The sequence below is a fragment of the Carassius auratus genome, unplaced genomic scaffold (genome assembly GCF_003368295.1).
Source record: "Carassius auratus strain Wakin unplaced genomic scaffold, ASM336829v1 scaf_tig00033821, whole genome shotgun sequence".
NCBI lineage: Eukaryota > Metazoa > Chordata > Actinopteri > Cypriniformes > Cyprinidae > Carassius > Carassius auratus.
In genome coordinates this window covers 2323-74411 of record NW_020526105.1, presented here as the reverse complement: position 1 = coordinate 74411, position 72089 = coordinate 2323, and the positions used below count along the sequence as shown (strand labels likewise).

At 39.7% G+C, this 72089-nt stretch overlaps 1 protein-coding gene across 1 annotated transcript; it reads right to left on the bottom strand.

Moving 5' to 3' along the window:
* Window positions 1-40732: 40732 nt before the first annotated feature.
* Window positions 40733-68735, bottom strand: LOC113081320 (immunoglobulin superfamily member 1-like; the record flags this gene model as incomplete). Its single annotated transcript, XM_026253403.1, has 11 exons — window positions 40733-40749; window positions 40866-40955; window positions 42033-42290; window positions 48587-48856; window positions 49696-49953; window positions 53903-54172; window positions 55015-55272; window positions 57523-57792; window positions 57987-58244; window positions 68004-68273; window positions 68455-68735. Coding segments are annotated over 11 exons (2500 nt in total), but the record flags the coding sequence as incomplete, so codon positions are not given.
* Between the last annotated feature and the right edge of the window lie 3354 nt (window positions 68736-72089).

The window sequence follows — 72089 nt, the reverse complement described above, 5'->3', positions numbered from 1 at the left end:
TTAACAATTTTAATTCGAAGAAGAGATTGTCAAATTTATTGTTCGTGATTGAAATGCAACGCTGGACATCACATGTAAACCCAGGAGATCAAGTTAAATACTTGCATTGACTTCCCCCCCCCAGCCAGTGAAACCAGACTGAAATTCCTAAGGGGGAAGGGCTTTAAACCTTTGTCTTCACAGAAAAGTCCTTTGCCAGAGAATGGCAAAGAAACCCTTTTTATACATTATATATGGACCAGAATGAACTCAAAAAAGACTTATGAATGAATCATTCCATTGCTTAACTCCATATTCATTTACGTGTAACCCACACATTTGACTATCATGTATAATCACTTATTGTGTATGTCTTTTGATAACTATAGGATACCTAGTCATGTCTAGTATTCAAATAATCGCATTTTCTTGCTTGATATTGTCCTGACAATCATTTATTTGTAAAATATATCATAATCATGTTATAGGAATCATGTCCAAAATTAGACCCTGTGAGGCAAGAACCACATGCTTGGTAAGATAAACAATGATTTATGATACCCCAGACCCCAGGACCATATCTGATTGGTCAAGGCAACATTTGAGGGTTGGCCAACAAGGAAGTTTAAAAACTTTGGACACGATTAAATCTTGCTTTTTAGTTCTAGTCTAGCTGCTGCTATTAGCCATGTCGGCTTTTAGTTCTAGCATTGCTTGTGCTATCAGTCATGCCTTGCTTTTAGTCTGCTTTTAGTTCTAGTCTAGCTGCTGCTATTAGCCATGTCGGCTTTTAGTTCTAGCATTGCTCGTGCTATCAGTCATGCCTGCTCTTAGCTTTTAGCTTGTAGCTTTGCTACCTAGCTTTAGCTTGTAGCATCTAGCCATGCGGTAGTCATCATTGTTCTTTGAGCGCGGTTCCAGCGTGCCTGCCTGCTGCTACTATGAGAAGGAACACAACCTAGTCTCGTCAAACTTTATTTCTTTTCTTTTCCGTTTGAGAGTTTCGTGTTCTGAGTTAAGTTTTGTAACGTCCATTCAACTTCAACCAGCGAACACGACTCTGCACTTTCAGCCAACGCCCAACAACCACGGGCTTCCCAAGACGTCACTTCAGAGACTGAACTTCCAGCCAATCAGCGACCTCGGGATAGCCCTTTCACCGAGGCTCCTTCTTCACAGGAGATGCAAGTAACTTTACCTCCAGACTGTGACCTTTACTGGTGTATCTAATATAATTTTAACCTCATTGAGGAACTCAATGCGAGCGCTAATTACGTGATTGATGGTTGTTCATGTTTATGCAATTTAACGTATTGCTGTTAACTTGGGATTCCATATTTCCATTCTCTTAAACTCATCTTTCCCTAACTTTCGACCTTCCTGCAACTTGTGTGAATGTGTGTGTGCGTGCGTTTATGTGTTAGATTAGTTTATATGTCTTAGATTTATCTAATAAAGCCTTATTCATATTGAAAAGAGAAGTATCTTGTGTTTTGTGCTTACAAGTTAATGTCTTAAACTGTCGATCTTGTTACTGTGCTAATTGATAGTGTTTTCACTATAGTTTGGATATTAGTATCCAGCGCAGATTTGATGTTAAACGGCTCGTTCACTGAACCGAAGGCGCGTCTCCGTGACCAGCCGTGAAACAGTGATTCTGTTCAAATTCCCTTTAAAATCTTAAATGATTCCCTTTGAGCTAAATTGACCTGTTTCCCTTTACATGAGTAAAGAACAAAGCCCAACGGGCTTGTCAGGGGTTGAGACTCTTGGCCATCCATAGATACTCCAAGTTCTTATGGTCTGTCAGTACCAGAAATGGATGTCTTGCTCCCTCCAACAAATGCCTTCACTCCTCGAGTGCTAGCTTAATGGCCAGAAGTTTGCAGTTGCCGATGTCAAAGTTGACCTCCGCCGGGTTGAGCTTACGGGAGAAGAAGGCACATGGGTGGAGTCTGCTGGGGTTACCCTGCTGCTGGGAAAGCACAGCTCCACCTCTTGTGGTGGAGGCATCGAATTCCATGATGAAGGGCCTGTCGGGGTTGGGATGGACCAGGAGCGGAGTGGTAGTGAAGGTTTCTTTCAGGTTGGTGAAGGCTTCTGTGGCTGCAGGGGTCCAGGACAGAGACTTGGGCTTATTCCGGAGGAGGCTTGGGGGACTGGTAATGGAGCTGTAGTCTTGGGTGAAGTGGCGGTAGAAGTTGGAGAAGCCAAGGAATCGTTGGAGTTCTTTGATGGTAGAGGGTGTTGGCCAGTTTCTGATGAAATCCACCTTCCCCCCCTCCATCCGATTGCCACTGCTGTCGATGTTGTAGCCAAAGAACTGCACCTACGGGCTGATGGAAGGAGCAATTTTTACGCTTTCAGGTAGAGTTGGTATTCTCTCAGACATTTCAGGACCTCGGCAACATGGTGACGATGTTCGGTCAAGTAGATTAAGATGTCATAGATGTATACCAGGATGAATTTTTGGAAGAACTCCCGGAGCACCTCATGGAAGAAATCCTGGAATACGGAGGGGGTGCTGACCAGGCCATACGGTATCACAAGATATTCATGGTGTCCAGTGGGTCTGATGAAAGCTGTCTTCCACTCGTCCCCCTCACGTATCCAAATGAGATCGTACATGCTGCGGAGGTCCAACTGGGTGAAGACAGTGGCACCACAGAGATGTTCCAGAGCTGCTGGGATGAGTGGAAGTGGATACCTGAATTTAATGGTGATGTTGTTGAGGGATCGATAGTCGATGCACGGCCACAAGCCTCTATCCTATTTCTCCATGAAGAAGAAGCTAGAAGCAGCAGGGGATGTGGATGGATGGATGTTGCCTTGGGCTTGAGCCTCCTCAATGTATTTCTCCATGGCCTTCCCTTCCGGGATGGAAAGGGGATAGATCCTTCCTTTTGGCAGTGGCGCACCTGGAAGCAGATCAATGGCGCAGTCCCATGGCAGGTGTGGAGGCAGCTTGGAGGCTCTCACAGGGCAGAAGACGTCACTGAATGGGGCGTAACACGAGGGTATATCCATGGACCGTTTCTCCATCGGGCTTTTAATGGATGTGGCACAGACAGAAAGTTGTTCAGGAAGCAAAGAGGATGGGACAGGAAACCCGGACAGGCAGTCCTGGAAACAGTTGCTGCCCCACTTCAGGACTTTGCCAGATCTTTAGAAGATGACTGGTTTGTGCTGCTCTAACCACGGGCACCCTAGGATCATGTCAGCGGTGGATTCCTCCAGAACCAACAGATGAATCTTCTCCATGTGTAGTATGCCTATTTGCAATAGAAGTGGGCCGACACTACGGTCAACCTGTCTCTTGCTTAGCGGTCATCCAGTAATCGAGTAGATTTGATAGGCGGAGGGCGTCACTGTGATTGTGAGGTTAAGCAGGCGGCAGAGGGAGCCAGAGATGAAGTTGCTGGCTGACCCAGAATCGAGGAGTGCATTGACTGGAATGGAAACATTAGCTCCGTGATCATGGAGTTTTTAATGCATTACAATTATGTTTTTATTACCTTTCTGGACATGAACAGTATACCGTATATACATTTTCAATTGAGGATCAGAAAGATCTCGGACTAAATCTAAAATATCTTCTGAAGATGAATGGAGGTCTTATGGGTTTGGAACGACATGAGGGTGAGTCATTAATGACATAATTTTCATTTTGGCTAAACAAACCCTTTAATAACTTTCTCATTTCAAAGTCCAATTGACAAAACAAAGATATTAACACAACACTTTACATTTATTTCAACTTTTATCATAACATATCTATTTTTAATCATAATGGCATCACTATCAGCTAAATTAATTCAGATTTTCAGTTCAGAGTCTGTTTTCTTCTGTTAACAGATTTACCTTCACTAACTGTGACTCCAGACAATACAGTATACACCGGAGAGACAGTCAATCTGAAGTGTGTGATTGAGACTTACAGAGACTGGAGATATGAGTGGTATAAAGGCTGTGGATGCAGTGTAATGTTACAGACATCTGATCGATACACTGTAAACAGAGACACTCTCACTATCAAAGGAGCTACTAGATCTGATCAGGGTCAGTACTGGTGTAGAGGATGGAGAGATGGAAGACCAGACCCATCACAGTTTAACTCTGTTTCTCTATCTGTGGAGGGTAAGTTGAATATCATTGTCCTCCTGAACTCTCTCTAGGTAACACTACAATAAAGGTACATGAATAATAATGTACTAACACTTAAATTAATACTTACTTCAACATGAACTCATGATTAGTGAAGACATGAGCAAATTATTAATCAATCAAGAGCATCTTAACTATGACTGAAATCATGTGGATTCATGAAGAACACAGTCTTAACTACATGTTAGTTCATGTTTGATAGTTAATGCATCAACGTTTAGGGGTTAACTAAAAGGAATAGGAAATATTTTGACTAAAATGTGAACTATTTAATATTGTCATAATTTAAATGATTGACATCTGCAGATTCATCATAAACATTACTGGACAACACAGGGTTAGTTTGTCATTATTTTCACTGATACTCCTTATCAAATGTAGAAAATACTAAACACACTAATAACTGTATGTCTGTTTTTTGTTATTCTCTTTCTTTGTTGGACTATACATGGGTATTTGAGATTAAGTTTATAATAAATCATGAGCTGGATTTAGTAAGTAGTTAACAATGAACTTATGATAAAATGTGAGTCATATTTGATGCGATCGACCCGGGTTCTAACTTTTTTCTCCCTTTTCAAATTTCAAGTCACATTTGAAAAGTGTATAAATATATTAAAATGCTGAGGTGCAGATGATTGCCACTATAAAATATATTTGCAATAAGTAATTAGCAGTAATCCTGCTTTTTTAACATGCTGAGTGTAAATAGCATCTCTCTCTCTCAAAAAAATAAAAAAATAAAAATAATTATACTGTTTTTTTTTGAAAATGTCAATGATTGAAACAACAATGCCATGATGCTAGACCCCCTCACGAAAGAAGAAAGCTTTATTGTTTACGACCTTCAGATGAAGATCTGGAATTCATGGCTGCTTTCATTGACCAAGGCCCATCCATGAGGCCATGTGACTGACATGTCGAATAACCAATCAAAATTCATTTTATACAGTGTCATGTTTCAGACAATGGAAATGTCACCACAATAACAGACCAGTGTGTTAAACTATCACACGTATTTGAAAGATTTAGAAAGATGTAATTTAATTGTCCTCATAAACTCACTTCACTACATGAACACACACCATGTCCAACATTTCAGCTCAACAATTTAAAAATGTATTAAAATTTTGAAGAAAGGTCTCTGTGGTTGTGGTTGATAATAGTTGTGGCTGATAATAGTTGTGGCAGGCAGCCATATCACCCTGAAGCCCAAGACCGGTTTCCCACTGAAATCAAGCAGGGCTGAGCCTGGTCAGTACAAAAAAAAACAAAAAACATGTAATGTAAAAAATATTGATAAAGTGATTGATATTACAGGAAGAAAAGAATCTGGGTTGGGTGGGGGGGTCATATGACCATATTTGTTAAAGTGTAAGTGAAGTGTAATAATTGAACTTACATTTTACATTTACATTTAATCATTTAGCAGACGCTTTTATACAAAGCGACTTACAAATGAGAACAATAGAAGCAGTTAGGTCAACAAGAGAACAACAACAGTATACAAGTGCCATGACAAGTCTCAGTTAGTCTAGTACAGAATACCTAGCAAGTTTTTTTTTTTTTTTTTTTTTTTATGAAAAGACAATAAAGGAAAAGTGCTAGTATTAGTTGGTTAAGTGCTGTCGAAAAAGATGAGCCTTTAGATGTTTCTTGAAAATGAGTAAAGACTCAGCTGTACGAATTGAGATTTGGAGGTCACTCCAACAGCTGGACACAGTCCAGGAAAAGGTCCGTGAGAGTGATTTTGAACTTCTTTGGGATGACACCACAAGGCGTCTTTCACTTGCAGAGTGCAAACTTCTGGAGGGCACATAAGATTTAACCAGTGAGTTTAGGTATGTTGGTGCCGTGGCAGTGGTCATCTTGTAGGCAAACATCAGTACCTTGAATTTGATGCGAGCGGCAACTGGTAGCCAGTGTAACCTGATGAGGAGAGGAGTAACATGAGCTTTTTTTGGCTCATTGAAGACAACCCTTGCTGCTGCATTCTGGATCAATTGCAGAGGCTTGACAGTACATGCAGGAAGGCCCGGCAGTAGAGCATTACAATAGTCCAGTCTGGAGAGAACAAGAGCTTGGACAAGAAGTTGGGTGGCTTGCTCTGATAGGAAGGGTCTAATCTTCCTAATGTTGTATAAGGCAAACCTGCAGGACCGGGTCGTTGTAGCAATGTGGTCTGTGAAGCTTAACTGATGATCCATCACAACTCCTAGGTTTCTGGCTGTCCTGGAAGAAGTAATGGTTGACGAACCCAGCTGTATAGAGAAGTTGTGATGAAGCAATGGGTTAGCTGGAATCACCAGGAGTTCTGTCTTCATAAGGTTAAGCTGAAGGTGATGGTCATTCATCCAGCTAGAAATGTCACTCAGACAGGCTGAAATGCAAGCAGCTACCGTCGGGTCATCTGGTTGGAATGTAAAGTAGAGTTGGGTGTCATTAGCGTAGCAGTGATAAGAAAAGCCATGCTTCTGAATGACAGATCCTAATGATGTCATGTAGATGGAGAAGAGAAGTGGTCCAAGTACTGAGCCTTGAGGAACCCCAGTAGCAAGGTGTTGTGACTTAGAAACATCACCCCTCCAAGACACACTGAAGGATCTGTCAGAGAGGTTAACCCACAGGAGGTCCAGAGATGCCCATCTTTCAGAGGGTGAATAGGAGAATCTGGTGATTAACGGTGTCAAAAGCAGCAGACAGGTCCAGTAAGATGAGTACTGAGGATTTTGAAGCTGCTCTTGCTATTCGCAGTGCTTCAGTAACAGAGAGCAGAGCAGTCTCAACTCTTGGTTGCTGTCCAGGAGGTTGTTCTGTTCAAGGAACATAGAAAGCTGGTTGAACACAGCTCGCTCAAGTGTCTTTGCAATGAAGTTTGTAGTTTGTCTTCTATGAAGTCTGTAGTTTTCAAGAAGTGCGGGATTTAGAGATGTTTTTTGAGCATTGGGTTTACCCGAGCCTGCTTGAATGCTGAGGGAAATGATCCAGAGTGAAGAGAGGAGATGATAATGTGAGTAAGCGAAGGTATGATTGAAGAAGAGATCACTTGAAGGAGGTGAGAGGGGATCGGATCATGTGGACAAGTAGTAGGATGATTGGACAGGAGAAGTTTGGAAACGTCCATCTCTGAGAGTGGGGAGAAGGAGAAGAAAGAGTTTGCATCGGTTATTGTGAAGTTGTCCTCAGTTCGCGGTGTGGAGAATTGGTCACTCATGGTTCTTGTCTTATTTGTGAAGAAAACTGCAAAGTCGTCCGCTGTAAGAGTCGATGGAGGAGGTGGTGGCGGTGGATTAAGAAGAGAAGAGAAAGTCTTGAAGAGTGTCTGAGCATCACAATAGCTGTTTTAGCCGTGAAGACATTTGCATAGAAGGAAGAGAGGAGAGACTCATACACATTGAGGTCAGTAGAGTTTCTTGATTTCTTCCATTTCCTCTCTGCAGCCCTGAGTTTAGAGCGATGTTTACGGAGAACCTCAGACAGCCAGGGGGCAGATGGGGCGGTGCGTTCTGGTCTAGACAACAGTGGGCAAAAGTTGTCCAAGCAAAATGTTAAAGTGGAGCAAAGAGTGTCCATAGCGCTGTTCGTGTCTAGAGCTGAAAACTGAGAGAGTGAAGGAAGTGAGGATGAAACCACAGAAGATAGGCGAGATGGAGAGAGTGAGCGTAGGTTCCGTCGAAAGGTGACCTGCGTTGGAGTGTGTGCCACTTCAGGAGTAAGTGCTAGGTTAGCAGTAATGAGGAAGTGGTCTGAGGTGTGCAGTGGAGCAACTGAAGAGTTGTCCACAGAGCAACAGCACATGTAGACGAGGTCCAGTTGGTTGCCTGATTTGTGAATCGCTGTAGTAGACACAAACATTTAAATAGATTTAGTTTAGCACCATATATGATGCATAAACTGTAATGACAGAAGGTCACACATTGGTCACACTTCCATGTTTGTTAATGTATTATTAATCAATTAAAGTGAATACAAAATTTTGATAAAATGCAATATTTGAAACATTTAAAATGTAGTCAGAGTGAAAGAATGTTTCTAACATAATATTGTTTTATGAGAATAGTTTTGTCAAAATAATATCAAATATGATGCAATATGTGTTAAAACTATAAACTATAATTTTGTAATTTTGTATTTACATAATTATTTTCCCTGAAACAAATTAATTGATGCCCTTTTATTCATCCATTACTTTAAATTAGCCTATATAGCACTCTGAACAACTGAACAGACTGTGAAATAAGTTTACGATCCAGAAATTAAAATCCAGAAATTGCATTAATTTTACAGTGAAACACCTTAATTTACCAATTGAAATGAATTAATTTGACTCAAGTATTAATGAAAGTCATTTGCACTTTTAAGAAAATCGTTGTGTGAACAGATAATAAATGTTTTAAAGTCTGCATGTGTTTAGGTTGAAGATGGACTAAAACATGCTGATGGTGAACTAAAATGGAAAATGTTCACAGTATTAATGCAATGTTAATATTAATGTAAATATTAGTTTAAACTAAAATGGTTTAAAGCAATTTACAGTGTTAGATTTTATGGACAATACTTAATTAATTTATTAATTAATATTGGAGTAACCAATAAAGTGAACTCAAGACTGCATTACTGTACATTCACAGATAAACCGAAGCCGACTCTGACTGTAAAACCCCAGAGTTCAGTGTTCACTGGAGACACAGTTACTCTGAGCTGTGATGTGGGACAGTTAACTGGATGGACAATTCAATGGAGAAAAGACTCAGACCCTGAATCCACGGGTGATGCAACTAAAACAATCAAGTCTGTGAGAGTCTCTGATGAAGGAAATTACTGGTGCATAGCAAGACGAGGAAACTACTACAGCGAGTTCAGTAATACAGCTAAGATTACAGTAACAGGTCAGCACTCTCTTACTTTCTATACTTTTTTAATAATAAATTAAATGTCAAATAAATAATAATTTTGGTATCATAAATCATCTGAAATGTTTTCAGACGTGTGAAGTGTGTTTTTTGCTCATTTCACAGTGAGACCCAAACCTGTAGTTGGTGTTGATCCTGATAGACGTGTGTTCAGAGGAGAGACGGTCACTCTCACATGTGACATACAGCAGACAGGAGTCTGGCAGTACAGCTGGTATAAAGACAACAAACAAGATTATATCATAGGACGAGGCCAGAACTATAAAATCCCATCCATGGATCCGTCTCATAGTGGTGTGTACAGCTGTAGAGGAACTCAGACACAAGCACCAACACACACACAGATGAGTGACGGAGTTACACTGACAGTATCAGGTGAGGCTGTTCATTTCTCATTACATCATCTCAAAACAAACAGATTGAGTCGATAACCAGGTAAATCTGATCTTAGTTTGACTCTCCTTTCATGCTCACAGTCAGTTTATGTTCTTATGATCTAGTTAAGAGTTTGAAACGTTTGAACAGCAGTGTATGTTTGTACAGTAGCTAAGATCTTTTCTAACACTCCTCTGTATGAGCCACATCTGTCTGCTTTAAGGAGCGTAATGTAGCTCAATAATGTGTTTGTGTCTGTTTGTCAGGTTCAGGTCAGATTTCTGTCTTCAAAATCCTCAGTTTTCTTCTGGCAGCTTGTCTGTATCTGCTGTCGACAGTCGTGCTGCTGTTCAAATGTTACAGAGCGAGAGGTAACACTTCTGTCTGATCCGTCTTTCTCCATCTCAGTCACTTTTACCAATAATTCACATTCACTGACAGACAGACCTTTACTCTTCGTCTTTATATGTTATAAATCAGTATTTACAACAGACGGTGCTCATTCATAAGCAGTAGCTGTAGTAGAAGCAAAACAGAAAATGTGACACTGAATTGTGAAAGTGAATGCTGTGTGTGTGTGCCACAGTTACATCTACTGAAGACCAAAGCCAGTACGCTGTAACAGAAGAACAAACTTCAACCTGATTTCATCTTCAAACCGCGTGCAGAGTCTCAGGATCCTGGAGTCTCAGACTGAAGGAAACTCACAAGACTAACAGACACACATTCACACACTCACACATGCAGATAATTAGTGTTTCTGATTCTCCTGGGGCCTCATGTTTGAAACTTTACATAGAGTTCATCCTAAATGTTATCATTTATCATATGATTTCATATGATCAATTATTTTTATATTATATTATAATAAAATTGTTTTATTTTTATATTATATTTAATATTTTTAATATTATGTTTTCATATGATTTCATCCTAGATATCATCCTAAATTAGGGAACAAACAAAATTGTTCAATAAAAATCAACCTATTTTACTGCAGTTGATCAGTTCTTCTACAGACCCACGGATTAGAAATGTTCAAACTAATGGCATTTCAGTCCAGAGATGTTTTATTCAGTTTTAACCTGATTGTCAATAAAAGCTGAGAAAGAGACATCAATAATATCTGATATATGAATATTTTATTGAATTTGAGGAACTGGTTCATTATGACACTTTAAAGGGATAGTTCACTTTCAAATTAAACTTTGGTATGTTTTGGCTTACCAAGATATAGGTGTCTTTGTTTCCACAGTAGTTTCCATTTTGATATTTTTAGGTCAAACCGTTCTTGTCTGTGACTCATATACTGGAGGTCTATGGTCACTACCTCAAAGAGCATGCACAGAGAAGTCCAAATTAAACAATTCCCCATCGTAAGTACACATCGATGACCTAAGACACAAAACGAGCGGTTTGTGTGAGAAAACGAACAGTATTTATATAGTTTTTACCTCTTTTACACAACCACATCCAAGTGATCTAAAGACGCGCGTGCTTCCTGGTGTGTGATGTGTGCGCGTGTTATGGCTTAGTCTGTGCAAGCGTGGAAAACGCTGGAAGTGATCTCTCGCACATGTACGTCACTCATTGTCATTGTATACAGATTTCGTGTGAAGATCTAAACATATTTAGATGTACAGGAAATCACAATGGAAGACGATTTCGATATATCAACAGACAACGTTGAATTGTTTTCACAACCATATTTATTTGAACCAGAATACACAGATCAAGAACTCAGAGCGATGGAGGGAGCATCCACTGCAGCAGCACGTCTTCAAGCCTCAGAGAGACAGAGATCTCTTCAAAGTTGGTGGTGTTTCAATAGCAAGTGTTGTGAGATTCCAAAACAGGAGTGGAAAGCATATTTGTGGATTCTTTTGATTTGTTTACTTGGTTTGATAATAAATAGCTTTATTGTTCAATAATTTGTTGTCTGCCTCTTTTATGTTGCGGTCTACGAGCCAGCCGTAACACAAAAATAGGGGCTAATCTGGGATTTTTTTTAACGTTTTCTGAGGGAGTATTTTTATTGTCTCTTCTGGATTTCTGTTAGAGTCGGTTTTCACGCCGATTAGTTAGTGTTTTCAGCTGGGCTGTGTGTGAGCGGTCCTTCCATCTGAACACTGGTTGTTGTTTTGTTGATTTTGTTTTGTATTTTATTTGGAGTTTTCTGAAGGAAGTCCTGGGTGGGGGTACGCTTCTCGCGCAGTTGAACTCATTTGGAGTACGGTTGTTACGAGGTTCAGCGTTTCAAGTCGCCTCAAGCCCAGCAGTCCTTTGAAGACTAGCTAGGATATAGTTTCAACAGGCAGGTATATCGGAGATGTAAAGCTGATTGAAATCCTGGTGAGTACTTTATATTTCTCCCTGATTTGTTTAATTTTATTACAAAGAGCAGGTTTTCGTGTGTGGTTGCCAATTTATATACGAATTAGATGATTGTGTAGACTGGTTAAAATGTCAAATTTAATTAGTTTACATGATGATCTTCTGTTGGGGACAATAGAGCTGATAGATGAAGCAAATACATTTGAAACAGCTGTTGTAACCTAATGAGTATGACCGATTGTTTACTGAAGTAAATTAGCACTGCATTGAATGGTTATACAGAGCTTATATTCCTATTAAAATTGTGCATTTGTCGCCCTCGTTATAACACTGAAATTGTTGCAGTGATGTTGTAGTAAGTTCGTGGGAGGAAAGGAAGAGGACAAAGGGGTCAGCTGGACTGCTGACGTATCCATCTCTGAGCGTTTCTCAATGTCAAGGATACTTCCTTGGTAGGACTGATCCTTCCAAGTCACTTCCTTCAGAGGCTAGGTGAGACTCCTCTTTAGCATACGGAGAACACGTAAATGGAACAGGCTAGCAAGTGCACATAATTGCGTCATTACGTCAGTGAAAAGGTCCATTTGAATAACGCTGTGAATGTAACTAGTTATTTATAAAAGAAATGCCGTTGACGCAACCAATTGTTAAATGACAGGTCCGGTTCAGTTAACCATTTGTATTTGTATAATTTACAATATCAATACGATAGTAATTTCTTCTGGCATTTAAACGTCAAACTTTACTTGTATTTACTACAGTTATAACAAATGTTTGGTAACGTAAATAAAAACCGCTCCAACTACGTTAACGTTCAACATTTTTGAACTAACGTTAGATAGCAAAACTGCGCGCATAGGATTGTGGGTGATTTTAGAGTGCAAAGATCACGAAGGATACACATATGCATCATTTTCTGTGTATGGGATATTCTTCGAACAAAGGACTCAGTCCTTGGTTGAAATTCCGAGGATCCTCGACATTGGAACAGTCCTTCGACGGATGTCGATGACGTAGCATCCTCGAAATACTGGCTTCCGAGGATCCTTCCTTAACATTGAGAAACACCTTCTCTCCTTCGACTGCTTCTGTCTCTCCTGTCATTTTATACTTTCTCCACGCCAATTACTGAAACAAGAAACAGGTGTTGATAATTTTTGCCCAAACCACTCACTTTCCGCTCGTCTCCTGATTCTCTCTCCCGCTGCAGACTTCGCTAAACCACGCCCCCCCTGCCACAGACGTTAAAGTCTGTGTGATTTTAATAATAAAAGCAGGATTTATGTTTTGGGCTTATTAATTCACTTGATCTTTATGATGTTTCTAGTGTTATAGTGGATTGAGCTAGGTATTAAATGTCAATGAGTATTATTGAATAATCATTTGTGCTTGGGCTGTTTTCTGACATTGGTTTTGGAAGTGTTTTATCAGAATTATTTGGATTTATTGTGGTCAATTTATTAATCTTCATTTTGTATTAAACTAGTTCAAGATGACTTCCATTCAGGGATTGAATATAGAACTTTCTGAGAAGTTTCTTGATACAGTAGGTGCATCAAAGAACAACTTTTAGAAATTGCAGAGAGTCAGGCATTCATTTTGACTAGCAATGATAAGAAGCGCAAGGAGGATTTGTTAAAGGCTGTTAAAAGCCAGTTGATAGCCAAAGGAATTCTGGTAGCAGGAGATGAAGCTAGTTTTGGTGGGTTAGTGCATCCTGTTGCTGCTGTCTCCGTGTGAGATCAAACGGGTCCCTGGATTTGCGTCAAGTTCTCCATGTGCAATGGCTGTGTAACAACTCTTGGATGTTATCATGCGACTTCATATGATCACCTGGATTATTTGTGATGTGATTTTATCAGGAAACAGTGTAAAGCAGAGAACCGAACTTCTGGACTTCACCATGCTGAGGTACTCTCTCTCTCTGATCTTTTGTCCCTGAGACACCATGGCCATCCAGATATCAGCCTCATACAAACTTTGTGTTCCATGCAGCTCCTCCGCCGCCCTATTTATAATCATAGAGGCTCTCTTCAGAGTTGCTCTACTGCCGGTGCTGGAGTCACTGCACTTTGGTCGAACCGCAGGCGCTCGCTGTGTCGTACTTCTGGTTGCCGTGGAATCGGCCATGGTAACCTACGCTATCCTGAGGTTCTCTCTCAAAAACCCGCTGCCAATGTGTGCTGTAGCACTATGCGACTTGCTCACTTCAACACGAGGTCAATAAACAATAAAATGGCACTTATCACTGACACTATCCTTGATAGGAAAATTTATATTCTCTGTCTCAGTGAAACTTGGCATAAAGACAATGACTATATTAATTTGACCATGTGTGCCCCATCTGGATATAAATATATTGACGTGCCTCGAGCTTCAGGTAAGGGTGGTTGCTTGGCTGCAATATTTGTATCAAATATATAAATCGATGTTATTGAATGTCTGGTTTTTAAAGTCAATGGTGCTTCACCTGTTCTTGTGCTGCTCATTTATTGTCCACCAAAACCTAATCCTTTATTTTTTTCTGAGTTTACTGAGTTGCTGACCCTTCTTAGTCCACTCTGTCCATCTATGGTCTTGACTAGTGATGTCAATTTTCATATTGATAATCCAAACTGTGTCAAAACTGCTACCTTTTTGGACATTTTGGATGGTTTTGACTTTAAACAGCATGTTACTTTTCCGACCCATAGGCTGGGCCATATATTGGATATGGTATGTTCTGCTGGTGTTGGTATCCAATCTCTGGATAGTATCGATATGAGTATAAGTGACCATAGACTTATTACTTTTGACATAAATGTTATGTCTTCACGATCCATTTCTGAGTGCACTATAAAATTCCGTAACATCAAGCAGATGGACTTCACTCTTTTTTCGACTTTTGTCTCTGGGCTTCCCACAACTAACTCCGTGGAGCACTATAATTCCATGCTTTCCTCACTTTTGGATGAGTTCGCACCTGTGCAAGAACAGCTTGTTACTTTTAGGAAACCCTGTCCATGGCTTACCCCGGATTTACGTTTAATGAAAGCTGCCGGAAGAGAACGGCAGTACAAAAAAATCTGGCCTGGCGGTGCACAGGCTTCTTTACACTGAACAACAGTCTGCTTACCATTCTGCTTTGAATACTGCACGTAAGAGCTACTATTCAAGCATCATTTGTAACGCTGCAACAAATTCTAAATTGCTATTTAAAGGGGGGGGGGTGAAATGCTATTTCATGCATACTGAGTTTTTTACACTGTTAAAGAGTTGGATTCCCATGCTAAACATGGACAAAGTTTCAAAAATTAAGTTGTACGTTTGAAGGAGTATTTCTGTTCCAAAAATACTCCTTCCGGTTTGTCACAAGTTTTGGAAAGTTTTTTTCGAGTATGGCTCTGTGTGACGTTAGATGGAGCGGAATTTCCATATATGGGTCCTGAGGGCACGTTTGCCGGAAGAGCGCACGCTCCAGTATAGCAGAGCAATGAGGGGCTGAGCACAGACTCACTGATCAAATCGGTAGAGACTATCTTTCTCTTATGAATGTAATAAAACTAAAGACTTTTTGGAGTTATGAAGGATGCAGGACTACTCTATAGGTACTCAAGATTAACAGGATATTGAGTGAAAACGAGCATTTCACCCCCCCTTTAAGACTGTTGACAATCTTCTCAAACCAACTAAGGCCGTTGTTCATTCCTCTGTTGACCAGTGTAATAAGTTTCTTCATTATTTCACTGGTAAGGATGAGGATATATATATAGCACTTTAAATACCATCACTCCTCTTGAGCTAGTTAATATCCAGCCTTCACACTTCCCAACTACTACCTTTTCAAACTTTGGAATGGTCGGAGATGATTTTATTATAAGTACAGTGAAGTCCATGAACTCTACAACCAGTATTTTAGATCTGGTTCCCTGCTCGGTCATCATGAACTGCCTTGCATCAATCTGCCCTTTTATGACTTCAATTGTGAACTTGTCATGGACTTCTGGAATTGTTCCTCCAGAACTAAAAATAGCTGCCATTACACCAGTCCCTAAGAAGACTGATTGTGATGTATCTGATTTATCCATTTACAGGCCGATTTCTAACCTCCCATTCTTGTCTAAAGTTCTTGAGCGTGTTATGGCACCTAGCTCTGAACAGTCTCTTTGAACCTTTTCAATCTGGGTTAAGAAGAGGGCATAGTACTGAAACCGCTTTAATTAGGGTCGTAAATGATCTTCTTATCACGGATGATTCAGGTGCATGCAGTATTTTGGTCTTGTTAGACCTCAGTGCTGCTTTTGACACTATATGTCACTCTCTTCTGCTTGACAGGCTGGAAAATTGGTTGGGTCTTTCTGGAGCTGTCCTCAATTGGTTTAACGAATCATGCCCAGTTTGTTGGCTTGGGTAACTATAAATCAGATACCGTGCCTGTTCGACAGGGAGTTCCTCGGGGTTCAGTATTGGGTCCAATATTATATAATATTTACATGCTTCCACTTGGGCAGATCATTAGGAAACATGGTCTTGGGTATCACTGCTATGCGGATGATAAGCAGATTTACATCACCACTAGTCCTGATGTCCACTGCTCATTAATAGCTTTGCGTGGTTGTTTAGCAGAGATCAGTATCTGGATGCATAACAACTTCCTGAAGCTGAATGGCTCCAAAACTGAACTGATGCAGTTTGGTACAGTGGCAGCTACTCGTAATCCCGAGCAGATCAGTTTGATTGTTTATTCCTGTACGGTAATCCCCACTTCACAGGTGTGAAATCTTGGTGTCATTTTTGATCCACAATTATCATTTGAAGCACACATAAAACATATCTCTAAAACGGCATTTTTCCACCTGAGAAACATAGCTCGACTTAGACCTTTTCTCTCTTTTGCAGACACAGAAAGGCTTATACATGCCTTCATAACAACTAGGTTAGATTATTGTAATGCCTTGTTTTCTGGCCTTCCAGCTAAATCATTGAGCAAGCTTCAGTATATACAAAATTCTGCCACTCATGTGCTCACTTGTACTTCTCCTCGTGAACACATTACACCGGTTCTTTCACAATTACACTGGCTTCCCGTCAGTGCAAGAATTTTTTTTTTTTATTCTTATTTTAACATACAAGGCACTTAATGGGACGGCACCTGAGTATCTTTGTGATCTCATCAGTCCTTATATTCCATCACGCTCTCTTCGCTCTACTAACTTTTTCACTTCACCAGCCATCATGTAAGCTAAAGACAATGGGGGAAAGAGCCTTTTCATATAAAGCCCCTAAGCTATGGAATATACTTCCTCTGCACGTCAGAAATGCACCAACATTGGGTGATTTTAAAAAGTTGATTAAGTCACATTCATTCAAGACGGTCTTTCTCTAATGAATTGTTGAATTGCTTTTGGTGTTTTGTTTTATTTTATTTATTACTTTATTACTGTAGCACTTTGGGTTTAAGAAAAGCGCATTACAAATAAAATGTATTATTATTATTGTGGCAGTTCGCTCTCTTGAGCGCCATAAAAATCTCATTTATGGCACAAAATAGACTATGCCACCCCGGAAAAATGGGCTTTTGGGGAGCCGTTTGTACGTCAAGTGCAAAGCACACAGATACGCAGTGACTGGGTCAGATAACAGGCAACAAGAAGACGTTTCAACTCGTTTATTAAGTACACATCAGACAAATACCAAAAGGTACAATACCAACACACATTAGAATAAATATGTCAACCAGAACACTTATCTATTTCAGAATTGGGGATTCAGTTCGCCCGCCCAGTAAACACTGCAACTACTGCTCACCACACAGCACCCAATCACCCTCTGTGAAAACAGCAAGTGAGAAGCACACCACCACCACACCAGAGGACGTAGGCGTTGAACTGGCACCCCCACTCTGAATAAAAGAGAAGAGGACAACTTGAGACACAAGCAACCATGCACACACACACACTTCCTTGGTTGAACCCTTATCACATGTGGACAGATGGGACACCAGCCCAAAGATAAGCACTGAATTTACTAGATTTAGAAAATGTCACTACGGCCGAAATGCACTATTGTTCCGGCCGTGTTAAGACAGATGAAAGATAAGAGAACGTGTTAGTCAGATGATCATAACAAATGCGCTGTTCCGGTAATAGTCACTGAGAAATGGTCGAGGAGTTTCTGGCAAGGGGAAACACAATCCAATCGGTCGTAACTTAGCCCAGCTACTCCCACCAAGCCTGCTGTAACACCACCCCTGTATTACTAAAGGAATATATAACACACAATAATTGTAATTTACACATTTATGATCTCATGAACTTAACATTGACCGGAGTATGACTCACCGGTAAATAGTGATTCACACTGCTCAATGTACTCAATAGGGTGCGAATTACGGGCTTGCCATCACGGATACTTTATCAATGAGTTTATAGTCCTCCTCAGTCGCACTGTGAATTGAATGAGTCTTAGTTTATCTTCTCTAACGCACGTAACAAATTAAGCAGCTACCAGCATTTCTTACCTCCCGAAAGTAAACACTGCGTGCCAGGATGACGTCACTTCCAGAACGAGTATGACGCGCTCGCTTAAGCGTCATTCCCGTCCCCTTTTTATATCTGCCACGCATACCCGGTCCACCCCTAATTATTATCATGGAGCGCATCACCACATTATTATCCACTTGAGAGAGATTTAATGTCTATAGAGAAACAAACACAGTTTGAAATATCGTTTGAAGGTACAAAAACATTAGAAGATAGGGAATGTGAAAAACGTCTTCAGTTAAAAAAATTACAACGTGAGCGTACACAATTTGAGCTGAAAAAGTTAGTGTATGCACGTGAGAGTGAACATGAATATAGGCAGCAAGAGATGAGGAAGCTTGAACTTGATCTGGAAGTAAAAAATGCTGAAGCTTCAAAATCTGTTCAGGTTGTGCATTCTTCTTTTGATGTTGGTCGAAACATTAAGATGGTTCCCCCATATTGTGAACGTGATGTGGACAAGTATTTTGCCCATTTTGAAAGGGTTGCTTCTTCTCTAAAGAGGCCAGAACAGGTCTGGACTCTACTTCTGCAGTGTGTTTTGACAGGGAAGGCTCAGGAGGTGTTTTCTTCGCTTTCTGAAGAGTGTAGCTTTAAACAAGTCAAAATTGCCATTTTTAGGGAGTTAATTCTTCTTGTAGAAAATTAAAAAACTGTTTATCAGGTTCTGTGTCTACTTATTTGAATGAGCAGAAGGCTCTTACATTAGCTGATGCAGCTGTGTTGGCTGATGAATTTGCTCTGACTCACAGAGTTTCTTTTCCTGATAGAGGTTTAGGTGATCTGAGTAGAAGGTTATCTCGGAATAGGTGGACATCTCTAGTGAGTACATCAAATACGGTCTCAGGTGTACCTCCTGTGGCGAGTGCTAAGCCAGTTGGATTGGTTGGACTTGAACAGCTGGAGGAACAGGCTCTCACATCAGTTAGATGTTGGAGATAATTATACGGAGTATGCTCCATTTATTAGTAATGGTAGTGTGTCTTTGCCAGGACAAGAAGTAAAAGTTTCTTTGAAGATTCTGAGAGACACTGGAGCCTCTCAATAATTTCTGCTAGAGGGAGTTCTTCCACTCTCCGGTCAGACTGCGACCGGGAAGGATGTGTTAATTAGGGGGATAGAAATGACCTTCTTAAAAGTTCTCTTACACAAGGTACATCTTACCTCTGATCTTGTGACTGGTGACGTAATTGTTGGAGTACGGCCTTCCCTTCCTGTGTCAGGGGTTTCTTTTATCCTGGGCTACGATCTTGCTCAGGAAAATGACTGGGGAACACCAGAATCTGTACCATCTACTGTTGTAGTTTCCACACCCGTGTCTGCAGATGTTCCTGATGAATGCGAGAAGAGATTTCCCCATGTGTTTCCTTCCTGTGCTGTCACCTGAGCCAGAGGAAAACAACTTAAAGCTGACCGACTGTGTGAAGGTGAACTTTATCTACATCCTGACAGTGAGGTAACTTTGGAGAAACCGTTACTCATTAATTCTGAGGATGCAGTAGATGGGGGTAGTTTTCAAATCAGATTGATGGAGGGACAGTTAAAGAACCACTTGGTATGACCTTGGCAGATAACACCATTTTTGAATCATCAGACTTATTTTCTGAGGATTCTTTCTCTCAGGAGAAAGTATCAGATGATATTTTATTCTCTATTTTTCATGTCTCTAGAGAGAACCTGATCAAAGAACAGTTAGCTGATGTAACTCTCAAACCTTTGTTCTCAATGGTTTGTATTGAGGGAGATATTGAGACTCTGTTACCTTCTGTCCTCTTAAATTTAGACAGTCTGTGGTCGGGTTAGCTCATGATGGAGTGGCTGGACATATGGGGGTGAGGAAAACGTATAATCGATTGCAACGCAAGTTCTTTTGGCCTGGTTTAAAAAGAGACATAGCAAAGTTTATTAGAACTTGTCATTAGGGCTGGGTATTGATTTAGATGTTCCAGGTCTGTTCGATTTCGATTCAGAAGCTCTCAAATCGATTCGATTTCGATTTTCTATTAGAGCTGTAATCGGGCCTTTAAAGTTAAGCCCGACAGGACCAGAGCCCAACAGGTTTCGTCCTGAGCATGACAAGTACATTTTGATAAAGGCTTTGCCGGATTTGCTTCGCCATAGCAGCTGACATAATAAAATAATAATGCCAACATTAGCTTATAGCCTACTCTGTCTACATTATGCATTTAAGACTCAGTTAATATTTAGTTATTATTTGAAAATCAGTTACTCAGCAAGATTAGGTAAGGCCTACGTTTTTTTGTGGAGGAAAATGATTGATTCCATTGTAGATGGCTTCAGCACATTCCTGCGCTCACTGATGGTGCATCCAACAATATAACCCACTGGCTCATTATTCGAGGATTCTAATTATAAACAAGGTCAAAACTTTTCCAATCTTCAGACTTTGCTTTAGTTGCTGGTGCTAATCGTCAGAGGCAAGCCTCCTTTTCCGTTTGTACTCGGCATACATTTTTGCATCTTTCTCGCGGTAATCGAAACACATTACATGACTGCTCATTTACAGTATAAGCCCGTGTAAAATTATATAAATGAAGTCCGATCGGGTCCTGTCGGGTTCGGGCAAAGATCTTAAGCTCTATTTTTTATACTCGATTCTCGATTCAAGTCAATGAATATAGATTTAATACAAATATTCTACAAATACGCGGACTTCTTCCATTTATACTTCCGAATACGCACGCTGATGGTCCGCTCTGCAACGAACATGTGAACAAACAATTGTCCAGAATTATTGAACATTACTGTCTTTATATTCTTTATTGACGGATTGCACAGGTTCAATTGAAAATGGGCTTCTTCACACTGCCTGCACATGTGCAATTGTGCTTTTGAAGAATATGACCACGCGCACCTGTACACACAGTCGTCTGCCCAGAGCCTCGGCACACACTCTTTGATGACGATTTTTATTTCATGCCTACCTAGCGGCCCATAGCGGACTCGTGCACGCAGAAAGTATAAGAGGCTTTAAGATGCAGTCTGTAAGACGCAAACGGGAGCATGACTTGATGCGCGACATTGCAGAAAATGTGCGTTTACAAATGTAGCCTGCCTATGTTGATCCAAATATGGAAAGCACTTTCTAATTTAATAATATGAGGTTCTCTCCAGAGATGTTTTGCCACATTTCTTCAATTAGGGATGATTGCTGCGCAGTATATGGTTTTTCCATTTGCTTGAACATTAAGTGAGTTGCAAAAGTTTTGTGTGTGTGTGTTCAGTCAAGTCAAGTCACCTTTATTTATTGAGCGCTTTAAACAAAATACATTGCATCAAAGCAACTGAACAACATTCATTAGGAAAACAGCGTGCCAATAATGCAAAATGATAGTTAAAGGCAGTTCATCATTGAATTCAGTAATGTTATGTCTGTTCAGTTAAATAGTGTCTGTGCATTTATTTGCAATCAAGTCAACGATATCGCTGTAGATGAAGTGACCCAAAATAAGCAAGCCAGAGGCGACAGCGGCAAGGAACCGAAACTCCATCGGTGACAGAATGGAGAAAAAAACCTTGGGAGAAACCAGGCTCAGTTGGGGGGCCAGTTCTCCTCTGACCAGATGAAACCAGTAGTTCAATTCCAGGCTGAGGCAAAGTCAGATTGTGCAGAAGAATAATCTATTTCCTGTTGTCTTGTCCTGGTGGTCGTCTGAGACAAGGTCTTTACAGGGGATCTGTATCTGGGGCTCTAGTTGTCCTGGTCTCCTCTGTCTTTCAGGGCAATAGAGGTCCTTTCTAGGTGCAGATCCACCATCTGGTCTGGATTTGTACTGGATCCGGGTGACTGCAGTGACCCTCTGATCTGGATACAGACTCGATCTGGTGGCTACGGTGACCTCGGAATAAGAGAGAAACAGACAAATATTAGCATAGATGCCATTCTTCTAATGATGTTACAAGTACATAGGGTGTTATGGGAATTGTTCCCGGTTCCGGTTTACCTAATTAATGCAGCCTAAAAATCCTTTAACGGATTTGGATATTAAAAGCATATTAGTATGTTATGTGTAAGCCAGGTTAAAGATGTGTGTCTTTAATCTAGATTTAAACTGCAAGAGTGTGTCTGCCTCCTGAACAATGTTAGGTAGGTTATTTCAGAGTTTAGGCGCCAAACAGGAAAAGGTTCTGCCGCCCGCAGTTGATTTTGATATTCTAGGTATTATCAAATTGCCTGAGTTTTGAGAAGGTAGGTAAATATAAAATCTCCTTTTATATTTATTATAATGTAAAAGGAGCTCATTCAAATACTAAGGTGCTAAACCATTCAGGGCTTTATAAGTAATAAGCAATATTTAAAAATCTATACGATGTTTGATAGGGAGCCAGTGCAGTGTTGACAGGACCGGGCTAATATGGTCATACTTCCTGGTTCTAGTAAGAACTCTTGCTGCTGCATTTTGGACTAGCTGTAGTTTGTTTACCAAGCGTGCAGAACAACCACATTACAAAAGCATTACAATAATTTAACCTTGAGGTCATAAATGCATGGATTAACATTTGTGCATTTGACACTGAGAGCATAGGCGGTAATTTAGATATATTTTTGAGATGGAAAAATGCAGTTTTACAAATGCTAGAAACGTGACTTTCTAAGGAAAGATTGCGATCAAATAGCACACCTAGGTTCCTAACTGATGACAAATAATTGACAGAGTAACCATCAAGTCTTAGACAGTGTTTTAGGTTATTACAAGCAGACTTTTTAGGTCCTATAATTTACACCTCTGTTTTTTCAGAATTTAGCAGTAAGAAATTACTTGTCATCCAGTTTTTTATATCGATTATGCATTCCATTATTTTTTCAAATTGGTGTGTTTCACCGGGCTGCAAAGAAATATAGAGCTGAGTATCATCAGCATAACAGTGAAAGCTAACACCATGTTTCCTGATGATATCTCCCAAGGGTAACATATAAAGCGTGAAGAGTAGCGGCCCTAGTACTGAGCCTTGAGGTACTCCATACTGCACTTGTGAGCGATATGATACATCTTAATTCACTGCTAAAAACTGATGGCAGTCAAATAAGTACGATTTAAACTATGCTAATCCACTTCCATTAATGCCAACAAAGTGTTCAAATCTATGCAAAAGAATGTTGTGGTAAATTGTGTCAAACGCAGCACTAAGATCCAATAAAACTGATAGAGAGATACACCCACTATCAGATGATAAGAGCAGATCATTTGTAACTCTAAGGAGAGCAGTCTCAGGACTATGATAAGGTCTAAATCCTGACTGGAAATCCTCACATATACTTGTGTATAAGGAATATAATTGTGTGGATACCACCTTTTCTAGTATCTTGGACAGAAAAGGGAGATTCGAGATTGGTCTATAATTAACTAGTTCTTTGGGGTCAAGTTGTGGTTTTGGATGAGAGGCTTAATAACAGCCAGTTTGAAGGTTTTGGGGACAAATCCTAATGACAATGAGTAATTAATAATAGTCAGAACAATTTTATACAATTTTTCCTCTCCTATAGTAGAGAATGAGTGGAACTGTTCCTCAGGGGGTCTATAGTGCACTGTCTGATGCGATACTGTAGCTGACGGCTGAATGGTTGTAATTTTATCTCTAATAGTATCGATTTTAGAAGTAAAGTAGTTCATAAAGTCATTAATGCTGTGGTGTTGGGAAATGTCAACACTTGTTGAGGCTTTATTTTTCGTTTATTTAGCCACTGCATTGAATAAATACCTGGGGTTATGTTTGTTTTCTTCTAAAAGAGAAGAAAATTAATTGGATCTAGCTTTTGATGCTTTTCTGTAGGATAGGTTACTTTCCTGCCAAGCAATAAGAAATACCTCTAGTTTTGTTTTCCTCCAGCTATGCTCCATTTTTGGCTACTCTCTTTAGGGTGCGATATGGTGGGATGCATTTGAATTCATGACGGGCCGCGGGTTGAGAACCACTGCTTAAAACTGAATGAATGAATGAATGACAGGTTCGTTGGTAACACCGCACAAGGCACATAAGAGGGTGACATCTAGTGGAGAAGATTTGTAATTAGATTAATGCTAATCTTATGTTCAATGTCTGCGGAAATAAATATGGGAAAAAAACAATTCATGGCCATTGAGAATCGATTTTGAATCGATCACATTTTAAAAAATGATTAATCGAAAAAATCTATTTTTTTTACCCAGCCCTACTTTTCATGTGTGCCAACTAACTAGTTAGCCAAATCAGAAAATCCCTGTGGCTCTTCTCCCACCTATTCTAGCTATATCAAAACCATTTGAGTATTTGCAAATTGATTTTGTAGGTCCTTTACCTAGATCAAAATCTGGTCATTTATATCTACTCACAGTTATGTGTCTATCTACCCGTTATCCAGCTGTATATCCTGTTACGTCCATCAATAAAAAAAACATTCTCAAAGCTTTAACTGCCTTTATCAACATTTGGCATTCCTAGAGTCATCCAGTCTAACCAGGGCTCTAATTTTATGAGCCTTCAGTTTGGTTAGGCTTTGCGACAACTGAAAATCAGTCATAATATTTCCAGTGCATACCATCCTCAGAGTCAAGGGGCCCTCAAGAGATTTCATCAGACACTGAAGTCCTTGTTACAGTCATACTGTGTGGAGCTTGGGTCTGATTGGGAGGAGGGGCTGCCTTGGTTGCTTACGGGAGTTAGAGAGGTTTACTCGAGAGCATTGGATTTAGTCCAAATGACTTGGTATTTGGTCATGAAGTTTGTGGTCCTACTGCAGTTTTAGTTTAAGTGGATCCCTTCTGAACCCTTCCAAAATGTGTTGGATTTTGTGAGTGGTTTTCGATATCGGCTATATGTGGCTCGAGCAATTGCTCAGAGAAAACTGGGGAAGTCACAGTGTAAGATGCAAAGATTGTTTAACAAACGGGCAGTGGAATCGGAAATTTGAGATTGGAGACTAAGTGTTAGCTTTGTTGCCACTTGTAAGTAACCCTTTTCAAGGCCATTTTGCAGGTCCTTATCCAGTCCTTAAATGCCTTTCTGGAAAGAATTATCTTTTGAAAACCCCCAGAACGATGCACAGGTTTGCCATATAAAGGTTTTAAAACCTTATTTTTCTTCTGTGGGCTTAGTAACAGCCATGCCAGATGATTCTTCACATTCGAGTGGGGAGGGGATTTTCCTTTCAGAGAGTTTTTCCTTAAATTGTATGGGGGATGAATTTGTTTATTTTTGTTTATTATTTCTCCATTAGCTACTTCTTTAAGCAGTAGCTATTCTTCCTAGGGTCTTAACAATTTTTACCAGAATATTAACATCAAAGCAGTACAACATTGAGGACAAATACAGAAGTGCACACAACATCTTCACACACAAACAACACAGCATAACACATATACACTAAACATAACAATTACAACATAAGCTCTTCCAAATACAAAATATTACCACTCTCATAGTATAGTATAGTAAATATATAATACTTTAAATTGCCATAGCTCATTATGCAGTCATTGTTTATTACATAATTACAATTACTCCAAAGTAAATAAATACAATCTCAGTCTTTTGGAAAAACTAACATTGTTACTCTCTGAAACCAAAAACACTGGGAGCGAGTTCCATTCCATAATTGCTCTAAAACACAATGTTCTTTGCAGTTGATTTGTTCGACAGACAGGTAACAAGAAACGCCCTTCACTTGATTGATGAGTGGAATGAGTATGAACATCACTGAAGAAAGTAAATCTATTATAAATAATTTCAGGTGCTTTTGTAATAATTATATTTTTTAAGAATTTAATAAGAGAATAATTAATTCTGCTTCTTACTTATAGCCATTCTAACTGATTGTGCATGTCCCTACTACTTGTTCTAAAAGAACAGTTTAGTACAAGCCTAGAAGCTTTATTTTGTTCAATCTGTAGTCTGTTTAAATTATTCTCTGTAGTTGCTGCCCAAATGATAACAATAGTAATAATAGAACAATAGTCCAGATGACACAACACTATGCGAATCGGTATGCATTTCCTGCAATGACGAAGTACAGCCATACTCCTGCCCATTTTATTCAATATTAGTTTTAATATTATATTAGTGTTCCAAGTCAATCTGTTGTCCACAATCACGCCAAGCAATTTGGTCTCGGCCACTTGTTCGATGATCAAACCACCAACTGATAAGTTAAAAGCAGGGGAAACTTTTAAAAGATGATTAGATCCCAACATCATACATTTAATCTTCGCAACATTAATAACTAACTTATTTTATATGTTCCAGTTTTCTATACATTTTAATTAATTGTTTAATACATAATTAAGTCTAGCAGAGTCATAATCAGACACAAAAATAGTCAAGTCATCTGCATTTAGGGCAATAGTGGCACACCGCAAAACTAAAGACAAATCATTAATGAAAATAGAAAATAACATTGGTCCGAGGCAACTCCCTTGAGGCACCCAGAGTGCAGAAACTTTGTCTCTGAATAACTACCATTAAACAGTACATTAAACTCCCTATTAGTAAGATAACTATAAATCCATTGGATTGCACACTTTTCAAATCCATAACAGCTCAATTTTTTCAATAGTAGATCATAATCAATTAAATCAAATGCTGCACTCAGATCTAACATTACAGTACCAACTAATTTTCTATCATCAATTTCATGCAACCAATCCTCTGTCATCTGAACTAAGGCTGTTGTTGTAGAGTGTCCTTTCTTATAGGCATGTTGATAAAGTGAATTTAACCCGTTTTTTGAGAAATACAAATTTATTTGATCATAGACAATTTTCTCTGTAATTTAACTCAAAATTGGCAGGATACTTATAGGTCTGCTATTTTTCCCAGAGAAATGTACACTTTTGTTTTTAGGAAGAGGCACAATTTTAGTTTTTTTTCCAGTTAGCAGGAAAAACTAATTTTTCTAAACTGAAATTAATAATATAACATATAGGAATGGTAATCACATCAGCAACCATCTTTAATAGCTTGACATCCAGTTCATCGACACCAGCAGGTTTATCTTTCATTGACTTGAAAATGTTTTCTACAATAGTTAGACTTACTCTTTCGAATTTAAATGTACATGATTTATTAAGCATGATTGTATCTTTAATCGTCTTAAAAGATAAATCAGGGTATTTCTGTGAAATCATATCTTTTTGTAAATCCTGGACTTTCTTTGTAAAGTAATCTCCTAAATAATTAGAAAGATGGATGAATGCGTTTACGCCTTCTTGAGGGGTTATTGAAAGATGATTGAATAATTCTGAAATGTATCCAAACTGACATTCTTCATTTGGCGGAGTCTTTTCTTCACTTGTTTTCTGATGTGCCTAGTTGCAGTACTGACACGATATTGATGTGGGGTCTGCTTTACCAATTAAACAGCATGTGTATAGGGTAAACCATATGAAACGGGACTTGTTGAAAAAAGAGGTGACTTAGTTGTTAGACAACAATTTAGCTGATGACTTTCTCCAATATCGTGTTATGCTGTGTGGTGTTCGAAATGCTCCAGCTACTTTCCAACACCTTATAAACAAGGTGTTGTCTGGATTGTCTGACTGTGAGGCTTATTTGGACGACGTGGTTTTGTACAGTTCATCTTGGTCAGATCACCTAACCCAAATAAGGGAGTTATTCTGTGGCCTCTTTAACTTTAAATTTGTCAAAATGTGAATTTGGGAAAGCTACAGTCACCTATTTGGGTAAAATAGTAGGAAATGGACATGTCCACCACATTGAAGCTAAGATGAGTTAATTTGTGCTTTTCCAGTGCCTTGAAATAGCAAGGAATTGCGTAGGTTTCTGGGAATGACTGGGTATTATAGTGGGTTTTGCCCTAACTTTGCATCCCTTTGTAGCACCCTTGACTGATCTTGTAAGTACTAAGGTATCTTTTAACTGGACCACTGTTTCCCAACAGGCATTTGATGGAGCCAAAGCACTGTTGGCTAGTGCTCTGTGCTCGTAGCACCAGATTTCTCTAAACCTTTTTGTTTAGCTGTCGATGCTAGCAACACTGGAGCCGGAGCTGTTCTCCTACAGAAACGTCCAGATGGAGTAGAACATCCATTTTGTAATTATTAACAAGAGCAGCATCAGTAACGACGTCTCTATGTGGTATGTATTGAAACTGTATATATTTGCTTAGCGGTTTTGGAAAATGACTAAGTTCCACTTTATGTCGTCTTTTTTTTTTTAAGCTGTACATGTGGAAAGTGCAGTTTGATGACAACATTGCATGTTGTTTACTTGATGTGATTACGCGCCGATAGCTAAGTTAACAACACAGAGATATTTGAAGCAGTTTTACTCACCGCCTGCGGTTCCAACACACAATCGTGACCCTTTTTCGTTGGGACTGCATTATCCTTAAGAAATAAACGATATGCAAATCCGGCGTCAAACTGGGCCTTGTTTGTAAAACAAGAATCTTCGAAATGCAGGGAACAAACAAAAACACTTGCACAACTCCGTTGATGCTCTGCAAAAATAAACTCCATCCACTGGTCCCTTAATGCTGTTTTTTTGGTAATCTGTGCTGGATTGTCTTGCCCTGGCAACCAAAAACACACTTCTTTTGTGACATTTCGGTCTCTCGCTCTGATCAGTGAATGTCTCTGCTCTGCTATACGGGAACGCGCTCTTCCGGGAGAAGTGCCCTTAGGACCCATATAATTCCGCTCCATCTAACGTCACACAGACCCATACTCGAAAAAGTTTTGTTTTGTTTTGGAAAAAAAATACTCCTTCAAACGTACAACTTAATTTTTGAAACTTTGTCCATGTTTAGCATGGAAATCCAACTCTTTAACAGTATAAAAAACTCTATGTATGCATGAAATAGCATTTCACCCCCCCCCTTTAACTAACTCACTAGAGTTTAAAGACTTGGAATGAGAGGTGGCTCGCTTTGCCCTCACTTCTCCCAACTTTTTTATTTGTACATTTTTATTTGATCAAAAACTATAAAGTGCAGGAACGGAAAGAACTTGCGGCCTGATTTTGTGCAGCGCACATGATTCGAACCACAAGCGCGTGCACGGAGAGTAGCGGTCGGCAGTCGCACTGGGGGTTCCCGGTTTGTGTCCGTTCTTGGACCATTCCGTGTATTTAGACTGTAGAAAAGGTTGTTCCGAGACGAAACTGACTTATTTCATTTTTGTCGACCAATATACAGAAAACTACATCAGTATATCATCATAAACACAGCCGTTTTTGTCTTACGTGAACATAAACAGATGAGAAAGAAAACACACATGTAGGCTACAGTATTTTTGCTTAAAGAGACAACAGCCTAATTAACACAATGTCTGTCATTGATGTTAATCAAAGAACAAAAGAAAATCTTTATTAATTGATTGATTAATTGATTGATTAATTAATTAATTGATTGCTTAATTGATTATTTTATTTATTAAAAAAACTATGCAGTGTTAAAACTTTTAATTAGTTTCTGTACCTGAAATTTTGTTTATCTGTATTTATTTTTAACTCCTCTTATGACTCCTCTTTGTTTAGCTGTATTTTGTTTAACTCCTTTTATGATCAGCAGGACCCCTGTGGAGAAGGTGAGCAGCTTCAAGTACCTTGGTGTAAACATCTCAGAGGACCTGACTTGGACTTGTTACGTAACACAGAGACAGGATGTAAACGCAAGGCGTTTTATTAATAAAGCTCAAAAGTCAGGAAGTCACAGAATTACAAGGCAACACAGGGGCGGACACAAGGCAGGTGGCACGGTGACACAGGGACCTTGGTGGGCAACGATGATGGTGCTTGCTTCAGTGATGATCCCTCGAATCCCGGTGAGTGCGCAATCCTCGTGAAGGTGAACAAATAATCCAGAGACACGTGAAGATCCAAGACGATGAAGACACGGGAAGACTCAGGCAGGAACTATGACACAGGAAACAGGTACGGGAGCACACCAGGGAGAAACAACGATCTGACAACATGAAACACCAGTTACTGAACTTATATATGGCACAAACAATTGAAACCAGCTGGCGCTGCTAATCATCGCTGATCAGTGACCACGCCCAAAGACACACACATAACAAACACGATAGACGAGAGAGAGAGAGTGAATTCATGAACCGTGACAGGACTACTCACATTCAAACACAGGTTAATAAAGCCAGGGAAAGACTGTACCCTCTGTGACAGCTGAGAAAATTCAGGGTCTCACCAGCAATCCTGAAAACTTTCTATTCAGGGGCTATAGAAAGTGTATTGACTCAGTGTATCTCATTGTGGTATGGGAACAGCTCCAGTCAAGACTACAAAGCCCTGCAGAGGGTTTTGTGCTTAGCTAAGCTCATCTCCGGGTCTTCTCTCCCCTCTGTGCAGGACATCTACCTCAAACACTGCAAAAGCAGAGCTGTCAAAATCATCAAAGACTCCACTCACCCCAGTAACCATCTTTTCACTTTGCTGCCATCTGGTAAGTGTTTCTGCAGCCTGATGGCAAAAACCGAGAGACTCAGGAGGAGTTTCTTCCCCCAGGCCATCAGGGTCTTAAACTCAAAACCAGCCTCTTAAAATCTTCATGTCTCCACTTAAAGTTCACTTTATCAGTAAGGTCTAGTACAATATACATCTTTTTATATTTTATTCTTATATTTTTATTGTTTAATTGCACTGTCCATGGAGCGTTCCTGACTCACATTTCACTGCTAGTTATATATGCTATATATAATTGTATATCTGACAAATAAATAAAAAAATCTTGAATCTCTTAAATGATATTGCTAATTGATTTGTTTGTTCCTATATTATTACTGACTGTTTACTAATCACTGAATTCAATGATGAACTGCCTTTAACTGTTACATGCTTGACATCTAAATGTTTGAATAAATTTTTTTATGTTGGATTTTTTTTTTTATCTTACTGGAATCTAAACTAGGAATCGATAAGAATCAGAATTGATAAGCAGAATCAGAATCGGAATCTATAAAATTCAAACGATACCCCATCTATACGTCTTGAAATTAGCTGTTTTTTTTTTTTTTTTTCAACATTTAAGGAGCCAAGCTATTGTATAAAGACTATAAATGGACATTACAATAAAGGTGTTTTATACCTACTGTACACAAATTTCCTGCATCGTGCTGTGCTTACCTGCTGTACTTGCTGCTGCACAGTACTTAAAGAAAATTGTTGAAGGCTATTCTAAGTTGTTCTGAGTGATACAATGAAAAAGCTTCCACCTGCAGGCTATATCATGACTAAACAAAATATTGTTATTTAAGGTTCTGCTATAATAATAATAATATTCATTACATTTATAAAGCGCTTTTCTGCTGTTCTAAGCACTATAAATGAGTCTATTAGAAACATTCATTTAAATGAATTAATTATAAAAAATAAAAATAATAATAATAGTAATGACAATGAAGACTTCCTCCTGAGTTTTTAAACGGAAGTCCTGAATGACTTATTAAAGGCCATTTATTAATCAGAATCAGAATGAGCTTTATTGCCAGGTATGTTTACACATACTAGGAATTTGTTTTCATGATAGAAGCTCCGCAGTACAACAGAATGACAGCGACAGAACATAAACACATAATAAAAGAATAAAAAATACAAAAAATACAAATAAGTAGATAAGGAATGACAATATACAAATTGACAATTGTAGGCAGGTATATTACAAAATGCAGTTATGTACAGGTATATTATGTGCAAAATTTAAGTGTATATTAAGTATGTGTGTTAGATAAATAAGTGTATGTGTATATAAATATAAAGTGTAGTGTGTTCCACAGTTATTATCAATTGTTCGTTAGATGGATTGCCTGAGGGAAGAAACTGTTCCTGTGTCTGGTTGTTCTGGTGCTCAGTGCTCTGTAGCGTCCACCAGATGGCAACAGTTCAGAGAGGGAGTGTGCTGGATGTCAAGAGTGATTTTGCCAGCTCTTTTGCTCACTCTGGATAAGTACAGTTCTTTAATAGAAGGGAGGGTTGTACCTCCCATTTTGATCATGGCTGCTGAAACATCAGTTTATTTTTTTATTATTTTTTTAACAAATATTGGTACAGATACAAAATAATACTAATAAAAGAAGAATAACAATCATGTTAGTTGGCTTCAGTAAGCAAACAGATATTTCCTTCAGTTATTTCTACATTTAATTATAGTCAAGCCAAGTCACCTTTATTTACAGTATATAGCGCTTTAAACAAAATACATTGTGTCAAATCATGATAATAATGCAAAATGATAGTTAAACGCAGTTCATCATTGAATTCAGTGATGTCATCTCTGTTCAGTTTAAATAGTGTCTGTGCATTCATTTGCAATCAAGTCAACGATATCACTGTAGATGAAGTGACCCCAACTTAGCAAGCCAGAGGCAACGGCGGCAAGGAATGGAGAAAAAACCTTGGGAGAAACCAGGCTCAGTTGGGGGGGGCAGTTCTCCTCTGACCAGATGAAACCAGTAGTTCAATTCCAGGCTGCAGCAAAGTCAGATTGGGCAGAAGAATCATCTGTTTCCTGTGGTCTTGTCCTGGTGGTCGTCTGAGACAATGTCTTTACAGGGGATCTGTATCTGGGGCTCTAGTATGGTGTACATTTTAGGATATCCTCAGACCTCAGTCATTAAATGAAAAGGCGTCATGCGACATATTGCAACTAGTGAGCTTATCAGAGGTGTCAAGTAACGAAGTACAAATACTTTGTTACCTTACTTAAGTAGAAAATTGGGGTATCTATACCTTACTTGAGTAATTATTTTTTGCTTCTACTCCTTACATTTTCACCCAATTATCTGTACTTACTCCTTACATTTTAAAAATAGGTTCGTTACTGCTATTTAATTTTGGCTTATTTTTCATTCCGAGCATCATTCAAAAAATAAAATAAAAAATCCTATTCAGATAAATCGCACCATCCGGATGGAGTGAATTTGATTGTGGTTGGATGAGAAGTATAAACATATACCATTCCAACACCATATTGGTTTGTAAGGGATCAATCGCACCTGCACATGACACAAACCCAGCGTTGCCAACTTAGTAACTTTGTCACTAGATTTAGCTACTTTTCAGACCCCCTTAATGACTTTTTTCCCAAAAAGCGACTAGTGACAAATCTAGCGACTTTCTTTGACAGACCTCATTTAGTCTCTTCATTCTCCAGTAGTGCCGCACAAGCGCAAGCTCTCTCTTTCCCCAGTGCGCGCACACGTCCCTCTCTGTTCTGTTCTGTTCAACGAGCGCAGTGAGGAGCAGCACTTTCAGTAAAAAAAAAAAACAATTATATATATATATATATATATATATATATATATATATATATATATATAATATTCTGTTGCTTCTTTCTCTATTTTACATGCAAGTATAGCCGATATATAATAGCACAACCATCGTCTCAATCATATGTGTATTTGATTTCATTAAACAATGTTGTGAATAGGATTTTATTGCAGATTAATATCTTTGAGAGCTGGTTATGTAGTCTTAATGGACCTCGTTTCAGTCATTATCATATTCATAACTTTAAATATAATAATAAAAACAGTTTAAGTGGGAATTTGGCTGCATTAAAATCCAGTACTTGAGTACAGGGACGCAAGACAATACGACCAAGCTGCAACCACCCACTCTCTCTCGTAAAGCCAACAAGGAAGTGACTAAAACTGCAATTCATTCTGCATAATTAAGGGTTTGGTCACTTGAGTGACAGGTAGGGTGACCACCCGTCCCATGTAGCACGTGCGCGCACAGCGTTTGAAGCCCAATTCATGTGTCCCACAAATTGAGACTTTGTCACGCATTATCAATGCTTGCTCAAAAAAACTTTGTCGCTCTTTATCCTCGAGCCCCAGGCAGCCAAACGAACATTACTTGACAGTTCAGCACGCTACTGTTGACACACCCACCCCTCAGTTGAACTGCTGTCTAGATTGTTGTCAACTTTTTCATTGTTATGACAGGGCACGCATGTGCATACCAGACACACTGGGAAGGAACTTTTAGATGCACGCTTTCCAATTCGAAAAATGGAGAAAGAGACTCTGAGGCACTGCCATCATAAATTATAAAAGTTTTTAAGTGCCTGCCTTTACTAACATTCAAGTTCACCATCCTTCCTCCCCCTTCTCGTTCCGTGAACCTCTGGAGTTCTGAGTTTAGACTTTTTTTTTAACTGTTCCTGTGGTATTGAGCAACTACAATTCATTTTAATCCCATAATTGTTACAAACACGTCAGGTTCCACCTCCACGCAATCACTACGCACGCACTCACCGGAATACTGATCACATCCACCTGATCCTCATCACCACCCAATCACCTCAGCACTATAAAAAACACACACGCACTCAGTCATTATCCGGTCACGTTCGCGACAAGGTCTTACCTGTATGCTAACTCTAAGGACTAACTCATCTTCTGCTCACCTCTCTTCAGCGATTCTCAGAAGATCCAGATGCCCAGTGTGTGTGGTTCACCTTCACCCCTGGACGTCTTCACCCAGCCTGCACGGTTCCATCCTCTCACTCATCCATCACTACCTGCTCCTCTGCTTGTGTCTGTTTAATAAACTACTCTATCTGTTACTCCTCAGCCTCCCGAATGACCCGTAACAATACTTTTATATTATCAATTATTTAAAGTGAATAAATTGTATAAAAATTAATAAAATTAAATAGCTAAAGTAAATCGGAAGTGGAAGTGCATCTGTCAATTCTGTCATGAGAATACATCAGCAATTACACGTTTAGGGGAATAGGGCATTATTAATATACCATGTAAGGTGGTATGTGCTAGAAATGGGTAAACCACTATCAGTGATTCAGCCCATGGGGTGGGGGCACCGCCGTGCAAGGCAGTGTCCCACATTAGCCCCTTTCACGCTGCTGGTCGGACCCGGAAAAAAATTTCCAGAACATTGCCGGGTCGCCTTCTGTGTGAAAGCAAACATGTCCCGGGATTGATTCTGGCATTGAACCCGGGTTGGGGACCTAGTAACATTGCCGCTTAATTGCATTGCATTGTTCAATCCGCTGTGTGAATAAAAGCCAGATCTAATGCCGTGTCGTAGTGATGACGCACGTTATCGCGCAACTCTTTTACAGACTGTTTTGAAGGACAACAATATAATATGTGAAAACTGTAAAGAAGCAGAGATCAGTTAGTTCCTCACTTTCCATGCTGACGCTGAGATCGTTCGCTTGCTTCAGTGATGGTATATGTGCCTAACGTTTTCGACTCGTACATTACACGTCACGTCTTGATGTCACGTGTCATTATGGGACCTTTACGGGTTGTGTGTGAAAGCACACACATAATCCGGGTAATCACTGGCAGCGTGAAAGTGCAAAATCTAGCGACCCGGGAACAATTGCCGGAACACTTTACCCATGTAGTGGGTAAGTGTCCCACATTAGCCCCTTTCACGCTGCTGGTCGGACCCGGAAAAAATTTCCAGAACATTGCCGGGTCGCCTTCTGTGTGAAAGCAAACATGTCCCGGGATTGATTCTGGCATTGAACCCGGGTTGGGGACCTAGTAACATTGCCGCTTAATTGCATTGCATTGTTCAATCCGCTGTGTGAATAAAAGCCAGATCTAATGCCGTGTCGTAGTGATGACGCACTTTATCGCGCGACTCTTTTACCGACTGTTTTGAAGGACAACAATATAATATGTGAAAACTGTAAAGAAGCAGAGATCAGTTAGTTCCTCACTTTCCATGCTGACGCTGAGATCGTTCGCTTGCTTCAGTGATGGTATATGTGCCTAACGTTTTCGACTCGTACATTACACGTCACGTCTTGATGTCACTTGTCATTATGGGACCTTTACGGGTTGTGTGTGAAAGCACACACATAATCCAGGTCCAAAATCTAGCGACCCGGGAACAATTGCCGGAACACTTTACCCATGTATTTGCCGGAATCGCAGTGTGAAAGGGGCTATAGTCCCTCAGAAACATACCCCTTGTCCCCCCTTGGGCTTATCTAGTGAGAGGTGGACCTTTTTGCCCATTTTCAGTTGTCCGGGAGAGTAACGTGTGACGCGCTACCGAGATTGCGACGAGCCACTCTGCACACTTTGAGCTTCAAAATCACTCTTCAGGAGTCTAAAGGGGGTCGCACACCGGTTATAAACTGAAACTGAAATTAAAATACAGTACACTTGTTTCATTCAAATAAAACATTACAAAGTGTTTGGTTACGTTTTCAGCAGCACAGTTGCCTAGACAACAGATACAACAAAACAATAACAGACTTATTATAATAACACAGATTCTTTTCATTAATTAACGTTCAAAACTCAGCTTTTATCAATTAAAATCATATATTTAAAATAATAATAATAGATGAAGTTAAAACTCTCCCATCTTGCTGCGAAATTGAGCTCACGCAGAATGTGCGCATCCGGTGTGCGATACTTTGAGTTGTCCTACATGTGGCGCGACGCGGCGCTTCTCGTCCGGTGTTCGACCGCCTTAAGGGTGACGTCAGACACTACTTCCATGTTTTTATACAGTCTATGAATATGACGCACTTACGCCATGAATATGCTTATTAGCGTATGTCGTCATCTAGCGACATTTAGCCCCTTTTTTTAGGCGAGGTTTAGCTACTTTCCATTGAAAGACGTTGGCAACACTGCACAAATCACATCACACTCCAGCAAGGACATAGCCAGTGTTGGGTTTGTTTATCAAAAATATATTTCTTAAGTTATTTTTTCTCTCTACTGGCTCATTTACCAAATGGGTACTTTCTCTTTGTCCTCCATAAATTAAGCAACTGTAGGTAGTTCGGTAGCGAGACATTTGAATAAATTATCAATTGCGATTTACAATGCGATTGACAATGTTGTGATAATTAGGCTATACCAACTTTGTAACTCGTTACCCCCCACACTGGACATAGCAGACGTATGTAGCGAATACAGGAAGGTATAAATCAAGAAGGTATTAGGATTATTAGTTATTTTTCATCACTTGGATTAATCATTAATTTTGACAGCACTAATGTTTATTGTAAATAGACAACCATACAAGGGTAATTGTTACTAAGCCTGCCCTGGGTACACCAAAGTTCTTGTCCATTGCCCTTGCAGATTCCTGCAGCTAAGCTTGGAAGCACATTTACATTCCATTAAAGGTTATTGATGACATGCCTCTGAAGTTTGACTTTTTGCACCATTACAATACTTATAGGCAACTAGTCATCAAATCTCTAGTTCTTTAATGTATTTACATTGTACTAAAGTGCATTCATTTTCATTGGGCATATATGCGGCTGAAACAGGTAGCCTAGTGCATCCCCAAATTTTTCAACATGAACATTTTAATATAACATTATAGCCTATGGCCTTTAGAAAAATGATTTTTTTAGGAGGTGGGGTAGTGCACAAAAGGCCCCTGTGGCGCGACCTAAGCTTTTTTTCTTAATGGCATTTTTCTTCTTCTTACATTACTTTTACTTTTATACTTTAAGTAGTTTTGAAACCAGTACTTTTACTTGAGTAAAAAGCTTGAGTTGATACTTCAACTTCTACAAAATATTTTAAAACCCTAATATCTATTCTTCTACTTGAGTAATGAACATGAATACTTTTGACACCAGTGCAAGCTTTTATTTTGGCAAAGTAGTAAAATTACACGTACGAAAAATAAACATGGTTTACTATAAAAAAAAAAAAAAACATGGTTGATATAGTTAAATCATGGTATCCACAGGTTAACCATGGGTTTGCTACACTAACCATAGTTTAACCATGGTGTTTGTAGTAAAACTGTGGTTATACAAATTGTACGTTAATCATTACACTAAAAACATGTTACTACACTTTTACTATAATAAAACCACAATGCATTATATATAAAAAAAACATTATGTTGTTTCATCTCATAAATAATCATAACAATTATATTACATAATAAAACATACTTATTTGTGGATATAACTTTTATGAGTATGATTATGTATAACGCAATAAACACCATGCTAAATCCTCATAATTTATAATGGTTTATAAGTCTTATGTCTTGACATTCATTTAAGATCTATACAGTATCTTACTATCTTACTGATATTATAATAAATATAGTTAAAATCAAAAGTGCCATATTACACATTCATCTGATCAGATATCTAATATCATGGCTGTTTAAGGAAAAATATTATTTTTATTGTTTTTCATTATTATTGTTGTTGTTATTTATAGTGGTATTTGCCTGCTTTGAGTAAAGTAACAAGTCAACAATGCCAAGATATGAGACTTATATTATATCTAAGGGAAACATTCTATTGTAAGTTGGATGCATTATATTCATTGTGTATTATAAATCATAATCTTAAATGCTATAACCACATATAAGTAAAAATTATAACACATTAAAACTGTTGTTATGATTACTCATGAGATGATATGATATATTATAAAGTTTTTTTTCTAATACATTATGCATTCATTATAATGACATAAGAATACTCTTATAATTTGTTTTAAATACGGGCTTCATAGAAAGTGTTACCGTTTCTTTTCTGTTACCGTGTTTCTGTTAAGTTTCTTTTCTACAATTGGTAAGAACACTATTAACTCAAAGAAAGTATATGTAAACATTAAAACATCATAGACTAATAATGAACAAGAGTGCAGATTAAGTAACAAATATATAAATGAAAACCACCCAAGATCAGTAAACAAACACATCGGGATTCATAAAAATATACAAGGTGTTAATATGTGTGCACTGTACAGACACAAGACCATCTGTACACACTCCTTTACTGGAGTGAGTGAAATAATGAAGATAACAAAATGATTTTAAAGTCTGTTTTACATTGGACACACATTTAGATTAAATATGACACTCTCAGTGTTGAAGATATGCACTGACATTTCATGAAATTATAACTTTTTATATGAACTTAAACAGAAATATTTGCAATGGATGTGCCTCTTTCGAGCAGTTTTCCTGTGGTTTGTGATTTAATGTTTTAATCAGAGTGAGGATTGCTTGGCGTGTGACAATTCTGCTTTAAATTGTGTCCTAAATAACAAAGCTCATGTTCTGAGAGAATAGTTTAGTGTGAATAATGATGACTGATGTGAACTTGATTGGTCTGATGGCTCTGGAACAGAGGCGTAACGACAGACACAAGGATGCAGTCGTTGATCAAACAGTCCATTGTCTGGTTTGAACAGGTTTGATGACAGTACTCTAGAAGCTCTGTTCACAGCTGTGTCACACACAGACAGCAGACTAATGAGAACCACTTTCATGATCTTCACTGTACTGTGACAAACACCAAATTTAAAAGATAGAATTAGAAGGAAACTGTAAGATATGCACATTTTATTTTTAATATGTTTTGTTATTGATATATTTGTACTTTATAGGCAAAATTGCATAAATTTGAATAGCAATGTGATGTCTCAAAATGCATTTATTGTATGTATCTCATATTTTCTGTGTTTTACTCTTTACTCTTTACAGTGTTAAACATGGTGCCATGTGGATGGAATATGAATGGAAATGATATGCAGATTATGTTATTCATAATAAAACTAGGAATACAACTATGGCTATTTCAGGAGGAGAAGGGTAGAGGTTCATGTACGTACAATCTTCTGCTGACTGGGTATTACAAAGAGAATTTTCACAGGTTCTTTTGTACGCAAGATTTATAAATCTAAAAACTTTTGTACATTCACAAAATCTCACTTTTGTGTGTACACACCTTTATGATGAAATCTACATAACTTTGTATATGTGAGGCCCCAGGAGAATCAGAAACACTAAATTATCTGCATGTATGAGAGTGTGAATGTTTGTCTGTTAGTCTTGTGAGTTTCCTTCAGTCTGAGACTCCAGGATCCTGAGACTCTGCACGCGGTTTGAAGAATAGATGAAACCAGATTGAAGTTTGTTCCTCTGTTACAGCGTACTGGCCTTAGTCTTCAGTATATGTAACTGTGACACACACACACACACACACACACACACACACGCAGCATTCACTTTAACACTTTCTGTTTTTCTTCCACTGCAGCTACTGCTTATGAATGAGCACCATCTGTTGTAAATACTGATTTATAACAGATATAAATATGAAGAGTAAGGGCTGTCTGTCAGTGAATGTGAATCATTGGTAAAAGTGACTGAGATGGAGAAAGACGGATCAGACAGAAGTGTTACCTCTCGCTCTGTAACATTTGAACAGCAGCACGACTGTCGACAGCAGATACGGACAAGCTGCCAGAAGAAAACTGAGGATTTTGAAGACAGAAATCTGACCTGAACCTGACAGAGACACAAGCACATTATTGAGCAACACTAGGCTTTCAGAAACTTTCTTGGGGATTCCCAAGTTTTATGAGTATATTGTCATTTTAAACAGGCAAGTATTTATCACATATTTACTCACCATTAACAGACAGATGTACTCTGTTACTGTCCTGTGATGAGTTTGGTCTCTCTTCTCTCTGTCCTCTACACCAGTACTGACCCTGATCAGATGTAATTACTCCTCTGATAGTGAGAGTGTCTCTGTTTACAGTGTAACGGTCAGACGTCTGTGATATTACACTGTCTGTGTCTTTATACCACTCATATCTCCAGTTACTGTGAGACTCAATCACACAGGTCAGAGTGACTGTCTCTCCAGTGAATACAGGACTGTCTGGAGTCACAGTCAGTGTAGATCTGGGGAAATCTGTGAGGAAAGACAAAAACATAGTGACTCAAGAAACACGACTTTACAGTGCAGAGTGACAATCATATGATTAAAATGTCATAAAGGTTATAAAACAAATCCATATGCATCTAGCAGTTTAATCCAAGTCTTGAGAAGAGAAATTATCACTTTATATGATAAACAGATTGTAATTTAGACTTTTATTCACATCCACATGGTTTTTGGATCTTCTGAGTTTTGGTTTCCTGGACTTTTAATGGAGGAACAGAAACCTCTCAGGTTTTATTTAGGTTTCTTAATTTGTGTTTCAAAGACTAACCAAAGTCTTCTGGATTGGAAGCACTTGAGGCCGATTAAATGATCTGTGTGTCACACCACGGTCTGCCCAGCAGAGGGAAACAGAGAACACAAGACCTTCCACAACTTCCTCCTCATTTCCTGTTAATTATTAGCTCAATGATATCACCTGTGACTGGCTTGTTAGTGTGTGTGTGTGTTTGGGTATATATAAGACCAGCATTTATTTTTATCCTTGCTCAGTCTTGAAGTTCTTTTGTTCAGACAGATCCGTTGGCCTATGTTTGAATTTCTTTGAGAGACTTTTTACTCAGAACTTTGACCTGCTTACTGGGAGCTTTAATTTGTTTTTGGACCTTTTGCCTTGTGGACCTGTACCTTATTCAGCCCTGCTTCTGATGTTAATTTTTATGTTTATTCAAGAAGGACACTGAGTAAAGACTGTTTGTTTTTCTCCATTCCTGCCTTGTGTGGTTCTCTGCAAATTTGGGTTTATGCTGCTCTGTGGTGTAGTGGCTAGAGCATTGGGCTACCAACAACACATTCTGGGTTCTAGCCTTGGTCTTGACAGCAAGATTGAGCCAGCAAAATTCTGGACCCAGCAGAGGCTGAACAGATTCATGGAGCCCTTAGTAAACAGGGAGTATTGCTTGGAACACATGCATCACGTGACCCCCCAAATCCTTCCATATTTAACTGAAGCGGCAGTGCATTGTCAATGTATGTAGTTTTCATGATTATAGCAATCACATCAAGTCGCCTTGCACTCAAATGTATAGAAAGTATGTGAGCACTGACCTGTTACTGTAATCTTAACTGTATTACTGAACTCGCTGTAGTAGTTTCCTCGTCGTGCTCTGCACCTGTATTCTCCTTCATCAAAGTCTCTCACAGACTTGATTGTTTTAGTTGCATCAGCCGTGGATTCAGGGTCTGAGTCTTTTCTCCATTGAATTGTCCATCCAGTTAACTGTCCCACATCACAGCTCAGAGTAACTGTGTCTCCAGTGAACACTGAACTCTGGGGTTTTACAGTCAGAGTCGGCTTCGGTTTATCTGTGAATGTACAGTAATGAGGTCTTGAGTTCACTTATAGGTGTTATACATATTATTCATAATATAGTCTTCTGTTTTCACTTCTCATACACTACAAAACATGATAGCCCCCTTAAGTTAAATCAACTTCTTGTCTTTAACTCCAATTGTAATGATAAGTTGTGGAAATTGAACTCAAGTGAAGTTTTCGGGGAGGGGTGATACAGAACAAATACCGCGAAACACAGAGAAAAGTTGATGCCATTTTGAGTTAACGAAGCTGTCAACCGGGCTCTTTACGCGAGCTCGTGCTGAAGAACAGTAAATATCCGTGGAAGGTGAGTTTATCTTTTTAATTTTACATTTTAAATTAAGGACGTTAAATTTTAGTTCTTGACAGAAACACATTGACTGTGGTCTGCAAATTTAATAACACCATGGTGTTCTCCCTCACCAGTTCACCTTACCAGAATCAGAATCAGAATCAGAATGAGCTTTATTGCCAGGTATGTTTACACATACGAGGAATTTGTTTTCGTGACAGAAGCTCCGCAGTACAACAGAATGACAGCGACAGAACATAAAACACATAATAAAAGAATAAAAAATACAAATATGTAGACAGTGAATGACAATATACAAATGACAATTGTAGGCAGGTATATTACAAAGTGAAGTTATGTATGTACATATATATTGTGTGCAAAATTTAAGTGTATACTAAGTATGTGTGTTAGATAAATAAAGTGTTTGTGTATATAAATATAAAGTGTAGTGTGTTCGCCATTATTGTCAGCTGTTCATAAGATGGATTGCCTGAGGGAAGATAATGGTCCTGTGTCTGGTCGTTCTAGTGCTCAGTGCTCTGTAGCGTCGACCAGATGGCAACAGTTCAAAGAGGGAGTGTGCTGGATGTGAGGGGTCCAGAGTGATTTTGACAGCCCTTTTTCTCACTCTGGATAAGTACAGTTCTTGAATAGATGGGAGAGTTGAACCGATGATTCGCTCATCAGTCCAGACTACTCTCTGTAGTCTTCTGAGGTCAGATTTAGAAGCTGAGCTGAACCAGACAGTTACTTAAGTGCAGAGGATGGATTCAATGATGGTGGAGTAGAACTGTTTCAGCAGCTCCTGTGGCAGGTTTAACTTCCTCAGCTGGCCGAGAAAGTACAACCTCTGCTGGGCCTTTTTTACGATGGAGTCAATGTGAATGTCCCACTTCAGGTCCTAAGAGATGGTGGTTCCCAGGAACCTGAATGACTCCACTGCAGTCACAGGGCCGTTCATGATGGTGAGTGGGGGGAGTGCAGGGGGGTTTCTCCTGAAGTCCACCATCATCTCCACTGTTTTGAGGGTGTTAAGCTCCAGGTTGTTGAGACTGCACCAGACAGCCAGCTCTTTTACCTCCTGTCTGTAAGCAGACTCGTCACCGTCCTGAATGAGGCCGATGAGTGTGGTGTCATCTGCAAACTTCAGGAGCTTGACAGAGGGGTCCTTAGACGTGCAATCATTAGTGTACAGGGAGAAGAGCAGTGGGGAGAGAACGCACCCCTGGGGAGCTCCGGTGCTGATTGTACGGGTGCTGGATGTGTATTTTCCCAGCCTCACTAGCTGCTGCCTGTCTGTCAGGAAGCTGTTGATCCACTGACAGACGGAGGTGGGCACGGAGAGCTGATTTAGTTTGGGCAGGAGGAGGTTTGGGATGATCGTGTTGAAGGCCGAGCTAAAGTCCACAAACAGGATCCTCACATAAGTCCTCGGTCTGTCTAGGTGTTGCAGAACATAATGCAGTCCAATGTTTACTGCATCGTCCACAGACCTGTTTGCTCTGTAGGCAAACTGAAGAGGATCCAGCAAGGGTCCAGTGATGTCCTTCAGGTGGGCCAGCACCAGTTTTTCAAATGACTTCATGACTACAGACGTTAGAGCCACAGGCCTGTAGTCATTTAGTCCTGTAATTTTGGGTTTCTTAGGGATGGGGATGATGGTGGAACGTTTGAGGCATGAAGGGACTTCGCACAGCTCCAGCGATCTGTTGAAGATCTGTGTGAAGATGGGGGCCAGCTGGTCAGCACAGGATTTCAGACAGGCTGGTGTAACACAATCTGGGCCTGGTGCTTTTTTCCTTTCCTGCTTCCGGAAGACCTGGCGCACCGCATCCTCGCTGATCTGAATTGCAGGTGTGGGGGAGAGGGGGGATGCAGGAGGTGAGAATGGTGAGAGTGCTTGATTGGAGAGGTGTTCAGGATGGGTTGCAGGAGCTGTTAATGGTGTGAACGGTAGTTTGGAGAGGCATTCAGGGCTGGTTGCAGGAGTTGTGAAGGGTGTGAATGGTTGTGTGGGGAGGCGTTCAGGGCAGGTGATGGGTGTTCTTTCAAACCTGCAGTAAAACTCGTTCAGATCGTCTGCCAGTCGTTGATTCTCTACGGTGCTGGGGGGTGGTGTCTTGTAATTGGTGATCTTCTTTAGACTTTTCCACACTGATGCGGAGTCGTTGGAAGTGAACTGAGTCCTTATTTTTTCAGAATAATTCCTCTTTGCCACTTTGATCTCCTTTTCCAATGTGTATTTAGCCTGTTTATACAAGACATTGTCCCCCTTCACGTAAGCATCTTCTTTGGCCTGACGGAGCTGTCTGAGTTTTGCAGTGAACCACGGTTTGTCATTATTGTAAATTAGTTGAGTCTTTGTAGGAATACACATATCCTCACAGAAACTGATATATGATGTTACGGTCTCTGTGAGTTCATCCAGATCGGTGGCAGCAGCTTCAAAAACACTCCAATCAGTGAGGTCAAAACAAGATTGTAAATCCTGCTCTGCTTCATTAGTCCATCTTTTTACAGTCCTTGATACAGGTTTAGCTGATTTTAGTTTCTGCCTGTAGGACGGTATAAGATGAACCAGAAGGTGATCAGAACGTCCCAAAGCTGCTCGTGGAACAGAGTGAAATGCATCCTTTATTGTGGTGTAACAGTGATCCAATATATTACTGTCTCTTGTGGGACATGTAACATGCTGTCTGTATTTTGGCAGTTCACGGGACAGATTGGCTTTATTAAAGTCCCCGAGAATGATTAAAACAGAGTCAGGGTGTTGTTGTTCTGTCTCTGTGATCTGATCAGCGAGTTTCTGTAAAGCTGAGCTCACATGCGCTTGAGGATGGATGTAAACACTGACCAGAATGAACGAGTGAAACTCCCGCGGCGAATAGAACGGCTTGCAGTTAATGAAGAGTGTTTCGAGATTTGAGCAGCACGTCTTCTTTAACACAGTTACATCTGTACACCACCGTTCATTGATGTAAAAGCATGTCCCGCCGCCGCGCGATTTCCCAGTGGATTCTGATTCACGATCGGCTCTAAACAGCTGAAATCCCGGCAGATGGAGCGCGCTGTCCGGTATGGTGTCATTCAGCCAGGTTTCCGTGAAACACAGAGCAGCAGAGTGTGTGAAATCCTTATTTGTCCGAGAGAGCAGAAGGAGTTCGTCCGTTTTGTTGGGTAGAGAGCGGAGATTTGCCAGATGGATGCTAGGCAACGGCGTTCGAAATCCGCGCTTCCTGAGTCTGACGAGCGCTCCCGCTCGCTTCCCCCGTCTGCGCGTCCTGAAGCGCTTGATCAGCGCCGCCGCTCCTCCGATAACAACGTTCACTAAAACATCTGAATAATTGAAATCCGGAAAAAACATCTTGTGGTGCGTTCTGCCGAATGTTCAGCAGTTCTTCCCTGGTGAAACTGATGGCAGGAATATAACTAAAGACAGGACAAACTAACAAAAACACAAAAACATATGCGGAGCTCGTCACGGAGGCAGCCATCCTGTATCGGCGCCAGTGATATACACAGCTAATTTCTGGGCAATCTAAGTGGAGATCATATGGTGATGATCAGCTGGGTGTTTAAGGGTTTATGTCTAGTGTAGGACTTAAGATGAATAAAAAAAATCGGAAAATACTGCAGGTTTTTTCTGGGCTAGAAATTAACGAGGTGGCCATCTGCATAACATTTCGTGCTGCCACTGGCTGTCAACAAAACTCAGTCAAAAGATTAGGCCTCTCGCGATAATTTCAGTGTCGCGTGATCCTTCAGAAATCAATGATTTATTGCTTAAAAGTAATCTAAGGCCATAGCTTAATGTGAGGTAAAGTAACAGAAGATTATTGACCTTGTTTAACTCAAGTTCACGGAAACTCGTCTTCCCTTCCCAGCTGTCAATCATTCTAGATAGCATTCAAACAGCATTCTGAGCTTGTGCACACTCATTCAAAACAAGCACTGAGAGCAGCGTTTCAGACAATGCGCTTACACTGAATTGATTCCTATTTCATGTATCCTTTATTCTGAATGAACACATACACACAAAATCATCTCCGAATAATTGTCTATCTAAGTATTCTCCTAAACACAGTCGGGTATGTCTTAAGCCGAGTTCAGACTGCACGATTTTGCTGAACTCTCCGCTGCTCTGTATCTTGCTCTCTCATTGGCTGTCGGTCATTGCCGATGTAGTTTTCAGTCAGAACACTTTTCTCACAGCGTGATTTTGAATCGCCGACAGGTCCAGATATTTAGCATGCCAAATATCTCACAGGCATCGGTGACTCCTCGGTGATTCTCTCAGATCACGTCTTTGCTCATTCACACTGCATGATTGTCACGCACGTTAACAAGCACAGATTTGCCTGTGATTTCAGGCATTTGTCTGCAATTTCTGAAAACCTGTTGGCGAGCCAAAAACGGGGATAAAATCGTGCAGTCTGAACTCCGCTTTAAGGGAACATTCACAAAGTTAAAATCGGACCATTCTGTTTTTACTTCAAATTTTTTAATTATACAATCCAAATAACATGTATTTAGTATCTCTTTTTTTTGATAGTTATTCAAAAAGTTTACTTTGATTTAAAAAAAGAGCACAAAAAATCCTTTGTTTATATTAAGAGATTTATATTAGTTGTATATTTTTTTTATTTTATTTAGAATTTGTTTTAAAAATAAATTAATTGTAAAAAAAGTTAATTTTATAATTTTATAATCTAAAACTGCTACTAGTTTTTGCTGATCATGCCTGTCACGATCATTAGAAGGAGTGCCCATGAACTTCAGTAGAGGGCACTCCACTCAGGACCATTCCACCCATCAACCACCAGATGTCACTTGGACACTAGCACCTCTCATACTGTTGCACCACACCGAACTACATTTCCCATGAGTCACTGCATCACAATCACCTTGCCACACCTGCACCTCATTCATCAGCCAATTTCCTTGCCACACCTGCACCTCATTTACAAACACATAAAAGCAGCACAATCACTCGCACTCACTGCAAAGTCTTGTTTAGCGTGTCTAACATTTCCGAGCGTTTCTCCCTGTGTTGGTCATTCCCGTGTTTGATCTTTGGACTGATTACTCCGACTCTGATTCTCTTCTGCCTGCCCCAATCTCTGCTTGTTTTCGACTCTGGTTTTCCCTGACACACCTGACGCCATTCCTGATTTCCGCCTGTTTGACCATTCTTTAATAAAGCGCTGCATTTGGATCCGAACGTCTCTGGCTCATCATTACAATGCCAATGTTCAGCTGAAGTTTTTTTTTTTTTTTTTTTCAGGCTAGTTAAATTCATTTTGGGTGACCAAATCCTGAAGAATGCCTGCCCGAAGTGCTACCAGGGATTTTAAATTTTGTGAGCCCTGAGGTGTGTTTCTGAAAAACATTGTTAATAACGATGCCCTATCGTTTCTCCATAGAGAGGATTATTATCACTTGAAGTTTGGTCCATTCATTAAACAGATCTATTGTATAGCTAGGACAACTGTGCCAGTTGTTTTGGCTAGTTTTATTATGTGTTTGTGTCTGGATTCATTTTGAAGCTAGGAATAAAGCCTGAAACAGCACAGAATCCCATTCATTGTATTGAAATTGAATTTCTATTGATCTTTCTTTTTTGTTTGTTGTTGTAAAGCATAAAAAGACATCAAGTTAATATGTTCCTTTTGTGTTACAAAGCTTAAGTATTTCAAAGGATTCTAAAGTATTTATAATAAGTTACTAAAAATGAGTAATCTAACACAAAACATTACTGATTACTCTTTAAAGCTTGTATTGTGTAACCTGTGGCGAAATAAATTTAAAAGTAACATTCCCAGCCCTGAACATTAATGACGACAAAAAAATCACTTTTCTACGTAACATTTCATTTACTACTTAAACTAGATCACTTTTTATGTTTCTCTGTCTGCATGTTTGTAATACTGTAGTCTATTTGAAAAACATATTCTGCACATTAAGAGTCAATGTTGAGACTGAAGCTCTCACCTGATACTGTCAGTGTAACTCCGTCACTCATCTGTGTGTGTGTTGGTGCTTGTGTCTGAGTTCCTCTACAGCTGTACACACCACTATGAGACAGATCCACAGATGGGATTTTATAGTTCTGGTCTCGTCCTATGATATAATCTTGTTTGTTGTCTTTATACCAGCTGTACTGCCAGACTCCTGTCTGCTGTATGTCACATGTGAGAGTGACCGTCTCTCCTCTGAACACACGTCTATCAGGATCAACACCAACTACAGGTTTGGGTCTCACTGTGAAACAAGTGAAAAAACACACTTCACACATCTGAAAACATTCCAGATGATCTGTGATAGCTGAATGAAAATGCTTTCATTATTTGACTTTTTACTATGGAATACGGTTCGTCAAGACCACAAACTCATTTAACCTGTCCAAAACAAATGGCTTCTGAGTAAAAGGAAATCTGTACCATATGAACTGTCATCAACTTGCTGCGTGAGTGTCAAAATGTCCTCCACAATTTCACAGATTGCTTAAATTTTTCAAAACATTCCGCAAAATCATCTATTAATAATTGTTTATTACGGTCAACTGTGAGTGACGTCACTTCCCAATGAAAACACCCCCAATAAAATGGCCTCACTCCTGTCACTTGATTGACAGGTTTCAGTGTAGATGTCAGAAATTCAAATGCAAATGAATTGCGATTCCATTTGAGTTTTTGGCAGTTTACATGCGCAGTGCAGAGAGAGTAAAAGAGCAAATGTGGTAATTAATATTGCTATTTAAATATGACAGACTCATATTTCGTAAGACATGAAAAAATGCATTTGCAAAAGGACTTTGCTTTTCATTTGAAATTTGGCACTCACTGTGCATTCGCGAAAGCGAAAATGCAATCAGTAATGCAAGATTTGCAATTGCATATGGATTATGTCACAATTTATGCATCCACATTTTGCAAAACGCAAATGAAAATACAATTTGCAATTCCATTTGAAAATAGTGCGGAAAATCCGATATTTAACTGAAGCAGCAGTGCATTGTCAATGTATGTAGTTTTCATGATTCTAGCAATCACATCAAGTCGCCTTGCACTGGAATGTATAGAAAGTATGTGAGCACAGACCTGTTACTGTAATCGTAACTGTATTACTGAACTCGCTGTAGTAGTTTCCTCGCCATGCCCTGCACCAGTAATTTCCTTCATCAGAGTCTCTCACAGACTTGATTGTTTTAGTTGCATCAGCCGTGGATTCCAGGTTTGAGTCTTTTCTCCAGTGAATTGTCCATCCAGTTAACTGTCCCACATCACAGCTCAGAGTAACTGTGTCTCCAGTGAACACTGAACTCTGGGGTTTTACAGTCAGAGTCGGCTTCGGTTTATCTGTGAGTGTAAAGTAATGCAGTCTTGAGTTCACTTATAGGTGTTATACATATTATTCATAATATAGTCTTCTGTTTTCACTTCTCATACACTATAAAACATGATAGCCCCCTTAAGTTAAATCAACTTCTTGTCTTTAACTCCAATTGTAATGATAAGTTGTGGAAATTGAACTCAAGTGTACAAGTTTTAGATAATTAAACAAAGTTATACATTATGTTAAGTACTTGAAATTATTGTCTGGTTTGTAAATGTTAATTTAACTCGTGGCTGTAAATTAATGTTGGGGGAGGGGTGATACAGAGCAAATACCGTGAAACACTGAGAAAAGTTGATGCCATTTTGAGTTAGCGAAGCTGCCAACAGGGGTTATTACACAAGCTCATGCTGAAGAACAGTTAATATCCGTGGAAGGTGAGTTTATCTTTTTAATTTTAAATTATAAATGAAGGACGTTAAGTTTTAGTTCTTGACAGCAACACATTGACGTGGTCTGCAAATTTAACAACATGGTGTTTTCCCTCACCAGTTCACCTTACCAGAACACCAAATGGTAAAATAATTTAATAAATCACTTTGGTTCACAGCTTATACCGTATTTTTGTTAGTTGGTGGGTGTGTAGTAAACGCGTATAACGTTACTGGAGCGGGAAAGCATTGATTGCCAAAAATGTCCATTGCCATAGCTAAGTTAACTTAGCCAACATTACACAGCTCATTTCTGGGCAATCTCAGTGGAAATCATATGGGGATGATCAGCTGGGTGTTTAAGGGTTTATGTGTAGTGTAGGACTTAACATGAATAAAAAAAATCTGAAAATACTGCAGGTTTTTTCTGGGCTAGAAATTAACGAGGTGGCCATCTGCATCACATTTTGTGCTGGCACCGGCAGTCGACAAAACTCAGTCAAAAGATTAGGCCTCTTCCGATAATTTCATTGTCGCGTGATCTTTCAGAAATCAATGATTTATTGCTTAAAAGTAATCTAAAGCCATATCTTAATGTGAGGTAATGTAAGAAGAAGAATATTGACATTGTTTAATTCAAGTTCAGGGAACTTGTCTTCCCTTTCCAGCTGTCAATCATTCTAGATAGCATTCAAACGGCATTCAGAGCTTGCGCGCACTCATTCAAAACAAGCGCTGAGAGCAGCGTTTCAGACAATGCGCTTACACTGAATTGATTCCTATTTCATGTATCCTTAATTCTGAATGAACACATACACACAAAATCATCTCAGAATAATTGTCTAAGTATTCTCCTAGACACAGTCGGTTATGTTTTAATGGAACATTCACAAAGGTAAAATGAGACCGTTCTGTTTTAACTTAAAATTTTTGAATTATACAATCCAAATAACATGTATTTAGTATCTTTTTTTGATAGTAATTCAAAATGTTTCCTCTAAAATGTTTGGTGTGTCTGGATTTATTTTGAAGCTTGGAATACAGCCTGAAACAGCACAGAATATTTTGTAATCTGTAGTGAAATAAATTTTAAAAGTAACCTTCCCAGCCCTGATGTTCCCAGCCATTAATGACGACAAAACATCTCTTTTCTATGTAGCACACATCTCATTTACTACTTAAACTAGATCACTTTTTATGTTTCTCTGTCTGCATGTTTGTGTCAGGGTTTGCAAGGGAGGAACTCAAGTGCAGACAGGGATCGGGTTACACACAGGATTTATTAATACAAAAGGGGAAAAACAAAACCCACGAGGGGGAAAACAAGGACTAGGGCAGATACAAAAATAACTAAACAGGACTGATTAGACAAGATAAACAAAGACTCAAAACTAGAGAACACTAACTACAAGTAAACACTCACGGTTACACAGGACACAATATCTCAAAGGGGTTACCAGGGTATAATCACAGGTGAGGAACAAATCACAAATCACAATGAACCGACGCAGGACAGAGCACACTAGGAGATCTAAATAGGGGGAACAATTAAGACACGACAGGTGACACAGATAGGACAATCACGACACGACTAGGATAACAAGGGGGGCGGGGCAAGGGAACGAGACAACACAAGCACATGGCCCAAAGACAAGGCCATGTGCTTGTACACAAAACACGGGTCTGCCATGATCCTGCCTCAAGACTAGGAAAAATCAAGGACACGAGGGCAGAATCATGACAGAACCCCTCCCTTAAGGAGCGGCTTCCAGACCGGAATCTTAGGAGGACAGGACGAAGGCTGATGACGGGGGGTACGGGCAGGTCTGGGTGGTGAGGGGCGGGGAGGGGTCTCGGGACAACTGACAGGGGACATGACAGGAGCAGACAAGGGACGCGGGGCAACACTTACGGGACGCGGGGCAAGACTTACGGGACGCGGGGAGACGACAGCTGGACACGGGGGAACAACATCTACTGGACACGGGGCAACATCTACTGGACACGGGGGACAACATCTACTGGACACGGGGGGACAACATCTACTGGACACGGGGGACAACATCTACTGGACACGGGGGGACAACATCTACTGGACACGGGGGGACAACAGCAGGACACTCGGGATTTCTGGGGACAGGGTCTGGGGACAAGACAGGACTGACGGGGACTTCTAGAATCCGGACAAGACTAGACAAATAATCTGAAAAGGCTTTAGCAGCTAGGATAATTGGCATCTCCTTACGAGATGAGACAGACTGCACTAGAGTCTTTGCTGCAGAGTCGGCCGCGGCACTCTCCTCCGCTCTCACGACTGCAGACTTGCATACAGCTCTCTTCTTTGCCGGCTCGGGCACGCCAGCGCTCACCGCTGCTGGCTCGGGCACGCTCACCGCTGCTGGCTCGGGCACGCTCACCGCTGCTGGCTCGGTCACCGCTGCTGGCTCGGGCACGCTCACCGCTGCTGGCACGGGCACGCTCACCGCTGCTGGCACGGGCACGCTCACCGCTGCTGGCACGGGCACGCTCACCGCTGCTGGCACGGGCACGCTCACCGCTGCTGGCACGGGCACGCTCACCGCTGCTGCCTCGGGCACGCTCACCGCTGCAGGAGGCGACAGAGTCGCAGGACCGGGAGACCCCTTCTTCCTCCTCCTCTTCCTTCTAGGCCGCGGTGCAGAGGTCACCGCTGGGACAGAGACGGGTTGGGGAAGTTCGGTCTCGGGCAGGGCAGACTCTGACGCCGACGCCTCCGAGGCTGACTCCCACGACAATCGTCTCCCTCGCTTCATGGGGAGACTGCAGGCTGTGGAAGGCGCCTCAGGGCTCTGGGGGGGACTTGCCTGATCCCCCAGGGTTGCCACGGCCAGGACACGACCCTCTGGAATCGTTGGCAGGTGGGTAGGTGGAGGGGACCTCTGTGGCTCCTCCTCTCGACCGCTTGCTCCGGAGCGACCTCCCCTGGTCCCCCGGAACACCACTAGGCGAGAGCCCTCAAAACCATCCCGCTTGCTGGCTGATGACATCCAGCATTGCCTCCTGTCTGCTGAGTTCCCTTTTGGTCGGTTCATTCTGTCAGGGTTTGCAAGGGAGGAACTCAAGTGCAGACAGGGATCAGGTTACACACAGGATTTATTAATACAAAAGGGGAAAAACAAAACCCACGAGGGGGAAAACAAGGACTAGGGCAGATACAAAAATAACTAAACAGGACTGATTAGACAAGATAAACAAAGACTCAAAACTAGAGAACACTAACTACAAGTAAACACTCACGGTTACACAGGACACAATATCTCAAAGGGGTTACCAGGGTATAATCACAGGTGAGGAACAAATCACAAATCACAATGAACCGACGCAGGACAGAGCACACTAGGAGATCTAAATAGGGGGAACAATTAAGACACGACAGGTGACACAGATAGGACAATCACAATCAAGGACACGAGGGCAGAATCATGACAGTTTGTAATACTGTAGTCTATTTGAGAAACATATTCTGCACATTAAGAGTCAATGTTGAGACTGAAGCTCTCACCTGATACTGTCAGTGTAACTCCGTCACTCATCTGTGTGTGTGTTGGTGCTTGTGTCTGAGTTCCTCTACAGCTGTACACACCACTATGAGACAGATCCACAGATGGGATTTTATAGTTCTGGTCTCGTCCTATGATATAATCTTGTTTGTTGTCTTTATACCAGCTGTACTGCCAGACTCCTGTCTGCTGTATGTCACATGTGAGAGTGACCGTCTCTCCTCTGAACACATGTATATCAGGATCAACACCAACTACAGGTTTGGGTCTCACTGTGAAACAAGTAAAAAAACACACTTCACACATCTGAAAACATTTCAAATGATCTGTGATAGCTGAATGACATGGCTTTCATTATTTGACGTTTAACTATGGAATACTGTCCGTCAAAGCCACAAACTCATTTAACCTGTCCAAAACAAATGGCTTCTGAGTAAAAGGAAATCTGTACCATATGAAATGGTGTCAACTTGCTGCGTGAGTGTCAAAATGTCCTCCACAATTTCACAGATTGCTTCAATTTTTCTAAACATTCCGCAAAATCATCTATTAATAATTGTTTATTACCGTCGACTGTGAGTGACGTCACTTCCCAATGAAAACACCCCCAATAAAATGGCCCCACTCCTGTCACTTGATTGACAGGTTTCAGTGTAGATGTCAGAAATTCAAATGCAAAAGGAATTGCGATTCCATTTGAGTTTTTGGCAGTTTACATGCGCAGTGCAGAGAGAGTGAAAGAGCAAATGTGGTAATTAATATTGCTATTTAAATATGACAGACTCATATTTTGTAAGACATGAGAAATGCATTTGCAAATGGACTTTGCTTTTTCATTTGAAATTTGGCACTCACTGTGCATTCGCGAAAGCGAAAATGCAATCAGTAATGCAAGATTTGCAATTGCATATGGATTATGTCACAATTTATGCATCCACATTTTGAAAACGCAAATTAAAATACAATTTGCAATTCCATTTGAAAATAGTGCAGAAAATCCTTCCATATTTAACTGAAGCGGCAGAGCATTGTCAATGTATGTAGTTTTCATGATTCTAGAAATCACATCAAGTCGCCTTCCACTGAAATGTATAGAAATTATGCGAGCACTGACCTGTTACTGTAATCTTAACTGTATTACTGAACTCGCTGTAGTAGTTTCCTCGCCGTGCTCTGCACCAGTAATTTCCTTCATCATAGTCTCTCACAGACTTGATTGTTTTAGTTGCATCAGCCGTGGATTCCGGGTTTGAGTCTTTTCTCCAGTGAATTGTCCATCCAGTTAACTGTCCCACATCACAGCTCAGAGTAACTGTGTCTCCAGTGAACACTGAACTCTGGGGTTTTACAGTCAGAGTCGGCTTCGGTTTATCTGTGAGAGTACAGTAATGCAGTCTTGAGTTCACTTATAGGTGTTATACATATTATTCATAATATAGTCTTCTGTCTTCACTTCTCATACACTATAAAACATGATAGCCCCCTTAAGTTAAATTAACTTCTTGGCTTTAACTCCAATTGTAATGATAAGTTTTCAAAAATTAAACAAAGTTATACATTAAGTACTTGAAATTATTTTCTGGTTTGTAAAAGTTAATTGAACTCGTGGCTGTAAGTTAATGTTGGGGGAGGGGTGATACAGAGCAAATACCATGAAACACAGAGAAAAGTTGATGCCATTTTGAGTTAGCGAAGCTGCCAACAGGGGTCATTATGCAAGCTCGTGCTGAAGAACAGTTAAAATCCATGGAAGGTGAGTTTATCTTTTTAATTTTAAATTATAAATGAAGGACGTTAAGTTTTAGTTCTTGACAGCAACACATTGACCGTGGTCTGCAAATTTATCAACATGGTGTTTTCCTTCACCAGTTCGCCTTACCATAACACCAAATGGTAAAATATTTTAATAAATCACTTTGGTTCACAGCTTATACCGTATTTTTGTTAGTTGGTGGGTGTGTAGTAAACGCGTATAACGTTCCTGGAGCGGGAAAGCGTTGTTTGCCAAAAATGTCCACTGCCATAGCTAAGTTAACTTAGCCAACATTACACAGCTCATTTCTGGGCAATCTAAGTGGAAATCATATGGTGATGATCAGCTGGGTGTTTAAGGGTTTATGTGAAGTGTAGGACTTAACATGAATGAAAAAAAAAGAACTGAAAATACTGCAGGTTTTTTCTGGGCTAGAAATTAACGAGGTGGCCATCTGCGTCACATTTTGTGCAGGCACCGGCAGTCGACAAAACTCAGTCAAAAGATTAAGCCTCTTGCGATAATTTCATTGTCGCGTTATCCTTCAGAAATCAATTATTTATTGCTTAAAAGTAATCTAAAGCCATAGCTTAATGTGAGGTAATGTAAGAAGAAGAATATTGACATTGTTTAATTCAAGTTCAGGGAAACTTGTCTTCCCTTTCCAGCTGTCAATCATTCTAGATAGCATTCAAACGGCATTCAGAGCTTGCGCGCACTCATTCAAAACAAGCGCTGAGAGCAGCGTTTCAGACAATGCGCTTACACTGAATTGATTCCTATTTCATGTATCCTTAATTCTGAATGAACACATACACACAAAATCATCTCAGAATAATTGTCTATCTAAGTATTCTCCTAGACACAGTCGGTTATGTTTTAAGGGAACATTCACAAAGGTAAAATGAGACCGTTCTGTTTTAACTTAAAATTTTTGAATTATACAATCCAAATAACATGTATTTAGTATCTTTTTTTGATAGTAATTCAAAATGTTTCCTCTGATTTAAAAAAAAAAGCACATACAAAGCCTTTTATTTAGATGAAGAGATTTCCATTAGTTATATATATTTTTTTTATTTGATTTAGAATTTGTTTTAAAATTTCAAGTTAATTTTATAATTTAACATTTTAATTTCACAAAGAAATATGAAGCATTTTATCTGCGAAATATAAATGATTCATTTTCATTTATAATTAGTCTTTAATGGTTAGATATGTATTGCAAATTGTATTCTCTACGTGAGTTTATTGAATCGTTACATCCCAATATGCTACTCGTTTTTGCTGATCATGCCAATGTTCTGCCAATGTGTTTTTTTTTTTTTTTTTTGGCTATTAAATTTCTTTTCGGGCTACCAAAACCTGAAGGATGCCAGCACGAAGAGCTACCAGGGATTTAGACATTTTGCGAGCCCTGAGGTGTGTTTCTGAAAAAACATTGTTAATAACGACATTGCTTGCGACCGTGGGAAACAAGCCCTATCGCTTCTCCATAGAGAGGATTATCATCACTTGAAGTTCTATTCATTAAACAAATCTGTTGTATAGCTTGGACAACTGTGTCAGTTGTTTTGGCTACTTTTATTATGTGTTTGGTGTGTCTGGATTCATTTTGAAGCTTGGAATACAGCCTGAAATAGCACAGAATATTTTGTAATCTGTAGTGAAATACATTTTAAAAGTAACCTTCCCAGCCCTGATCATTAATGACGACAAAACATCTCTTTTCTACATAGCACACATCTCATTTACTACTTAAACTAGATCACTTTTTATGTTTCTCTGCCTGCATGTTTGTAATACTGTAGTCTATTTGAAAAACATATTCTGCACATTAAGAGTCAATGTCGGGACTGAAGCTCTCACCTGATACTGTCAGTGTAACTCCATCACTCATCTGTGTGTGTGTTGGTGCTTGTGTCTGAGTTCCTCTACAGCTGTACACACCACTATGAGACGGATCCACAGATGGGATTTTATAGTTCTGGTCTCGTCCTATGATATAATCTTGTTTGTTGTCTTTATACCAGCTGTACTGCCAGACTCCTGTCTGCTGTATGTCACATGTGAGAGTGACCGTCTCTCCTCTGAACACACGTCTATCAGGATCAACACCAACTACAGGTTTGGGTCTCACTGTGAAACAAGTAAAAAAACACACCTCACACATCTGAAAACATTTCAGATGATCTGTGATAGCACAATTATTATTATTTTATTTGATATTTAGTTTAACTGATAACACATTGTTAATATACGACAGTAATTATGTTGTATAACACCTCAAGTGTCTTCCATTAAAAAAGTATAGAAAGTAAGCGAGCACTGACCTGTTACTGTAATCTTAACTGTATTACTGAACTCACTGTAGTAGTTTCCTCGTCGTGCTCTGCACCTGTATTCTCCTTCATAAGAGACTCTTACAAACTTGATTGTTTTAGTTGCATCAGCCGTGGATTCAGGGTTTGAGTCTTTTGTCCAGTGAATTGTCCATCCAGTTAACTGTCCCACATCACAGCTCAGAGTAACTGTGTCTCCAGTGAACACTGAACTCTGGGGTTTTACAGTCAGAGTCGGCTTCGGTTTATCTGTGAGTGTACAGTAATGTAGTCTTCAGTTCACTTTATTAGTCTCTCTATTTATGTATGTCCATAAAAAAGAAAAGAAAAAATAGACCACTTACAGTGTAAATTGCTTTAACCAATTTAAGTTTAAGTTCTAAAACTAATATTCACATTAATATTTACATCACATTATTACTGTGAACATTTTCCATTTTAGATCAAACAAATTATATTTCTTGATGTAAATTTCAATTAAACACTGCTCAAATACTTTGTGTATCTGGAACTGAATTAATTGAAACTATATAAAAAGTTTGTTAAGACAATTTTGAAGGGATAGTTCACCCAAAAATCCAAATTATGTCATTAACTCATGTTGTTCCAAACCAGTAAGACCTCCATTTATCTTCAGAACACAGTTTAAGATATTTTAGATTTAGTCTGAGAGCTCTCAGTCCCTCCATTGAAGCTGTGTGTGCGGTATACTGTCCATGTCCAGAAAGGTAAGAAAAATCTCATCAAAGTAGTCCATGTGACATCAGAGAGTAAGTTAGAATATTTTGAAGCATTGAAAATACATTTTGGTCCGAAAATAGCAAAAACTATGACTTTATTCAGCATTGTCTTCTCTTCCGTGTCTGTTGTGAGAGAGTTCAAAACAAAGCAGTTTGTGATATCCGGTTCTCGAACAAATCATTCGATGTCCCCAGATTTTTTTTACCAGTTCACCGAATCGAACTGAATCGTTTTAAACGGTTCGCATCTCCAAAACGCTGAACTGCTGGGAAGAGAGAACTGAAGATGAACACCGAACCAAGCCAGATAATGACTCGTTCACGAGTCAAGAACCGTTTCTATCTACACCGTTCTTATCTGGCTCGGCTCGGTGTTCATCTTCAGTTCTCTCTTCACAGCAGTTCAGTCAGTGTACTGTTTTAGTAAATGAATTACTCCGGTGTGACGTACTTTAATAAAGAGGCAGGGCACGCGTTTCTTAACTAAGGTCTCTCAGCATAACACACAACTCAAGCATGAGGGTATACAGACTCCACTATTTGTCAAGACATGCGCAGAAAGGCACACCCACTAAAACAATGGCAAGCCCTCAGGGACCACCTGTAATGCACATATTTAACAGTATTAAATACACCACATCCGGGAAATTGGTTTGTTTGAACTCAGAGGAAGTGTCAGCCACATTAAAAAGTTAACAGCTTAAGTCATTTTTGGATTAATGCATATTGGAGACGCAAACAGTTTAAAATGATTCAGTTCGATTTGGTGAACTGGTTTAAAAAAATCCAGTTACATCGAATGATTCGTTCATGAACCATATATAACAAACTGCTTTGTTTTGAACTCTCTCACAACAGACACGGAAGAGAAGACAATGCTGAATAAAGTCGTAGTTTTTGCTATTTTTCCACCAAAATGTATTTTCGATGCTTCAAAATATTCTAACGGACCCTCTTATGTCACATGGACTACTTTGATGATGTTTTTCTTACCTTTCTGGACATGGACAGTAGACCGTACACACAGTTTCAATGGAGGGACTGAGAGCTCTCGGACTAAATCTAAAATATCTTAAACTGTGTTCTGAAGATAAACGGAGGTCTTACTCGTTTGGAACGACATGAGTGAGTTATTAATTACATAATTTACATTTTTGGGTGAATTATCCATTGAAGGTGGCTTGAGAAAGCCAGAGCAGAAAGTAAAAAAAAAAAAAAAATGAAAAGTTAAAATAGTTTAAGAAGTGTAAACTGTGATGTTACTAGCAACACTGGATCAATACTCTTTTACATACAAAGCTTATTTACAGAACGGACAACTGCATTCTGAACTGAATTTAGCTACAGTTTGTACTTGGTCTTTGTGTTCATCATCTTAAAGTTTTTGGGATTTTAGTATGAATATGTTAGTCTTAACATTATCTATAAGCGAGTGTGCTCCAACACAAAGGCACTATCCACATTTACAAGAAAAATAAGCATTCAAAACTTACAATGTCTCACTTCTGTCAATATGTATTAACAATGTTAATGGCATCACTAAACTTCAGCTGCTAATCCAACTTTGTCCAATCAAACACTCTCTAGAATCTGAATGTCCCGCCCCTACACTAGAGATACACTGATGCTGCAGCAGCAATTGGTCATTTGTTCACAGAAAGTAGTATTTTCTGTACAGTGAATGGCGTGTATTGCACTATATAAGGGGACAGGAAAAGATTCAGACAATGTGAATATGCTTTCCATTGAGTTAAAAGAAGTCTGGTTTCACACTGGTCACATGAACCTCTTAAAAAGATAATGCAGAAAAGCAAAGCGAATGTGGCAGAAGACGAAACTTGAAATTCACTATAGCATCTATAGAGACATCCTTCATGCTTTTAATTTGAAGCTAGCCAAAGCTAGACAGAATTTCTTCTCAGACCTTATAAACAGTAACTTAAACAAAACTCATACTCTTTTTTTTTCCACTGTTGAGAGACTGACAACCCCCCCCCCCCAATTCAACTTCAGGGAGGCCTGTGGGGCCTGCCACCTAGTAACCAAAGTATGTGGGATGTAACCCTCAGGGAGGCCTAGTAAGCATACTACCTGACCACCACAAAATGTGGGATCCAGGCTTCAGGGAGGCCTGAAGAGGCCTACTACCTGAAGCAGTCTAATCAGCTGGATGTGACTGCTGCTGGGGACAGGGAGGCCTGGTCGAGCCTACTAGCTGATAGCGAGTCTATTCTGCTACTTTAACGAACACTGCTGGAACCATACTATTAAAAAAACTTTTCCTATAGTTTTGTCCTAGTGTATGTTCCACAATGTTGTGACCCACCTCCAAGGAGGCCTGTTAAGGCCTACTAATCGGCAGTGAGCCTTCTGCCCGAACTACCAGGGCCAACCACTGAAGGTGAGCTGGCCTAGGAGCCCTATTGGGGGCTATCCAGTTAAGGAGGCCTGCTGGGGCCTACTACCCAACCGTGCAGCCTTCGCGGCAGAAAGCTGTTGCTACAGCATCCTGGTACCTAATCACATTGCCAGAGACAGTGTACTCAGCAAAAAGCAATACCCTTATAGCAGGGGAGTACAACATACGCCATTCTGCCAAGTGGAGGCCCCATTAGGGGCCTACCTTCTAAATGCATAGGTGTCAGCCCATGGCAATGCTCTGGCTTCAAGGGAGCAGAGTTCAAAACCCGGAATGAAATGTAGTTTAGAACTCCCTGCTCAACCGGAGCCATCGTGGTGTGAGGTAGATACATACAAAGCTGAGAATGGACTACTCAAAACTACCCTGAGTTAGCGGGGGAGTAACAACCATGTGCCCCTGCCATGTTAGACAGGGAGCAGGCCTGCAAGTAGCTCCAAAGGGTGACAGGGATTTTTCATGCGCCCAGCATAGGGGAGCGGAGGGGCTAAATTGCAATCCAACCCACTTCAACCCATTGGTCGAGCGATTAGCTGAGTGGAGCCAGCTCTAGAGGCCCAAACGTCTCTGTTCGGCAGGGTCTGACAAACTGTCACTTTGCAGAGCGAAAGATGGTCTAACCCTGCCAGACTGATCCTACCTCAGCTACCACCCTGCATTACTCTATCATCCCTGAATGCAGAGAAAGGGGCGGGCCTTGGCCAACAACTCCCATTTAAGGGAGGAGGCTGAAATCTAGGGGAGGAAGCCTAACACATAATGAATGAGGCAGCTATACTTAGCAACACGCCTCCAATATCCCTAGCATAGCCTAGGCCAGCTACAGAGGCGGCCTGGATGAAGGCCGACCTACAAGCATAGATCTACCTGAGGGCTCGGAGGAGCCACAGCCTACTTGATTGAGAGGCTGTGAAACACTCAACCTACTGAAACCCTACAGAGCTCAGGGGAGTGAGTACTCAGGATACCAATGTCACAAACCGATAGGCAGGACATCTATCTGAAGATCTATCTGAAGCGCCAGCGTCAGTCTAAACCAAAAAAAATATTATTATTTTTTTTATGAAGACCAACTACTCTACCCCTGGGTGGCTAATAGCCCTGAGGCTAAACAGAAATGAGCAGCGGCCCACCACGCATATAAAATGTTATGACAGGAAGGCCATCACATACTCAGCACAGAAGCCAAATCTTCTTTGAGCTTCTTCCAAATTCGTTCTAGCCACCAACTGGGGGAGGCTTTAGGGCCCTAAAGTCCAATACTTTAATTGCTCCTCTAAGAATGACCACCTAGATCTATACAGGGAACAAGGTCTGTAGAGAAATAAAAAATCAGTGTTAGTTATATACACAGAATTTTACAAACCAAAAAGTTCACCTGCGGCGTGCGGAATGAAGACTCGCCAAAGAGTTCTAAATGAATTTGGGGTCCACCACTTTTACATGCCTAAAAGAGGCGCTCTAATTAACCAGTTGCTACAGCGGGCCATCAGAACATAGTTCTCATTATAAGGCCCATCCCCAGGGCTGGTGTAACATAAACGCCTGGGGAGTCAAGAAGAGGTAGAGGGCTGGGAGTAAAGGCCCTCCAGGGAGATCAAACCCTACTTCCGCTGAGTGTTGCTGCGCTTGTGCTGAATGACCTCCCTTAAGTCCCTCTTCTTGCGGGAGGCTCGCCTCCTCTGTGTCCTACTCCTCCATGGAGGAGGCGCACGAGAGGCAACAATAGACCTCTGGTCCTGTCTACGGTCCTCAGACCAAGATGGACCCGGTCCTCCCGCCTGCCTGGGCTGGGGCCCGGATCTCAGCGGTATACAGGTCTTAAATGCGGCTGAGCGCGCCTTTGCTTCCCTAAACTTTCCAACCACCGCCTCAACGGAGGTGCCAAAAAGTTTAGCAGGCGAAACTGGTGAATCAAGGAGAAGGGATTTTTCTTTCTCCCCGATATCAGCCAAGTTGAGCCACAGATGCCTCTCCGTGGCCACCATCGCCGCCATCGATCGGCCGATCGCGGCAGCAGTCTGTTTAGTGGCCCAGAGGGATAAATCTGTGGTCCGGCGCAACTCAGCGACCGCCTCAGGGGACAGCCCGGCCCCCTGGTCGAGATCCTGCAGAAGGCCAGCTTGGTCAGCTTGGAGCACTGCCATGGTATGAAGGGCAGCACCAGCCTGACCTGCTGCCATGTACGCTCTGCCATTCATGCAAGCCGTGGTTTTAGGGGGGCTTGGATGGCAGAGTCTGAGCTTTCGCCTGCCCAGATACGAGAGAGTTCGCAAACATCTCGTCAATGGGCGGCATCCACACATAACCATACTCCCCAATCGCCTCAACATCAGCGAAATTACCCCGCTGATGTCGATGAATGCGGGCAGAGTATGGTTTCTTCCATGCCCTCTCGATCTCTGAATGGAGATCAGGAAGGAATGGAAGGCCCTGCTGAGCTGGTGGTCTATGTTCAAGGAAAAAAAACGATCGTCAAAATGCTTACCGCGAACGATCTCACCCTGAGCGCGCCGCCATGGCAACTGAAGTTTGTCAGTGGCGCGCTCCATAACTTCCACCAACTCTGCATACACGGGGCAGGATGGCTGATGAGGTTGAGGATCTAAATCATCTTCCTCAGCCATCTCTTGCCCAGCCCGAAGAGCACTCGCTGCAGTATCAGAAAAGTCTCCGTCATCCACCTGCAGCTCACTCTCGTCAGCCGATGACGCGTCCGAGAGGTTAACGCCCCTCTCGAGACTGTCTGCGACCTCCATCTGGGAGCCCCATGAATGCGCATTTTTATAATTTGAACATTTCAATTTCACAAATATAATGTTAAATTTATAATTTAACATTTCAATTTCACAAAAAAATATGCAGCATTTTTCTGAGAAATTACAAAATGACACATTTTCATTTATAATTAGTCTTAAAAAATTGTATGGTGTAATCATCGTGAGTTTATTGAATCTTTACATCCCAATATGCTACTAGTTTTTGCTGATCATGCTTTTTTGTCCACAGTCAAGTTCAGTCGACGCATTTATTTATTTTTGATTTGAGGCTAGTTAAATTCATTTTGGGCAACCAAAACCTGTAGAATGCCAGCCTGAAGGGCTACCAGGGATTTTGAAATTTTGCGAGCCCTGTTTCCGAAAAAATCGTTAATAACGACATTGCTTGCGACCGTGGGAAACAAGCCCTATCGCTTCTCCATAGAGAGGATTATAATCAATTGAAGTTTGGTCCATTCATTAAACAAATCTATTGTATACATTGAACAACTGTGCCAGTTGTTTTGGCTGCTTTTATTATGTGTTTGGTGTGTCTGGATTAATTTTGAAGCTTGGAATACAGCCTGAAACAGCACAGAATCCCATTCATTGTATTCAAATTGAATTTCTATTGATCTTTTTTTTAGAGTTGTAAAGCATAAAAACAATACAACAAGTTAATATGTTCCTTTGTGTTACAAAGCTTAAGTATTTCAAAGTATTCTAAAGTATTTTGATAGGTTTATTAAACCTGAGTAATCTAACTCAATACACAGTGCCGGCCCGAGCCTCTTGGGGGCCCTAAGCAGAATTTGATTTGCCCACCACGCGGACTCACCTGTGCTCCAAGATTATTGACACAAATGTCACGCTATGATGTTACATTATAAATGAATACACTGAGGTTATGTATTAATACAAAATTAATAAAAAAAATACTTAAATAACATACTTTACTCTTAAACTTCTGAAAACAAACTGTCACAAAACATGAAATAAAAGATTTGCAAATGTCCAAATGCAAATGTGCATTAAATGTGAAATCTTTTAAATGAAACCAAAATAGACAAACATTAATATAATAAAACATATAATGCTACAAACAATAGTTAAAAATGTAAATAATGAAAGCAAACATAAGAACAGCTAGGATTCAACAATGACAATTATACAACATTGACCTCAAAATTGTTCCTTCCTAGCTTTTCAGGAGGCAAAGTCACTGATAACATCGGGACAGCAGGATTGTATATTTGTGCCCCCCTTCCTCAAATATGATGATGGGGGAAAAAAAAACACCTACTATAGGGGTGAAAATAGAACTTTAATCAAATAAAAGAGTAAATGAATAAATTGTATTATTTACTAATTACAATTGTAGCTCTCTACATTTACCTATGGCTATAACTTTATTATGACTAATTTATTTCATAGTCTTAAGCATTCAGAAATCATGCAAACGGAAATTAAGCAGTTTTACTATGATAAAACCATGGTTTATTTTTGTAAGGGTTGTGATATGCACGTTTTTTGTTGAAGAAATTATATAGGCTGTGTCATATAGCAAAAATGTAGCAATTACATGGCATTTGGCTCCCTGTTCAGGCATTTGTAATAACATGTACATAAATTGTTTATTTTGTATGTGCATACTGATGGCTACTGATGGCTTAGGTTTGTTTTAATAGCAAAAAAAAAAAAAAACAGTATATTAATACTTCTTTGTAAGTTATTATTTGAAGTAACAAAACCATGGTTAATTTGATTTATAATTTATTTTAATATATATATATATATATATATATATATATATATATATATATATATATATATATATATATATTAGGGCTGTCAAATGATTAAAATTTGTAATCAAATTAATCAGAATTTTCAGTGGATTAATCATGATTAATCACTGTTTGCAATTACACCTGAATTACACCTCCTAACCATTTTTTTTCTGAAATGCATACCACAAGATAAATAACAGGACACAGATACATAATTTTCATGTATTGATTCATCAATATGTGGTTCTTTTTTTCTGGATTTCAAACGTTTAACATTTACTGAGATCAAATTTACCTGAGCACTATATCAAACCATGCCATTTAACTACAGATAGTGTAAGAGTTTTAGGTGAACCAGTGGTTAAATATAGCCACATATCTATGAAATTATGCATAGAGAAACTCAAAAGAATGAACTCAGAAACACAAACATGCGCCCTCTGCACTCTGGGCACACTTTTGGGAGGTGTTCATTTGCTCTGCCACAATACTTTAGGATCGATATTTTCTCCTTCTGAAGGCTTCAAGTGCCAGTATAACCAAGTAAAAATGCATATGCTTTTCCAAACAGCTGTAATTTTCGGTGCATTGCATGTAGGCGTTCTGCGCATGCGCAGTGTGAAACACAGGACGCTATTACAGGAAGAAGCTCCACCGTACCAGAGTCGTCTCTCTTTATCGAGCTTGGCATGAATGTATTTGAGAGTAACTCGGGTAAAACCTTAAGCTTCTTCTGAGTTTTCGTCGCGGCGCTCGCCGCTGTTTTTTACTATCTTGAGAATTCAGAGATCGACGAGACTTTCCTGCCCTGAATAATTTGTCACACTGCGCATGCGTGAAATGCGTTCAAAATTTTGACGTAATTAACGACAAAACTAATTAACGTCGTTAACGCGCTATTTTTGACAGCCCTAATACATATATATATATATATATATATATATATATATATATATATATATATATAATGTATAAGGTGTGCATTGTAGCTAACACCTGAATGAACACTTTACAATTGTTTTATGATTGCAAGTCTGCCTTTGAGCCCATGTGAAAAAATGGCATCATTTACATATGATTTACAGTTTATTTTAATAAATATTAAACATTATATTTAATTGTACATTATAGCTGACACCTAGATGAACAATTACAGTTGTTTTTATGACTAAGTCATTCTCCTCAAATGCTACTGACGTTAGAAAAGTGTAATATCGCATGTAACTTTAGAGACGGACGGTCCCTAAATTTGAGACTCTTGAACGTCCAACGTCAAGCCAACTTTATGCCCTTTTCTTCTTCTCTTTTCAGCACCAGAGGGATACATCCTCTTTGTGACATGGCTTATCATTTATTACAGTGACACGCACTTGCACGCTGGCGCGAATTGTCAATTCACGCGAGGTGTCTATGCGCAGTTGCGCATGACTCAAACGTTAGCAGACAAAGCAGCAGTTGTTGGTAAATAAGAATTTTCTTGTCTTGAATTATTCATTTATTCATTCATTCATTTATATCACTTGTTTAAGTTATATAATTGTAAAAAAATAAAAATAAATAAAAAAAATAAAATAATAATGATTGGGGGGCCCCCTGGTGGCCGCTAAGCAGACGCTTAGTTCGCTTATGCCTCGGGCCGTCCCTGTCAATACATTACTGAATTCTTTTTATTTTTTTTTATTTTCAATTTTTGACAATAAACATGCCAAAAAGAAACACAACAAACAACAACACATCAACCAATCCCTCCCACCCCACCCCGCGGTCTCTTTTAATGGGGTACAAAATGAACAGATAAGTCTACAGAAAAAACAGTCACAGGAATGCTAAAAACATTTATAAAAAACTATTAAAAAAAGAATTAAAAATTAAGAAATGGGATAATGTGTTAAAGAGTTCAAACTGAGTCCTGAACATTGCTTTGTGCAATATACTTGGAGACTTTTGTCAGCAGCTGTTGTCCATATTTTTAGTGTTGAGATTTGAGCCAAGTTCACCAGAGCTGTAGATTTTTCTATCATTATAATATCCTGAAGTTGAAACAACCACTTACATTACTGATTACTTTTTAAAGCTTTTTAATTTTGTAATCTGTCGTGAAATACATTTTAAAAGTAACCTTCCCAGCCCTGATCATTAATGACGACAAAACATCTCTTTTCTACGTAACACACATCTCATTTACTACTTAAACTAGATCACTTTTTATGTTTCTCTGTCTGCATGTTTTTAATACTGTAGTCTATTTTCAAAAACATATTCTGCACATTTAGAGTCAATGTTGAGACTGAAGCTCTCACCTGATACTGTCAGTGTAACTCCATCACTCATCTGTGTGTGTGTTGGTGCTTGTGTCTGAGTTCCTCTACAGCTGTACACACCACTATGAGACAGATCCACAGATGGGATTTTATAGTTCTGGTCTTGTCCTATGATATAATCTTGTTTGTTGTCTTTATACCAGCTGTACTGCCAGACTCCTGTCTGCTGTATGTCACATGTGAGAGTGACCGTCTCTCCTCTGAACACATGTCTATCAGGATCAACACCAACTACAGGTTTGGGTCTCACTGTGAAATGAGCAAAAACACGCTTCACACGTCTGAAAACATTTCAGATTATCTGTGATACCACAATTATTATTATTTTATTTAACTGAAAACACATTGTTAATATATGACAGTAATTATGTTTTATAACACCTCAAGTTGTCTTCCATTAAAAATGTATAGAAAGTAAAATAGCACTGACCTGTTACAGTAATCTTAACTGTATTACTGAACTCGCTGTAGTAGTTTCCTCGCCGTGCTCTGCACCTGTATTCTCCTTCATCAGAGTCTCTCACAGACTTGATTGTTTTAGTTGCATCAGCCGTGGATTCAGGTTTTGAGTCTTTTCTCCAGTGAATTGTCCATCCAGCTAACTGTCCCACATCACAGCTCAGAGTAACTGTGTCTCCAGTGAACACTGAACTCTGGGGTTTTACAGTCAGAGTCGGCTTCGGTTTATCTGTGAGTGTACAGTAATGTAGTCTTCAGTTCACTTTATTAGTCTCTCTAAATTATGTATGTTCATTAAAAAAAAAAAAGAAGAAGAAGAAAAAGAAGAAATACCGACCACTTACAGTGTAAATTGCTTTAACCCACTGCCCCAATACTTTGTGTATCTGTAACTGAATTAATTGAAACTATACAAAAAAGTTTGTCAAGACAAACTTTAAGGTGGCTTAAAAAAAGACAAATTAGAAAGTAAAAAAAAAAAAAAAAAAAAAAAGTTAAAATAGTGTTACTAAAATGTTACTAGCAACACTGGTTCAACACTGTTTACACACAAAGCTTATTTACAGAACTGACAACTGCATTCTGAACTGAATTTAGCTACAGTTTGTACTTGGTCTTTGTGTTCATCATCTTAAAGGTTTTGGGATTTTAGTATGAATATGTTAGCCTTAACATTATCTATAAGTTAGTGTGCTCCAACACAAAGACAAAATTCACATTTACAAGAAATAAGCATTCAAGTCTTACAGTGTCTCACTTCTGTCAATATGTATCAACAATGTTAATGACATAACTACTATGGAATGATATTCCGGACATTATTCAAAAGGAATTGCAAATTGTATTTGCAATTGCGTTTTCAATTTGTGGATGCATAAAATGTGACATAATCCAAACGCAAATGCAAATCGCTCATTACCGTTTGCATTTTCATGTGAGCGAACGCACAGTGTCTGGCAAATTTAAGATGGAAATGCAAAGTCTACTTGCAATTGTGTTTCCCATATCATACGAGCTATGAGCCTGTCATATTTAAATAGCAATATTAATTACTACATTTGCCTTTTCACTCTCTCTTTTTCCCACGTCTAAACGGAAACCTGTCAATCAAGTGACAGGGGTGGGGCCATTTTATTGGGCGTGTTTGCATTGGGTAGTGACGTCACTCACAGTCGACGGGAATAAAAGAGGCAATTGATATAATATTTAGTTTCATTTGTAATGACTGTATATATACACATTTCCCTGAAATAAGTACATTTCTGCTGCTATTATTATGTTTAAATGAAAAATGAAAGGAGGCAGTGTTATTTCATATACTTTTTCGTTTTATAGATCCTCTTCTGACCATTATTAATTCCTCATTGTCATTAGGATATGTCCCTAAAACCTTCAAACTGGCTGTTATTAAGCCTCTCATCAAAAAAACACAACTTGACCCCAAATAACTAGTTAATTATAGACCAATCTCGAATCTCCCTTTTCTGTCCAAGATACTAGAAAAGGTGGTATCCTCACAATTATATTCCCTCTTAGAGAAAAATGGTATATGTGAGGATTTCCAGTCAGGATTTAGACCGTATCATAGTACTGAGACTGCTCTCCTTAGAGTTACAAATGATCTGCTCTTATCATCTGATCGTGGGTGTATCTCTCCATTAGTTTTATTGGATCTTAGTGCTGCGTTTGACACAATTGACCACAACATTCTTTTGCATAGACTTGAACACTTTGTTGGCATCAGTGGAAGTGCATTGGCATGGTTTAAATCGTACTTATATGATCGCAATCAGTTCGTAGCAGTGAATGAAGATGTATCATATCGATCACAAGTGCAGTATGGAGTACCTCAAGGCTCAGTACTAGGGCAGCTACTCTTCACGCTTTATATGGTACCCTTGGGAGATATCATCAGGAAACATGGTGTTAGCTTTCACTGTTATGCTGATGATACTCAGCTGTATATTTCTTTGCGGCCTGGTGAAACACACCAATTTGAAAAACGAATGGAATGCATAGTCAATATAAAAAACTGGATAAAGAGTAATTTCTTACTGCTAAATTCTGAAAAAAAAACAGAGGTGTTAATTATAGGACCCAAAAACTCCACTTGTAATAACCTAGAACACTGTCTAAGACTTGATGGTTGCTCTGTCAATTCTTCATCATCCTTTAGGAACCTAGGTGTGCTATTTGATTTCCTTAGAAATAATCATTCCTTAGAAAGACACGTTTCTAGCATTTTTCCATCTCAAAAATATATCTAAATTATGGCCTATGCTCTTAATGTCAAATGCAGAAATGTTAATCCATGCATTTATGACCTCAAGGTTAGATTATTGTAATGCTTTATTGGGTGGTTGTTCTGCACGCTTAGTAAACAAACTACAGCTAGTCCAAAATGCAGCAGCAAGAATTCTTACTAGAAACAGGAAGTATGACCATATTAGCCCGGTCCTGTCAACGCTGCACTGGCCCCCTATCAAACATTGTATAGATTTTAAAATATTGCTTATTACTTATAAAGCCCTGAATGGTTTAGCACCTCAGTATTTGAATGAGCTCCTTTTACATTATAATCCTCTACGTCCGCTACATTTTCAAAACTCAGGCAATTCGATAATACCTAGAATAACAAAATCAACTGCGGGCGGCAGATCCTTTTCCTATTTGGCGCCTAAACTCTGGAATAACCTACCTAACATTGTTCGGGATGCAGACACACTCTTGCAGTTTAAATCTAGATTAAAGACCCATCTCTTTAACCTGGCTAACACATAACATACTAATATGCTTTTAATATCCAAATCCGTTAAAGGATTTTTAGGCTGCATTAATTAGGTAAACCGGAACCGGAAACACTTCCCATAACACCCTATGTACTTGCTACATCATTAGAAGAATGGCATGTACGCTAATATTTGTCTGTTTCTCTTTTATTCCAAGGTCACCGTAGCCACCAGATCCAGTCTGTATCCACATCAGAGGGTCACTGCAGTCACCCAGATCCAGTACGTATCCAGACCAGATGGTGGATCAGCACCTAGAAAGGACCTCTACTGCCCTGAAAGACAGCGGAGACCAGGACAACTAAAGCCCCAGATACAGATCCCCTGTAAAGACCTTGTCTCAGAGGACCACCAGGACAAGACTACAGGAAACAGATGATTCTTCTGCACAATTCTGACTTTGCTGCAGCCTGGAATTGAACTACTGGTTTCGTCTGGTCGGAGGAGAACTGGCCCCCCAACTGAGCCTGGTTTCTCCCAAGGTTTTTTTCTCCATTCTGTCACCAATAGAGTTTCGGTTCCTTGCCGCCGTTGCCTCTGGCTTGCTTAGTTGGGGTCACTTCATCTACAGCGATACCCGACCCGCACCCGTATCCGACACAGTTGGATATTTTTCACCCGTTTCAGCCAAATTTGCGGGTCACCTGCGGGTACCCGAACCCGTGCAGGACTCTAGTCTGAACTACTGAGGATGCAAGTCCGAAATCAGCGTACTTTGTAGTGAGAAACGTGCGCAGACCTACGACACCATACTATTTGCCTAATCTTCCCGGTGTTACGGTTTAACTGGTTACCGTGTTATCTGGTGACTAACTTC